At 41.3% G+C, this 72089-nt stretch overlaps 1 protein-coding gene across 1 annotated transcript; it reads right to left on the reverse strand.

Moving 5' to 3' along the window:
• Nucleotides 1–4585: 4585 nt before the first annotated feature.
• LOC138745214 (chromo domain-containing protein cec-1-like) lies at nucleotides 4586–52274 on the reverse strand. The gene is made up of 2 exons (XM_069902276.1): nucleotides 51860–52274; nucleotides 4586–4995 (listed from the first exon to the last, which is right to left on the reverse strand). The coding sequence occupies exons 1-2, from the start codon at nucleotides 52272–52274 to the stop codon at nucleotides 4835–4837; spliced, it is 576 nt and encodes a 191-aa protein (XP_069758377.1). The 3' UTR covers nucleotides 4586–4834.
• Between the last annotated feature and the right edge of the window lie 19815 nt (nucleotides 52275–72089).

Consider the following 72089-nt stretch of genomic DNA (forward strand, 5'->3'; position numbering starts at 1 on the left):
ATGCTAAGGCACGTCGCTTGCCTCCGTAGAAACTGCAGCTTAGCTAAATGAGAATTCCACAAAATTGAAGAGCTGGGGATAATTCACATGTCCAACAGCCCATGGGCATTATATTTATCCAAAAATGCAGTGGAGGGTGGACACCTAGTGGAGATTATAGATGGCACAACGCCACCACTATACCAGATTGCTATCCTATTCCACATATTCAAGATTTTTCAGTGAATCTGCATGGGATAAAAAACTTATATCACCAGGTGCCAGTGGAACCAGACAACATCCTGAAAATGGCTATAGTTGGATTATTTGAATATTTATGTATGCCTTTGTGTTAAAATTCAGCTCAGACCTTTCAGTGAGTTATGGACACAGAAGGGTGTGGCATGGCCAATGTCTTCATTTATCTAGATGACATTTAGTCACCAGCAAAACTAAAGAAGAGCACAGGGAAGATCTGCATACACGCTTCAGCGTCTGTGAGAATTTGGACTGACCATCAATCCAGATAAATGCATTTTTGGACAACAATCCATAGAATTCCTGGGTTGTACAATTATCAACAAGGACATGGTTCTGCTGCCTTCCAAGATCGACGCCATTACTGAATATTCCAGACCAACCATTGGTTAATTTTTATGGGTGATTCCTTCCAGCAGCAGCTCAGGTTATGAAGCTTCTGTTCAATTTGCTGTCTGGTAATGCCAAATCTATTCAGTGGGCAGACAAAAGTCAGAATGCTTTCATAAAAAGAAAGGGACTATTCATCAATCAACCATGCTCTGTTATCCAGTCCCTAAAGCAGTCACTGCTCTTTCAACAGAAGCATCTGATGTGATCTGATGGGGGGCGCTCTGCAGCAGTATGTTCATGGACAATGGAAGCCATTGGCATTCTTTAGCCACCATCTTTGTGAGGCTGAGAAAAAATACAGCACCTTTGATAACAAGCTCCTAGCCATATATTTGTCCATCTGTCACTTCTGTCACTTTTTGGAAGCCAGACACTTCACCATGTTCAGAGACCATAAACCCCTGACCTTGGTGTTTACGAAGGTGTCGGAGCCCTGGTCAGCTCGACAACAGCAGTAGTCATCCTTCATTTCAGAATTCTCTACCAGAACAATGCACATTACGGGAAAAGATAATGTAGTGGTTGATGCACTTTCCCACTCAGTTGAACTCGAGGTATCAGCTATGGACCACAGTATTGACTACGCAGTTATCGCCACTGCCCAAGCACAAGACGGTGAGATGGAGTTGTTTCACACCTCGATAACCAACCTACAATGGAAATATGTGCAAATTGATGCCAACAGCAAGCTTCTCTCTTGCAACATGTCAACAGGACATCCATGGGCAATGGTTTCAGCTTTGTGGAGATGTCACATTTTTGATTCTGTCCATGGTATTTTTCATCCATCCATCGGATCATCTGATTTCTGACAGATTTGTTTGGCACGGACTGAAGAAAGACATCATGCAAATGACCAGATCTGGTGTAGCTTGTCAAAAAGTCAAAATCCATCAAAGCACTGCCACAACCATTCCCACCAGTAACTCGCCACTTCGACCATGTCCACATTGACATTGTGGGACCAATCTACTTTCACTAAGATACCACTATCTCTTCATGGTGATCAATAAGTTTACAAGATGGCCTGAGGCAGGCCCCATGGCGGATGCTCTACTGACTCATGTGCACGAGCATTCATTAATTCTTGAATGGCTCACTTCGGCCTACCAGCACACATCACTTCTGAGAGGACCTCAATTTACATATTCGTTATGGATGGCCTTATCTTGGCTGCTTAGATCTAGGCTTCATCCACAGTCCAACAGGATGGTTGAACAATTCTATCGTCACTTTAAATCAGCCTTAATGGTCCATTTGGACAGTCCCAACTGGGCATACTAATTACCGTGGGATTTGCTCGGCATTAGGACAACTCCAAAAGAGAATCTCCACACTTCATCTGGAGAACTTGTATACGGCGTGCCTTTGGTGATCCCAGGGGAATTTGTTCCACGTGGAACCAGTAAAGATGAAGATCCCAAAGAGCTGCTGAGCAGACTAAGGGACACCGTAGGTAAATTATCTCCTGTATCACCATCATCACATGGCAAATATGTACATTTTGTACCACATGAACTGAAGGATTGTGAATACGTAGTCGTACATAGAGGAACACAAGGACAGCCCTGGCAGGTTCCATGCAAGGGACCATACAGGGTGATAAGACAAACGAGGTCAACTTGCCTCTTGAACATTGCCAGGCAGCCTTTGTCATTCACAATTGACAGGCTCAAACCTGTCCATGTTGAAAAAAACTGCCCCTATTCAACAGCCAGCAGTCCAATATAGGGGTCGACCTCCCAAAAAACTACCAGTTGCTAGTGGCAGTTCTAGGAGGTGGGGGTGGGGGCGTGGGCGTGTAGTGGTGCTATAGATAGACTAGAACTCTCAGAAGTTTAGCGAACTGGCACGGGACATCATTATGTGGCGTATGTGGTTAAGTGCTTTAAAAGAATATGTGCATGACTCAAGTCAAGGAGTTCTGATTGACCTGCAACTGTGCGTGTCATTATTTCACCTTCATCAGCCACTACTGCATAGCGGCTACAGTATCAATAACTAATTTGGAATTAAACCTGACTCAGATGAGTCAGTAGAGCATCCGCCATGGGGCCTGCCTCAGGCCATCTTGTAAACTTATTGATCACCATGAAGAGATAGTGGTATCTTAGTGAAAGTAGAATTGGTCCCACAATATCAATGTGGACATGGCCGAAGTGGCGAGTTACTGGTGGGAATGGTTGTGGCAGTGCTTTCATATGTCGATGGATTTTGACTTTTTGACAAGCTACACAAGATCTGGTCATTTGCATGATGTCTTTCTTCAGTCCGTGCCAAACAAATCTGTCAGAAATCAGATGATCCGATGGATGGATGAAAAATACCATGGACAGAATCAAAAATGTGACATCTCCACAAAGCTTGCAATGATTATCAAAATTTGCATAATGGGTGGGAATGGGAGTGATAGTAACTTGATATATCCTGGATACTGCTGAGCTTTTGAAAATTGGTGTGGCAATCATCAAGGCAAATGAAGAGTCTGCTTTATGCTACTGATATGTGCCCTTTAAATGGTGGAAAGGCATTGGAATGTCTGGGGGGGCATCAGGAGATACCCCGTCCCTTATCATTTGTTGAGTTATTTTGTCTATGGCCATGTTCTGGGCAAAGGTGAAGAAAGGTTATTGATGACAGGAGACTTGGTTTGCATATTGAATGCTAATATAGATAGTTTCTCTCTCATGGACTATTGTATTGTTAATGGAACTTGTTCCTAGTCAACTTTATGTGTGTGTGTTTTCATTTCTGATGAGCACATTTCTGTTTCTATTTTCCATCTACAATGCCATTACACATTATATGTGGACGTGTGGATGTAATTATATTGCTTATTGAAAACAAATCAAAAATAAACCTCGATGACAATGAAAACCACTTTCTCTTGATGAAGGTAAGAAATCTTGATCTGCAACACCTCAACCAAATCTCATTTCAACCTTCATGCACCAGGATAAACAGTCCCATTTTCTCCAATCTAACTTTATAGCTATACTCTTAATCTATGGAGCTGTTGGATCTTCTTTTGAACCTTTCCTGTTATCTTCACCCTTCCTGGAGTTTAGTGATGTGAAGCCAGTTGGCTTAACCACTGTACAAAAGTTTAATATTCTGCCTGTTTTTAAACTCTGCACCTCTATTTTGATACATAGCCCCTATTTGCTAACCCTACTTGACATCCTGCTCCTTTGAAAAAAACATAACAAAGGAAAAACAACAAATGAACCGTTTGTTTTCTGCAAACACATTCTTTAGGTACATTTCAGTCTCAGTTTTAAATAGAAGAAAAATATGCAAGGACAGTACAAAATACAATGTGGGGATGCATCTGGTCCCTGGCCAGTTCCCCATGTCTGTAGTGGGCTCCGCCGCCATGCACCTCTTTAATTTTGGCCCTAAGGGCAGCCACGGTGGAGTTGCCGCAGAGCCCTCAGTCAGGTCTCTGGAGCCTGGGATCCTCAGCAACCCACCCTGTTATGGTGGAGAAAGGATGATGGAGACAATGCCTGACTTGTCAAGAAACTCCAAACCGAAAAGGTAAATTCTTCTTTACTTTCCACATTCTTGGTTGTTGTTGGATTTTCGTTTGCAAATGAAAACAAAATTGTGCCTACGTGTGTGGACATGAACGATGGTTGGTGATGAATAATGCAACTGTAATGATCAGTGATGTTACTGACGTAGCTGGGGGGGGGGGGGGGGAGGGGAGCAGGGAAAGCAACCGCACCCCAGCCTTTTCAGTCCAGCAGTGCCCCCACCCTCACAGCCCTCCCACGCTGTATATTTTTGAACTGTGAGACCATGGCATCTACTGTGGTCTCACAGTTCAAAAATTGATCTGCCGTGTTGTCACCTTGTGTGTATTCCCTGCTGATTGGGTGTAGTGCGTCAAATAACGTAAAGACCTGTTGACTCAAATCAAGGCTTTTATTAGCTAAAGACTGGAGCGTATAACATTGAGGTCGACCAGTCCAGACTGACCTGGGTCTGGTTAGGAGCAGCCCTTTATGACCTGCCAGTGGGTGTGGCTATGGCTCTCAGCCAATCACTAGTACTATATGTAAATATATACAAATATATACATTGGTGATAGTATCCCATACTATCACATTACCCCTTCTTTAAGTAAAAAAGGAGAGGGGGGAATAGTATGCAGTGTTCACAGGCTGTAGCGGTCGGGAAGCCTGATTGTTTGACATGATCACCATGGCGCCGGGATCGGAGTAGCTGGTGGAGTAGCATTGCTGGGGTCCACGCACATAGTTTCACTTAGTTCATGGTCATCATTGTCCGTGGGCTGGTCCGAGCTGCTGTCGTTGTCATCCGTGAGGTGCTGCTGGTCCCGCTGTCCTGGCACGTAACCTAGAGGAGGATTGGATGGAGGTTGGGGTTGGAATGTGACAATGTTACACCCGGCTTGGGCCAGGTCCCTTACTGAGCCCATGTCCCCCCACACGTTTGGATACTCGATATATGCGTAGACTGGGTTTGTGTGTAACAGCATTACCTGATCGACTAGGGGGTTGTTTATCGAGTACTGGACATGACATCTCAGCAGGACAGGTCTGGGGTCTGTCAGCCAAGCCGGTTTGGTAATTTCTGTCTCTGACTTCCTTGGGAACGAGAACATACATTTTTGCAGGGCAGCATTGGTGGCAGTGCATACAGGGACCTGATGGAATGTAGGATGTTTGGGAGCACGTCCTGCCAGTGAGTGGTGGGGAGGCCTTTAGACTGGAGGGAAAGCATGGTCGCTTTCCACCATGGCATTCTCCCTTTTGACGTGCTTGTTACTGCACAGGTTGTAGCTAGTGATCCTGCTTGAAGCAATACCGTGCTCCAGAATGTACTGCCTCAGTTCCACATTCATAAACGAAGACCCCCGGTCTCTGTGGATGTAGTTGGGGTACCTGAAAATGATGAAGATACTGTGCAGAGCATTTATGACTTTGGAGGCGGTCATGTCCGGGCAGGGAAAAGCAAATGGGAAGCGAGAGCACTCGTTGATTACCGAAAGAATGTATGTATTATGGTTAGTCAACGGTAGGGGCTCCTTGAAGTCTACACTGAGACGTTCAAAGGGCCGGGTGGCTTTAATGATGTGGGTTTTCTTGGGCCGGATAGGGCAGGTTGTGGGCCTTAACAAAGTGGGCAAACCTGGTGACCACTGGGTGACAGAGGTCCTCTTGGAGTCTCTGCAGCCTGTCCAGTTGTACACTGGCACATGTCCCATGGGAAAGGGTGTCAGGCGGGTCATTGAGTTTACCAGGTTGGTACAGAATGTCATAATTGAAGGTGGAGAGTTTGATTCTCCACCTGGCAATCTTGTTGTTTTTGATCATATCCCATTGGTTGCTGCTAAACATAAATGAGACTGCATGTTGGTCAGTCAGCAGTGTAAAGCGTCTGCCAGCGAGGTAGCCTGGGCCTTCTTCTTAACAGAGGAGTGTCAGCTTTCTGGGCCCTGGAGGGTCCTAGAAAAGAAGGCGACAGGCCTAGTGGCCTAGTTTAAGGTGGCTGCCAGCGAAAAGTCGGAGGCATTGCTCTCAACCTGGAAGGGTATGAATTTGTCTATGGCATGCAGAGTGGCCGCGGTGATGTCCAATGATGCGGTTGAAGGTTTCTCTGGCTTCCGCTGACAAGGGGAAGGAGGTGGATTTAATCAGTGGCCGAGCCTTGCCAGAGTACTGTGGGATCCATTGGGTGTAGTAGGAAAAAAAACCCAGGCAGCGTTTGACTGCCTTCTGGGTTTGGGGTGGTGGAAGGTCCATGAGAGGGCGCATGCGGTTGGGGTCTGGCATTACCACCCTGTTTTCCACCACGCAACCTAGAATTGTGAGACGAGTTGTCCGGAAGACACACTTCTTGAAATTGTAGGTCAGATTCAGCCGTTTCGCCATTTGGAAAAAACTCTCAAGGTTGGCGTCATGGTCCTGCAGGTCATGGCCACAGATAGTGACATTGTCCAGAAATGGGAATGTAACTGTTAGGCTGTTCTGGTCTACCAACTGGTCCATCTCTCGCTGAAAGATCGGGACACCATTTGTGACATTGAAGGGGACCCTAAGAAATTGATACAAATGCCCATTCGCTTTGAAGGCCGTGAATGGGTGGTCCTCCATGCGGATCAGGAGCTGGTGGTAGGCTGAGTGGAGGTTGATGGTGGAGAACACATGTTATTGAGTGATCTGATTCACCACATGCGTGATTCATGGAAGAAGGTAAGCATCCAAGAGCGTGAAGTGGTTGACTATTTGGCTGTAGTCAACCACCATCGGCAGCTTCTCCCCCTTCTTCACCACTACCACCTGTACCCTCCAGGGACTTGCGCTGGGCTGGATGATGCTCTCATCCAGCAGTCCACGCATCTCGCTTTTAATAAATTTCCTGTCCTCGAAGCTGTACTGCCTACTTTTAGCTGCTGCCTGTGTTGGTAACTGTGGAGGCTGGCATGATGATGTCACTCGTTGTGTTGCTGGAGCAGGGGCAGAGTATTATTGGGCCTTGGCTGGGTGCACGTTACGCTTGCGAAATGACATCACCGGAGTGGGCGGGTCTTCAGTGGCCAGTTGCAGAGGTGGCAGCCTCCAGTCGGAGTCAGCGGCGAGCTGCAGAGGTGGCAATACTCATTGTGCAGGTGGGCCAAGGGGGTATTCTGGTGCAGGGACCTGGTCGGAGTCAGCAGCGGTGGCGAGCTGCGGAGGCAGTGACACTCATGTTGCAGGCAGTCCATCAGAGCCTGCTGAAGTGGAAGTCCCGTTGGGCGGGGGTGCTGAGTCGGGGGTCAGCGTCACAGCAGCAAGGGTGGAACGTTGTGAGGGTGGTGTCTTCTGCGCATGGTGCTTGCGTCATGATGTCAAGCGTTACCGTGTGATCGATTCCTCGCTCTCATTGGATGAGAGTTCCGAGGATGAGTAATTAGAATTTGGGCAAGGCAGCTGGGCCTCGCACGAGGCACTGTGCTTGGTGGTGGCCATTTTGAACCAGCAGACTGTGGCGAAGTGACCATTCTTTCTGCACTTCTGGCATCGGGCCTTCCTCGTGGAGCACAGGGATCATCTGTGCTCCCTCCCACAAAAGTAGCACTTCGGGGCTGCGTTGGGTAGTGTGACGGCAGCGGTGAGGCCATCGATGGGGCGTGGGTAGGCTGGGTTGAATGCCGGTGTTCTACTCACATCATAACGGGAGGCCCAGCCCTGTGTATGCTTAGGGCTGCAGCCTCCATCATTTCAGTGATTTGAATGGTCTCCACCAGGCTGTCTCCCCCATGTTCCAGCAATCATTGCCTCACCTCGTTAGATCAATTCCCAGCCACATAAGCGTCCCTGATGAGGTCATCAGTGATCCCGGCCTCCGTTTTGGTGGTGCACGCACAAGCTCTACCCAGTAACCTCAGTACTTGGAGGTAGGTTCTGCAAGACTCACTGGGCTGCTGCCTCCTGGTCACCAGCAACTGCCTAGCATAGACCTTATTCACAGGCCGCTTATAGAGTCACCTCAGCACATTCATGGCAGCCGTGTTAGAAGTCGCATCCTGGATATTTTCGTAGACCCTCGTGGACATCAGCACAAGCAGTTTGTCGGTGTCTTCCTCCACAATGGGGTCAGAGCATGCAGATACACCTCGAAGCACCTCGCCCAGTGTCTGAAATCACTCTGGGCAGTAGCTGACTGCAGGTCAATGCTGTGGCGTTCTGGTCGCAGAATTTGCTCCATCCGTTAAAATTTAGCTAATAGAATTGTAGCGTGTGGAATGGCCCAAAGACTTGTTGACTTAAACCAAGGCTTTTATAAGCTAAAGACTGGAGCATATGACATCGAGGTCGACAAGTCAAGACTGACATGACCAAGGAGCAGCCCTTTATGACCTGTCAATGGGCGTGGCTACAGCTATCAGCCAATCACTATCACTATATTTAAATATATACATTGGTGAGAGTATCCATACTATCACATTGGGCTATTAGTTGGCGTAGATTGCATCTTTGATGTTCAAACAATAAATTGGAGAGGGAGGGATGTCCCAAGAGGTAAGTAAAATGTTTGTTTTATTTAAAAACTGAATTGATTTGCAAATTGTGCCACACAGTTCAGGTAGGCCAAGGGGAGGGTTCAGAGTCAGCGGCAAGAGCTCTGGACTCCTGATCTCCCGACACCCAAATCACGACTCCGAACCCTCCCCTGTCCCTTCAGCCAACTGATACGTTCCAGATGAGACCAATGTGCAATAGGCAGCATTGAGGATGCTTTGGCCTTTCTGGCAATAAATCATGCTTTGCTGGAATTAAATATATTTTGCAGCTGAATTGCAATTTTTGGGTTTTTTTTTTCCAAATGGAACGTTTTATTTTGTATTAAATGCAATAATGCTTGTGTGTTACATATCTGCTACAATTTGAAAGCACCTCCATAATAGCTGCAAATAATGATGGTATGGAAGTGTTTGTCATTATATTGAGGCTCCGATACCGACACAGCTCGATGTGGGGCTGCTGCCCACTCCACCCACCCTCCCCCCAACTCAGCCCAGTCAGCACCCTCCTCCCACCTGCTCAGCCCCCATCCCCTGTGCTTAACCCGGCCCAAGGTGCAAAATAGATTGGCACTAGCCCTGGGTGGAGGAGCCCTGAAACAGCCTGATGAGATGCTGCTGTGGCCCTGTGAGGTGCCAAAATGGTGCTCTGGGAGCACTGCATCCCAATGGAGACATTAAATTTGAGACAGGAATTGAAAACATAATGTAGTTACTTCAGTGACACTAGTGCTGTGGGTGGGTGGGTGGGTGGGTGGGCATGGCCCTCATGAAGCCAATTCTGGGGGGCCTCACTAAAGCTCAAAGGGGCCTGGTTGGTAGTTAACCTGCCACTACCCAGGCTAAGTTCGGAGAGTAGTGTAATGGATAAATATTTGGAGAATTTGATAACATTTAGAGTAGGTTACATACATTTTAAAACAGATCTTATTTGAAATACTGAAGAATTCATATTCAGTAACATTGCAGGATCTTTGGAGACTTTTATGCACATTTCATAAGTAGGTGCTAATTGAAATAACATCATGAAATGTATAGACCATTGTTTGGAATTGGAGACAAGCTGGATGGTTGAATAACTACAAGGCTTCTAACCTTTCTGCAAAGTGCTCACAGAAAGGTCACTCCTGGGTTTTGTTTATCTAAGACAACATCTTGACCAAGGAGAAGAAATCCTGTTGTTTGCTGAAGAAGGTGGGGGTTTTGCAAGTGAGAGAGTCACATGGATTTTCTGGCAGTTGGAGAGAGAGACAAGTTAACAAGCTCTCCCAGCTAGTGTGGGTGACACTGAAAGTGGCTGAACAGTCAAGGCTGAAACAAGCCAGGAAAAGCTGGTTGGCAACAGAAAGTTCCAGAGCAGTAGATGGCTGGACGTGCTATCTGTCTGATGTTTCTCTTGGAATAAGCGGAACAGAAAGGAACTCTGTGTTGCCTGAAAGAAAGAGGTTATCATCTGGAGAACCCTGATGGGGCAAGTTTCATCAGTGAGACATTGAGATGACTAATGGTGGCACCTCTGTTGTGGAAATCCTGGAACAACAAATCTCTCTCTGCTAACCCTTAAAAGAACCTTCCTGAGTGGTAAACATTTACCTTTTGAGCACCAAAGTCTGGTGAACTTTATACATGTTAAATTCTGTGCACAGTATAAGAATTGTCTTCATCCAGAGAACTTGGAAGAAGGAGAAGTGAGATTAAACTGTGAACCAAAGAACTTTTCTTAAATATACACACACATTACATACACATGTGCTTAGAATTAGAAGGGGTTTAATTTGGGTTAGTATAGAGTATAGTTAAGTATAAGTATAGAGATAAGTTAAAGTTTGATTCTGTTTTCATGTTTAAAGTTGATTAAAAACAACTTTTGTTTTAAAAAAAACTACTTGTCTTAGTGAATGTCTATTGCTGCTGGGTTTTGGGGTCCTTTGGGCTCGTAACAGTAGCTGAAGGAGATGAAAAGAAATCCTTTCACTTACATTGTAAAATATTTGCTATGAGGATGAAGAATTGCCACCCTACTCTATCTGATCTTTTTTCAAAGTCCAGCTGCATTGCATACACTGACTTACTGATGCTTTCCAAGGTTTTTGTGCATTGCCATTTCTATCTGCCCATCAGACCAGCTGCTATCAACTGGGCTGATTATTACTGATCTGCAAATTATAGGTATGTATTCCAACACCTCTTGCATTCACATCTCAGCTAAATCTGCACCTTCTGCTGACAATCAGTGCAAGAAAGCATCTTGGATCAATAAATGAATTTAAAATGTCAAGGTCCCAGCAATCTCTTCCATTCCCTCTTTTAATTAGTCGGGAGATATCCCACCTGGCCCATGGTACACTCATCTCTAGATCCAACACCATCTCTTTAATGATTTGAAAAAAATCCCAATATATGCACATTCTCCACACTGTGTTCCTTGTCAATAGCCATGTCCTTCCCCTTGGTGTCACCTTCCACCTGATTTCCTTAGCCATGGCCGATCTACTGGTCGCTTTACTTGATGTGATATTGAGACAGTTTTCATTTGCTTATGGGAAACAGTCTTCCTTGTGCCTGTGTAATCTCCTCTCGGCTATGATTTATGCAGCCACCAACTCCTCCATCTGGTTCACCGTCACCTTCACCTTTGATTCATTTGTCGCCGAAATCTTAAAGCTCAATATTCTAGCAAGAGAATGGCGTTGGTGGTTCTGGCAACAGTCACTGTGCTCAGCTGTGTGAAAAACATCTTTTGGCTCTTTGTTCTTCTTTGGCTTGGCTTCGCGGATGAAGATTTATGGAGGGGGTAAATGTCCACGTCAGCTGCAGGCTCGTTTGTGGCTGACAAGTCCGATGCGGGACAGGCAGACACGGTTACAGCGGTTGCAGGGGAAAATTGGTTGGTTGGGGTTGGGTGTTGGGTTTTTCCTCCTTTGTCTTTTGTCAGTGAGGTGGGCTCTGCGGTCTTCTTCAAAGGAGGTTGCTGCCTGCCGAACTGTGAGGCGCCAAGATGTACGGTTTGAGGCGATATCAGCCCACTGGCGGAGGTCAATGTGGCAGGCACCAAGTGATTTCTTTAGGCAGTCCTTGTACATCTTCTTTGGTGCACCTCTGTCACAGTGGCCAGTGGCTCGCCATATAACACGATCTTGGGAAGGCAATGGTCCTCCATTCTGGAGATGTGACCCACCCAGCGCAGCTGGATCTTCAGCAGTGTGGACTCGATGCTGTCGACCTCTGCCATCTCGAGTACTTCGATGTTAGGGATGAAGTCGCTCCAATGAATGTTGAGAATGGAGCGGAGACAACGCTGGTGGAAGATCAAACCAGCAACCACAAAGAAGGCATTTCACACAGGGGTAAAGATGAACAATTACTTTATTAACACAAATTCACCTTCAAACTTTAATTCAAAATCCCCCCTTTTATAACAATGCCCATTGCAAATTTCTATAACAATGTAAAACTAATAAATTCCTCAGCCTAAATGTAACATATGTAATTAAAGTCTAAGTTATATTTCCTACCAGCCCACAGAAAAACTTAGACACAAAAAAAACACAAAACACACAAGACTCACAAAACTTTGATATCAACCAAAACAAAGATCATAAACAAAATTCAGTTTGTTTGGTAAACTGAAACCAAAAGATCTTAGAGAGAGAGAGAGAGAGAGAGAGAGAGAGAGAGAGAGAGAGAGAGAGAGAGAGTGAGAGAGCATAAAATTTGAAGTTGTTGTCTTCTTGTGTTGCTTGCAGAGAGAGGAACAACTGGTATCGTCCGGATCCTTCTGGCTGCCTTCGGAATGTTCATCCTTTTTGAAATCCCAACATTCTAAACTCTCTTCCAGGCAATGACTCATGCTCTGGGCCTTCTTCCACTCCACAGCACCCCCAGTGGTAGTTTATCGTCCAAGTCCAGAAATTTTTAGATCATTTTCTCCACATGCCAAGTCCGTCTCCCACTCTCTCAGCAGTCCACCTTCACCTTGGCTCTTAAAGGCAAACTGTCATGTTTTAACATAAAACCACACAACACATAGGTCAATATACAACACAGAACTCTGTAACACCTCCCCTGCTAAAAAAAAAAATTTGGTCCACATGAACATATTTTTAACAATTAATGGACGTCCTGCTTTGCGGAAACTGCCAAAATGTTTGGCCTGGATGTCAGCCTGAAGAAAACTGAGGTCCTCCATCAGCCAGCTCCCCACCATGACTACCAGCCCCCCCACATCTCCATCGGGCACTCAAAACTCAAAACGGTCAACCAGTTTACCTATCTCGGCTGCACCATTTCATCAGATGCAAGGATCGACAATGAGATAGACAACAGACTCGCCAAGGCAAATAGCGCCTTTGGAAGACTACACAAAAGAGTCTGGAAAAACAACCAACTGAAAAACCTCACAAAGATAAGTGTATACAGAGCCGTTGTCATACCCACACTCCTGTTCGGCTCCGAATCATGGGTCCTCTACCGGCACCACCTACGGCTCCTAGAACGCTTCCACCAGCGTTGTCTCCGCTCCATCCTCAACATCCATTGGAGCGCTTTCATCCCTAACGTCGAAGTACTCGAGATGGCAGAGGTCGACAGCATCGAGTCCACGCTGCTGAAGATCCAGCTGCGCTGGGTGGGTCACATCTCCAGAATGGAGGACCATCGCCTTCCCAAGATCGTGTTATATGGCGAGCTCTCCACTGGCCACCGTGACAGAGGTGCACCAAAGAAAAGGTACAAGGACTGCCTAAAGAAATCTCTTGGTGCCTGCCACATTGACCACCGCCAGTGGGCTGATAATGCCTCAAACCGTGCATCTTGGCGCCTCACAGTTTGGCGGGCAGCAACCTCCTTTGAAGAAGACCGCAGAGCCCACCTCACTGACAAAAGGCAAAGGAGGAAAAACCCAACACCCAACCCCAACCAACCAATTTTCCCTTGCAACCGCTGCAATCGTGTCTGCCTGTCCCGCATCGGACTTGTCAGCCACAAACGAGCCTGCAGCTGACGTGGACTTTTTACCCCCTCCATAAATCTTCGTCCGCGAAGCCAAGCCAAAGAAGAAAGAAAGAAAAATGGAAGTATTACATAAATAAAATAAAATAAACACTCCATTTTTTTACAGTAAGTATGTGATTGGATTCATATATACACAGATTAACAACTTGACAAACAATCTGCTATTACATTATCCATCCCCTTTATGTGTGTAATAATTAAATCATACTCTTGTAATAGTAAACTCCAATTCAATAACCGTTCGTTCTTATTTTTCATTTTAGACAGAAATACTAATGGATTATGATCAGTATATATCATTAACAGTTTTTGAGCAGTACAAATATACACATCTAAATGATGCAACGCTAAAACAAGCACTAATAACTCCTTCTCAATGGTTGAATAATTTTGTTGATGGTTGTTAAACTTTTTTGAGAAGTATGAAATAGGATGTTCTACTCCATCACCATCCTTCTTCTGTAACAGAACAGCACCAGCCGCTTAGTCACTGGCATCCACGGTTAAAGAGAATGGCTTTTCAAAGTTAGGGGAAACAAGTACAGGCTGATGGCATAAAATGGCCTTTAACTTCAGAAACGCTTCCTGGCATGCATCTGACCAGACAAATTTTTCTTTCTTTCCAAGTAGTTTTGTTAATGGAGGGCAATTTCTGAAAAGTTTTTTACAAAATCTATGATAGTAGCCAATCATACCTAGAAATCTCTAAAGAAGTTTCTTATTACCAGGGATAACAGAGTGATAGCCAATACTTTCGCTCCAACCAGTGCCACCTGTCCCTGCCCTACCACATAACCCAGATAAATTACAGTGGCATGTCCAAACTCACTCTTGTGCAAATTCACTGCGAGGTGTGCTTCCACCGGTCTCTGAAATAACTGCTCTAATTCAAGAATGTGTTCTTTCCATGTATCCATACTAATTACTAAATCATCGATATAGGCACTTGTGTGCTCTAAACCCTGAATTACTGCATTAATCATTCTCTGAAATGTGTCAGGTGTATTTTTCATCCCAAAAGGCATAACATTATATTCATACAATCCCAAAGGTGTAACAAATGCAGAAATCTCCTTGCCTCTCTCTGTCATAGGAACACGCCAGTATCATTTTCAGAGATCAATCTTTGTAAGAAATTTAGCCATCTTATCTATACAAACATTTATTCTGGGAATAGGGAACACATCAGTCTTTGTCACCATATTTCCCATTTGATAATCTGTACAAAACCTAATTGAGCCATCTGGCTTAGGCACCAGGACACAGGGTGAACTCCAATTTGATCTTGATTTTTGGATGATGTCATTTTTGAGCATATCTCCTCCTGATCCAACAATCTGCTCTCTTCCTATTTAACTTGGTAAGGATGCTGCTTAATAGGCTTAGCATCACTGACCTCCATATCATGACAAGTCACAGTAGTTTTTATAGAAACATCTGGGAATATATCCTTAAATTTCATAAGTAATATCTTCATTTCTTCCCTTTCTGATTTAGTCAAATGCATTAACTTGGTGTCTAAATTTTGCAAAACTATAGAATTTTCCAGCCTGGGGCTTATCACTTTCTGTGCTCCATGACCTTCCATGAAACATCTCCTCCTTACTTTCCCCTATAACTAGCACCTTGGTTGGAATCCTAGTCTCCTCCTCTGTCATTTTCTCAAAGTAAGATTTAAGCATGTTCACGTGACAGACCTGTGTCTCTCTTTGACAATTAGGCATCTCAATGACATAGATGACCTGGTTAATTTTTGATTTCACCTTATATGGTCCTTAAAACTGAGCTCTCAAAGGGTTTGACTGCATTGAAAACAAAACCAACACTTTGTCGCCAGGTTTAATGTTCCTAATTTTTGCTTTATGATCATACCGAATTTTAATTTTTCCCTGAGCAGTTTTTAAATTTTTCCTTGCCATCTTGCAAGCCTGATGTAATTTCTTTTTAAATTTGAAAATATAATCCAATAGATTTGAATGTATATCATTATGTATCCACTGTTCCTTCAACAATAGCAATAAACCCTGACTTCATGACCAATCACCAACTCAAATAGACTAAAGCTATTTAGTCTCTCTAACAGTAAACAATAACAAATGGATTCCTTCATCCCAATCCTTTTTACTTTCCATGCAATAAACCCTCATCATATTTTTCACAGTTAAATGGAACCTTTCCAAGGCCACTTGACTTTCAAGATGATAGGCAGACAACACAATTTGATGGGCTCCAAACTCCAAACCTGTTGAAATATTCTAGAGATAAAATTACTCCCATGGTGCGATTGAATTTCCCTTGGTAGGCCAAATAGTGTGAAATATTTTAGCATAGCCTTCAACAATCTTTGCTTTAATGTTTCTCAAGGGAATAGCCTCTGGAAATCTTGAAGCCATGCACATGAGTGTTAACAAATATTCATTTTCTGCTTTGGTTTTTGGCAATGGGCCAACACAATCCACATTCACTTTCGAGAAGGCTCCCCGAAAGCAGGGATGAGTTGTAAAGGTGCCACTGGTGGTCCTTGATTAGGTTTGCCCACCAGTTGACAAGTGTGACAGGTTCTACAAAAGTTCACAACATCCTTTCTTAATTTTGACCAATAAAACGGTTTCCTTATCTTTTCTACCATCTTCTTCACACCAAGATGATCTCTTAAAGGTGTACTATGAGTCAACTTTAATATTTCTTTCCTGTAAATTTTGGGAATTACAACTTGCCTTATTACCGCCCAGTCATCACTGGCAGTTATCACTTGTGGTCTCCACTTTCTCATCAATATTCCATCTTGAACAAAATAACCTACTGGCACAGTTTCAATTTCCTGGTTAGACAGAATCTTATCTCTTATCCCAGCAAGATCAGGATCATGCTTTTGTTGAGCTATTAATTCTTCCCTTGACAACAGCAAAGCTGGATCCTTAGGTTTGTCCTCAATGCTTGCCTCCACTACAGGATCATCACAGACTTTCTCTACCTCTTTTCTAGACATGGCTCTAGTATTGGCACATGCAAGGTAGATTTCCAAATCGTTTTCAGACTCATAAACCAATGACTTACTTGTGAGTTTCACTGCAGATATGACTTCACCCTCTGCTAAATCATTCACTAACAAAAGAGAAACTCCATTCACTGGCAGATTTTATCTTATCCCTATCGTAACCAGGCCATTAACTAAGTCTGATTTCATCACAATTCTATGCAAAGGTATAGGCTCTGCTTCACCACCAATGCCTTTAATTAAATTCACATCTCCAGTATCGGTCTCCTCACCAAATTTCAAAATGTTGCTTAATACAAGCAATTGGGCTGCTCCAGTATCCCACAGTATTTTAACTGGCACTTGATTGGATCCTTATTTAACCAAAATGAAACCTTCAGTCAAGAATGGTTTAAAATATCCCTAACTTTCTCACTCTGAACACAGGTGGTTGGTACCACCCCTTTCTCTTTCTTCCTTTTCAGTACAGGATAATTTGCTATTATGTACCCTGGCCTCTTACAATAGTGACAAATAATACTTGAAATTTTTTCCTTCACCCATTTATCTTTCTCTCTTCCTTTAACCTCACTTCTAGATTTTCTTTCTACTCTACTTGGATTATCAGCAGTATTCCTTTGAAAGGTTTTCCCTAGTGTCCACTTAGGCTTGTGGGTTAAAGCATATTCCTCTGCGAATTTAGCCAATGCTTGCCGTTTTTATATTTTTCTCTGCCAAGTACACTTGAATATCATCAGGAACACAATTTTTAATATCCTCAATCAGAATGATTTCCCTCAATATATCAAAGTTATTTTCTACTTTCATCTGTGGAATTAATTGCCACAGAGAGCAGTAGAGGCGGGTTCATAGAATATATTTAAGAGGGAATTAGATATATTTCTTCAGTATCAGGGAATTAGGGATTACGGAGAGAAGGCAGGGATGGGATACTGAACTTTAAGATCAGCCACTGAATGGCGGAGCAGGCTCCAAGGACCGAATGACCTACTCCTGTTCCTATCTTCTATGTTTCTATTGCGGCACACCATCGATCAAAACACACAACCTTCCTATAAGCAAAATTCAGCAAAGATTGGGTTGCTGCTTTTTTTTAACCCCCTGACCTTTTGTCTATAAGCCTCTGGGACTAGTTTATAAGATCAGAGTCAAGCCTGGTTTATAAATTTGTAATCAGCTGCTTGTTGTACCGAGAGATACGAATACTCCTGTTGGGCTTTCCTTTTAAGCACACTTTGTAGCAGGAGTGACCACTGGTCTGGTGGCAATTTTAAATTTACAGCTACTTTCTCAAAATGCTGGAAATACTGGTCTATTTCAGCTTCCTCAAATGGAGGAACTAACCTCACTTCTCTACTGACCAGAAACCTCTCCTCCTGACCAGCACATGGGTTTTGGGCTTCTCCCTCTCCTTGCATTAGGGTTAGCTTTAATTTAGCTAGTTCTAGCTCATGCTTCCATTCTTTCTCTCTCTCTCCTCCATTTCTGCCTGCCTTACTGCTTCCCATTTGGATTTCCTTTCTGCTCCTCTTTTTTCCTCTAACTCTAGTTTTCTCAAAGCCAACTTTACTTCCTCTGAAGTTTTCTCCTTTGGAAACTTTTCCAATGCAGCTTTTTCAAATACCCCCCCTCCTACATAGTGGTTAACAATCTTTCTGGTAATTTCCTTTTCTTTTCATCCCAGTTCTTACTGTAAGAAGTTTTAACTTGCCAACTATAACCATCAGTTCTGACTTTTTAGCCATTTTTAATTTAACCACTGAAGGGTTAACTATGAACTGGTCAAGTTGCTGGTTTTTCTGCTGGTGATTTATACACTACACCATTTATTTTTAATTTCAAGTTGGAGGTTGAGTCAGATGACTGATAACTAAGCACAAGTCAATTACCCCTAAAGCTTTCAAATTGGTTTGATCCCAGATGATTCCCCCAAATTGTGTTACAAGATCAAACCAGCAACCACAAAGAAGGCATGTCACACAGGGGTAAAGATGAACAATTACTTTATTAACAAAAATTCACCTTCAATCTTTTATTCAAAATCCCCCCTTTTATAACTCAGCAAATTCTTATAACAGTGTAAAACTAATAAATTCCCCGGCCTAAATATAACATATGTAATTAAAGTCTGTTATATTTCTAACCAGCCCACAGAAAAACTTAGACATAAAATACACAAGACTCACAAAACTTCAATCTCAACCAAAGCAAAGATCATTAACAAAATTGTTTATGAATGATTAGGTAAACTGAAGCCAAAAGATCTTTGAGAGAGAGAGAGAGAGAGAGAGAGCACAAAATTTGAAGTTGTCTTCTTGTGTTGCTTGCAGAGAGAGAAACAGCAGCTTGGTCCGGATCCTTCTGGCTGCCTTCGGAATGTTCATCCTTCTTGACATCCCAACATTCTAAACTGTCCTCATTATCTGGGCCTTCTTCCACTCCATAACACCACCCAGTGGTGGTTTATTGTCCAAGTCCAGAAATGTTTAGATCATTCTTTGATCATTCTGAGCTCAGTCCATCTCCCACTCTCTCAGCAGTTCACCTTCACCTTGGCTCTCTCAGGCAAACTGTCACTTTTTAACATAAAACCACACAACACATAGGCCAATACACAACACAAAACTCTGTAACAGTACTCACAGGTACATTTGCTTCTTCCAACAACCGCCGATTTTGTGGGACAACAGAAGGTTTTATTACTTTGCCAAGTTAGGCAGTCAGTGAGATCCTTCATTACCTCTTCACTCCCATTGCTCCGTTTGTCCTGGCTCTGGTGCTCAATGCATTGACCATCAGACACATGCTAGTATCCAGCAGAGCACACAGGAGACTCCGGGGATCCGGAAAAGGGGAAAATTGCAAGGTCCCAGAGATAGAGAGCCGCAAGATCCTTCATTACTTTGATCCCGTTTGTTCGATACTTTGACTATGTGTTAGTGTCCAGCAGAGCTCGGAAGAGACTCAGGGTTTGTGGCACTGGTGAGAGACTCAGAGACCCAGAGATGGAGAGCCGCAAGAAATCCATCATTTTACTGCTGGTCATCATCTCAGGGAACTTTATCCTGCTGTGGGCGCTGTTTACATTGAATTCTGTCTGGCCCCGACTGTATTATTTGGGGCCTGGAGCAAATTTTCCACATTAATGCAAGAACTGCGTTACATGCTGCAGCTTCTGAGCTGTGGCACGAACACGGCTCTTGACTTCGTGACCCAGATGAAGTTTCGGGAGCAGCGGAAGGAGTTGGTGAAAAATAATTTCACTCGCATGATCAGGTGCTGCCCCTTATTAGAGGGGACAAGGAATCCGCCACACTGTTCCCGCCGAACTCTCTCACATTCTCCACTGCGGCACACGTAGTGACCGCCTAACCTTTCGCCGCCGATTCACCTGCCAGTCGGACCAGACCCCATAACCTGGGCTGATGATCACTCCTTCTGCACGTTATCTGTGTGCATCGAATCTCTCCCATCACAACCCAGATAAATGTTCAACGGAATGTGTTCAATATAACATTTTCGATCCAAAAGCACTTGAAAATGACAAATCTGGGAACATTCTACAATCAATGATGCTTGGTGTGAAGGAGGACGAGTGGCGGTCCAACATAGTCATTCAACACGGCGAAGGAAATAGCCATGAGAGTGATGTTTTTAAAACTGATGGCAGCACTAGAAATACATCGTTGACACAGGTTTAAACTGAGAAGAGGACCTTTAAAGCGGAGCACAGGGGTATAATTGTCAACAGGGTGTTCTTCACATCTGGAAACCCCTGCCAGAATACGAGTTCCAATGAGATACAATCATCAGGTTCCAATATTAAATCAGCAAGGAACAGAAGATGGCCCAATGTGTGGATGGGGAAAAAAGATCGGAATTCAGGTGGTGGTGTGGTCGCCGAACAACATTTTTTACAACTGACTCTCATGAACCATCGCATTTTAATTGTAAGGAAGGAGAGCCGATGACCTCTGTCACCGAACGGTTCTACCGAAACCCACGCAGATAGTTCCCTTTATTCAGAGTTATCTCCAAAAGGAACTTTATGTGTTATTAAATACATTTGGGATTGAAAGTCAGCAAACATGACATAACTTGAAGGCATGATGAACTAATTATGATTGCAAGCTAATTAATCTGCTATGTTCCTGTTATCCCAACAATGACACCTTGGTTTGAGTAAACATTATCCAATGGTAATTGTGTGTTTTTCTATCCTTCATTGGCATGCTACCGGACCCAAGTAATTGCAAATTATTACAATGTTATTTTTCCTATTCAACACTCTCTTTGAGTTCTGTAACCAGCATCTGCTACTGTACGTAGCACCCTCAAAAGTCACGTTTCAAACTTCTCTTTTCTCACCGCTATTTCCCGGTCTGTCTGGGATTTCTGCTTGGAATTGATTTCTCAGAGTTCCTTTCACTGTTTTAACATTTAGAGTGCTGACTGTATCTTCCACATCCCCTTCATTACACTAAGATTCAATGATACAACATTTGTGAAATTCCACAGTAATATGATTCGGGTCAGGGGATGCCGATTGTTCAATCAATAAACACTCCGCTGCCCTTTTCGTCTCGACATTGGAGTGATTTTATGGAGGAGACGAGGATGAATATTATATAATCGGTAGGAATATTACCCCGATGTCATGGAGCTGGGAGCTGAAAGGGGTTCCATGGAGATGGAAAGGTTCTCTGCTATTCTTGTCCAATCTTTCTGACCTTGTTAACCTTTTTCTGCATAGAAGCAGCTAGATCAGAGATCAATGATATTTTCGGAAGAAATTGGAAGAAAAGAACAACCTCCGAACCAACTGGTTCTGAACTTCCATGAATTTTTCCAATCGCGAGTTCCTTTAAGACTGGGATAAAATAAGACATAGGAGTATAAATAGGCCATTCAGTCCATTAAGTTTGCCCTGCCATTTCATCATGAGCTGACACATTTTCAGACACAGCCCCACTGACCTGCCTTTCTACTCATAATATTTGATAGCCTGGCTAAAACACAATCTGTGTTTTAAATACTTCCAATGACCTGGCCTCCATTACGGGTTGTGGAAACAAATTCCACAGATTTACCATCCTTTGGCTGAAGAAATTCCTCTGAATCTCTGTTCTAAGCGGATACCCTTCTATCCTGAAGTACTGCCATCTTGCCCCTCTTCCTTCTAGATCTACTTTGTTCATGCCTTTCAACATTCAAAATGTCTCAATGAGATCCCCTCTCATTCTCCTAAATTTCAACTACTACAGGCTGTGCTGTCAAATGGTCTTCACTTGATGACTCTTTCATTCCCCAAATCATCCTTGTGCACATCCTCTGAATTTTATCCCAACTTCAGCACATGCTTTATAAGAAAGGTTGAAAACTGCTCATAATACACCAAGTGAGGTCTCAGCAATGCCTTATAGTTAGAGTATGAAGAAGTTTCAGGATGTAAAATAAAATGGGATAAAAGTGAAGTAATGAAATTGATGCAATGAGATTATTCACATGTCAAAAAGAAGTTCAATTTAAATGGACAGATAAGATTGAATATGTAGGTATACATATTGATAATAATTTGAAAAATTCATATAAATTCAATTATATTCCATTATTTAATAAGATAGATGAAGATTTTAAAGTGGGTGTATTTGCCTATTACCTTAATTGGAAGATTTAATTGTATTCAAATTAATATTTTTCAGAGAATTCAATATTTATTTCAGTCTTTACCTATCTCTATATCTCAAAAAACTTTTAGGAAATTTCTTTGGAAAGGAAAATTGGCAAGAAATTCATGAGAAAAATTAACATGTAAATATGAATTAGGAGGATTAAAGCATCCTAATTTTAAGAATTATTATAAGGCAGCACAACTAAGATTTTTTGTTTCTTTATTTGTGAAAACTAAACGATCTTGGGTAGAAATTCAATTAAATAAAATTGGGCAAACTATATCTAAAGATTTTATTTATAAAAGGGAACCAAAATTAATAATAAAGGATAGAGATGCTCAAATATTGAGGCATTTGCTTAATGTTTGGAATAAAGTTAAATTAGAAATTGATGGAAATCTTTTATCATTAAAAACACCATTAATTAATCCTCTCTTAATTTTTTTCAAAAGATAACCTTTTTTGAATATTTGGAATAATAAAGGAATTTCTAAATTGGGACATTGTTATAATGATAGATTTGATCAATTAAGAGCCTATTTAAAAGAGACATTAGGATCTGATATGATATTAAAAAATCTTAGAGATTTAGAACAAAAAAATCCTTTCAATGGCATATATATTGTTACAAGAAAAAGCACCTAAATTAGGTTTGTTTAATTCAAAGGGAATTTGGGAACAAGATTTAAACATAACAATAAATCAGCAGGTCTGGCAAGATTTATGTAAATAAGTTGTGTCCAATACTATTAATGTGAGATATAGATTACTTCATTATAATTTTTACACAAATTGTATATGGACACCTCACAAATTGAATAGATGGAAAGCGGGTTATATCAGATCAATGTTTTAGATGTGTAAAAGAAGTTGGATCATTTTACATGGTCTTGTTCAAACGTTAAATCTTTTTGGATTTCCGTTAGTAAGTTTTTATAATGAATTACTGGTTTTGTTTTTCTGTTAAATCCTGAATTATTATTGTTAAGACATTTTGAGAATGTAACTCCTAAATTATCTTTATCAGATTGACAAATGAAATTTGTTGTTAGTCTTGGTAATAGCAAGGAAATTTATTGCTGTTACTTGGAAATCAGATGTTTCATTAACATTAGAAAAATGGCATACAAATGAAATTCAAAGCTGTATTCCATTAGAAAAAAAGTACATATCATTTAAGGGGTAAATATTCTGTATTTTTACAAGTTTGGAACCCTGACACTAGAATAATGAAGACTTCAGTTAAAAATGTCCAATTACAATACAAATACTCCCATCACCCCTCCTCCCACCCTCCATCCCCCAAAATCCCAGCCATCCCAATGGAGATTTAAACCATTAACCAAAATTATACATTATGTTGCCATGGATCAAAGCTTCACAGCAGGCACCTGGAAATTCACCATTTTAACCCACATAAGGACTCCACACTTAAGAAAAGAAAGATGATTTTCTTCTAAATTATGTGTTTTTTTTCCAATGGAATGTATGGCCTCAACTCCATATGCCATCTGTAGAATCCTGTCAATCTCACCTTTCCAAGAAATAGCTACACATTTCCATGCTACAGCCACTGCTAGTCTTAAAAATGCAATCTTATACTTAGTCAACCTCCAAACTAAACTCAACTTTTTAACATTACCAGATAAAAACAACATAGGATCTATAGGCAATTGAATCTTTAATACCTTCTCTTGAAGTTCCTTAAGTCATGTCCAAAAAAACCTTAATTTTATCACAGAACCAAATCGAGTATATAAACATACCTACATCTTTAGAACATCGAAAACATAAATCTGAAGAAATCAAATTGAATCTCTTTAATTTGAGGAGTTGAATATATTTGATGTAAAAATTATGATGAACCAACCTATATTTAACATTAATAATCTTCATCACACTATCCTTACATATAGGTCTCCAATCATCTTGCTCAATTACATTACCCAAATCACTTTCCTATTTTCATCTCGATTTCTGGATATCTAACTTCAGCATCTTATTTTGCAATAATTTATACATTTCAGAAATATCATTTTTAATACCTTCCGTAAGTAAGATTTCAAAATTAGATTGTCTTGATAATGTTAAAATATATCCAAAATTATCCAATAATAAGTAGTTAACTTAATAATAAGCAAAAAGAGTATTATTTGGAATTTCATATTTCTCCTTCATTCTATGAAATGAAATAAAATAATTAGCTTCATAACAATCTTGAACAGTTTTAATTCCTCTGTGATACCATATTTTCTAAAACTGATTATTAAAAGTGAAAGGAAAAAGTTTATTTTGCTATAAAGGTGTCTTACCCAAAATTTTCCCACGTATTCCTATCTCATCATTCAACCGACTCCATAATTCAAATAAAATCTCAAAATAGGTGGAATGTTATTAACAATTAATAACAGTATTTATAAATAAATTGAGTCATATTCTTAACATAACATAACATAACAATTACAGCACGGAAACAGGCCATTAGGCCCTTCTAGTCCGCACCGAACCAAACACCCCTTTCTAGTCCCACCTCCCTGCACAATGCCCATAACCCTCCATCTTCTTCTCATCCATATACCTGTCCAACCTTTTCTTAAATAATACAATTGACTCCGCCGCCACTATTTCTCCCGGAAGATCATTCCACACGGCTACCACTCTCTGAGTAAAGAAGTTCCCCCTCATGTTACCTCTAAACCTCTGCCCCTTAATTCTTAACTCATGTCCTCTTGTTTTAATCTTTCCTCCTCTTAACGGAAATAGTCTATCCACATCCACTCTGTCTATCCCTTTCATAATCTTAAATACTTTTATCAAATCCCCTCTCAACCTTCTACACTCCAAAGAATAAAGACCTAATCTGTCCAATCTCTCCCTATACTCTAGATGCTTAAACCCAGGTAACATTCTGGTAAACCTTCTCTGCACTCTCTCCACTCTGTTTATATCCTTCCTATAATTAGGCGACCAGAACTGCACACAGAACTCCAAATTAGGCCGCACCAACGTCTTATACAATCTCAACATCACCTCCCAACTCCTATATTCCATGCAATGATTGATAAAGGCCAGCATACTAAAAGCCTTCTTCACCCTATTCACGTGAGTTTCTACCTTCAGGGAACGATATACCGTTACTCCTAAATCTTTCTGCTCTTCTGTATTCATCAATGCTCTCCCATTTACCATGTATGTCCTATTCTGATTCTTCTTACCAAAATGAAGCACCTCACACTTATCAGCATTAAATTCCATCTGCCATTTTTCAGCCCACTTTTCTAAGCAGCCCAAATCCCTCTGCAATCCTTGAAAACCTTCTTCATTATCCACTATTCCACCTATCTTAGTATCGTCTGCTTATTTACTAATCCAATTCACCACCCCATCATCTAGATCATTAATGTATATAACGAACAACAATGGGCCCAATACAGATCCTTGAGGCACACCACTGGTCACCGGCCTCCAACCTGACAGACAATTATCCACTACCTCTCTCTGGCCTCTCCCTTTCAGCCAATGTTCAATCCATTTGACTATCTCAAAATTTATACCTAAAGACTGCACCTTCCTAACTAACCTTCCATGTGGTACCTTATCGAAGGCCTTACTGAAGTCCATATAGACAACATCCACTGCGCTACCCTCATCCACATTCCTAGTCACCTCTTCAAAAAATTCAATCAGATTGGTCAAACATGACCAATATTAGCTAACTCAATATTAGCCCATTTGGGCAGATGTTCCAAATCAAACATTCTATTAAAATATCTCAATTGTGCTGCTTTATAATAATTTTGAAAATTCGGGAGTTGTAAAATTCCTAACTCATATTTCCAAGTGAACTTTTGTAGATATACTCTAACTATTTTACCCCTCCATAAAAACTTCTAATTATAGAATTCAAATCTTTAAAAAACTTTTGAGTAAGCTTACAAAGAACAAATTGAAATAAATATTGAATCCTGGGAAAAACATTAAGCTTGATACAATTAACTCTACCTATTAAAGTTATAGGTAAATCCTACCATCTATTTAAGTCCTCTTTGATTTTATGAAATAAAGGTAAGTAATTTGACTTATATAACCGATCTAAAACTTTATTAATTTTAATACCTCAATATTTAATCTGATTTCACCATTTCAGTTGACCTATTTTTCTTCTTTGTTTTGAATTCTCCAAACCAGTGAAGTTTTCTCTGAAAATGAGTACCAGACTTTGGAAAAATTTTCTTTTTGGGATCCTCCAGCATCATCTGAAGCATCCAAATTAATATATAGTTATGTAATTATGTATTTTAGGTTTTTCAATTTTTTTAAAAATAGTGTTAATAGATTTTTCTGTCTTTTCTTTACTATATATCAATCAACATATATTTGTAAACACTAACATTGTGATTTGATACTAATTGTTATAATTATCATATATGTGTTGATTTAAATAAAATTAAAAAAGCAGTGCCTTATAAAGCTTTAAAATCACATCCCTGTTCTTGAAGTGCATGCATTTGCTTTCTCCACCACTTACTCAACCTACTGGTTTACCTTCATGCTATCCTGCAATACCTTGACTATTTCATGACCCAACATTTCAGTTGCAAAAGCCATTGTGATGACTTCTTGGGCGAGTGCTGCAGGCACAAAAAAATGGAGCAATAATTGCCCAGAAACGTTCGGTCTCACCAATGGCCTTTCAAAGGAGGCCTTGGAATTGCAAGGATACTGGTCATACTACCAAGGCCAGAACATTTACCGGCAGCCTTGATGCCACAAAAACATCCCATTGAGGTCAAATGTGCCGAAGAATACTGAGCATTATTAAATCGACATGCACAGATCCCAGCAAATACTCTTACTTTGCCCATCGAGCCAAGGTTCTGTTGTAGGAAGATGAATGCCACCCATGTAGGTTTATATTTATACATAAATTGATGTTCCTATTCTGCCTTCTGATAATGTTTGCACTGTTTTATTCATTTTATGTTGCTTTGTGTAGGTTATTGTCTTATGTCGTTTATTTTTTGTTTTGCGTAGTAATAGAGTAGTGTGACAGAGTATTTAGAGGTGGTTTGGAAGGAATTGTTAGAACAGCTTGGACACACACATTTTAAAACACAGAATATTTGCAGGACTTTTGCAGAGTGCTTTTTGCAAGAGGCGACAAAGTATCGATGGCAACCTGCCTGGGAGAGCATTTGATCTTTGCAGGCAGAGGAGAACAGTTTTGCTCTCAGAGCTGGAGGGTGTGAAAGAGAGAGAGAGGAGACAGAAATCATTTCCAGATGGACAAAGCTGGCAAACTTTGGAAAGCTGCCTGGTCAAAGGAGAAAACTGGTGGTTTGAAAGGTGACCAGAAAGAAAGAGGATCATCTGGAGAACCCTGAAGGGGGAAAGTTTCGTCAGCATGACTGATTGAGAAGGAATCAGTTGCGGATGTCTTGGAAAAGGAACTTCTCTCTGAAAACCAGCAAGAACCCTTCTGAGTGGTAACCATTTGCCTGTTAAGCACCAAAACCTGGTGCACTTTGTTAATGCTAACTTCTATGCACAGTACAAGAATTGCCTGCAACCAGTTGTGATCCAAAAAACTTTTCTAATCTTAAATATACATTACACACACCTGCGCTTAGTATTAGAAGGGGGATTAAGTAGTTAGGTAGGTTAAGTAATAAGTTAAATTTTAATTCTCTTTTCTTGTTCAAATATAATTAAAAACTACTTTTGTTTAAGTACCCCTTTGTGTTGTGGTGCATATCTATTTCTGCTGGTTTTTGGCATCCTCTGGACTCCATAACAATTATTTGAGTGTAGTCTCATGTCATTTTATGTAGCGCCAGGAATTTGTAGTTTAGTATAAAATGGCAAAGACTACTTGAACTTGAATTTGGATAATGTATTTTGGGACTTCCTATAGTCGCTGCTTTGTTTTGCTTGGTTCATATTTAAAGCGATGCCAGGCTTCCATTCGACAAAGGGTGAAGGAAATGAGAATTGGCATCTAAACACACAGCCCCACCTGAATGCTTGATCCATCAAGAACATAACCAACACTAGGCACTTTCAGATGGCCAATTGCCCTACATGTAAAGCCACATATTTTTGGCAATATGCAGCTATGGGGAGATCACGTGATTGTGCAGGAGGCACCTTTGAGGCGAGCTACGTAACCCTCCTCCAAGAGGGATTATCAGAGCAGCTCAGTGGTCCCCCAGCCACCTGAAAGCAGCTGGCTGAAAGCGGCTGTTAAAGGGACGGGCTGCTGACGTCGCAGTGATGTTGTCAGCCTGAGATGCCTGGCGTGAATCTTGAAGCACATTGTGCAGGCAGGCTAGTGCAGATTCAACCATTTTGTTTAGCAGGAAAACAGTGCATTTGAACAATGGCTCCAAGAAGAGGTAAGTCTGCTTCTAGACCATCTGACTCAGGAATCCCATGAAAAGGAGCTCACTGGGACAGTGAAGGATGGTCCCACATTTGAACGGCTGTGTGGAATGCTTGCAGCACAAGGGCACAAGTGCAATAAAAACAAGGTGGTCACAAAGCTGAAGAGCATGAGGAAGAAATTCCATGCAGTCCTGGACCACAACAGGAGGAGCGGCAATGGGCACAAGGAGTGGCAGTAATTCGACCAGTGCCACACTCTCTGGGGGGCTAGTTATTCAGCTACTCCCTTGAATGTAACCAGCACTCTGAATGCCCCTGATTCCCCAGAGCTCATCCCTGAGGGATCTCAGGGTTCACCCAGCAGCAATGGAGGAGACATGCCGGTTCAGGAGGAGGAGGCCACCACCGAGGACCCAGCAGCCATGGATTTGGATGTCCTTGAGAGAGGAAGCACAGAGGTTACTGTCCCTGGAAGTGGTGAGGCGGCACTCTCAACAGAGAACACAGGTACAGTAGCAATGAGGTTGTGTTTATGGAGAAGCACCTAAGTCCAATGCTGATGCACTTTTCCTGTTTCCACCCACAGTCTCTGGTCCCAGTCGCAAGCACCAGTGACTGACCAAGGGTCAGGTTCTAGCAAAGGAGCTGCAGAGAGAGAGACTGCCAGCGTGCAGAGGAGGTGCTGGATCATGAGAGAGTCATATTAGCCGACCTGAGGGAGGACAAGGAAGCAACGCACCGCTCCAAAGTGGAGAAACATGCACAGTCGATGTCTGAGTTTGCAGCTTCCCTGCGGGGACTGAGTGCCGCAGTCAGTCATCTTCAACAGATTGGTCACGCGAATGGAGGCCTCCGCATTCCCATTCCAACAGTCATATGGTCAGCCTCATCCCATGTACCTGGCTCCTCCATCCAGCATGCCATTTCATTCCACACCAGTGCATCACAGTAGTGGACACTTTGGCATGACTGAGATGCTGGGATCCGGGACAGGTTCCTCATCCCCCCCCTCCAACTCATTCCTCTCAATGCTGGAATGAGGTTTGTGTCAGACTAAACATCCTTAATGCTGTTAACTCACTGTTCACTTTTGTTGTTCATGAGGCCCTCATAAGTGCAATGTTCTGTGCGACACTTTAAGGATGGAAACATTCAACAGTGAGATGTTATGTAATGTTGCTCAGGTGAGGTACTAAGAGTTCCAGCACAGTGAAAGGTGCCACGCGACATACGAGAGTGTCCCCTCCACTCAGCATCATCAAATATGGTGAGGACATTACTCCAGAACTCAGCATCCTGGGGTCAGTTCAATCTCCATTGCTAATTGACTGGCCAGCAGCATTTGCCTTCATCTGTGGTGCTTACGCACCGCGCGTCTTTTCACCACTTTCTTCCACTTACCCTTTACCTTTGCAGGAACCTTCTCCTGATTGCACCTAAGTGATTTTAAGATCTCAAGGATGACTGTAGAGCTTCAACAGCATAAATAGCCTTACCAGGGATCTGCCATATCTCATTCTGAACACTCAGAAACGCTGAAATCATCATCATTATGTTTCCTGCCTGCACAGGGTCTGCCATTGACCTGTGTTCCTTCTTGTCGAGCTCAAAATGACATCACATCAGTGGGTGGGAGCACAGCTGACACTGGGCAGGAGCCAGAGTGTGCTCAGAGATGCATCCAGTGCAGCTGTGACCTGAATGGCAATTCAAAGGGCCGCTTCTGCTTCTTCAGGACCATTCTTAGCATAGAATGCATCTGAAAACGCCTACTGCGACTCGTTACAACTCCGGACATATCCACTGCTGAAGCGCAAAAATGTTGTTAAACCGCTGTTCCGCATTCACACGAAGACTATCGTCTTTCTCATAATATACATAATGACGAATTAGAGATCAGCGTTCACTGGACAATCCAATCCGTTTTTATCCTCAGGGTCATCCTTATCACCCGTGCCACAGTTCAGTGGTCAGTTCTGCGGTCAGTTTCATGGATGATGCGTGGACCCGAGCCGGACTTCTTTGAACCATTCTCATGATCAGTAGCATTTGGTACGGACCTTCCATTTGGGCTTTGAGGAGGATATTTCCTTCAGCACAATTTCAAGAATGCTCATTTTCCCAACTGGTGGTTGTGAGATCCCGTCATTTTAATGAACTTTCAGCTTCAATTGGCTGTAGGTAGAAACCTCGAAGAATTTGAGTGACTGTCATACAAAACTGCAACAGATTCTCACTCATGATATGAATGTCCTTCTGTTCAACAGAAGGGAAAAGAGTGACTAGTAAATACATAGGACTTGCCAGTACTATCACATGAGGAAATGGTCCTGTAACTATTCAGTGCGCAGTGCATTGCAATGAGAGCCAGTAAAAACGCTAATGTCTACTTAGACCCCATTTAGAACCATAGGTCCATTGACTGCCATAGCACAGTAATTCATCCCCTCAAGCTGCACTTAGGAGGAGTCACGTGATGGAGTAGTGGCCGGACGGTGAACTCCAGCCCTCTCCAGAAAAGTCGGGAAAAACAAGAGAAAATACAAAGGCACAGAAATAAAAGTTAAAGAAAAGTGAGTATAAAGGTGGAAAGAAGATGGCGACAAAAAAAGAAAAATCAAAATCAACGGTAAGAAGAGAGGAAGAGAAGACAACGGAGGAAGAAGGAAAAGGCCTTACCTGTCTGAAGAGACCCGCTGTGGAGAGAGAAGCCCGCTTCCTCAGGTCGGTAGAAATAGGACTACAAAAATGGCTCGCTGAGCCGAGTAAAAGTGCGCAACCGCGCATGCGCAACTCCTCGCGCATGCGCGATGCGCATGAAAAAAAACACACCGACGGGAGGGGGGACCAGCTGGGGAGTCAATCTCCACAGCCGGCAACGACAGCTGCAGAACACCTGCAGCAAGAAGAGACCACAGAAGACAATGGAAACAAGAAAGAAGAAAAGAAAAGGGCAACAAAGAAACTACAGGTGGCCAACCCAGAGGAAGAAGAAGAGGAAGAGTACAATGAAATAGAAGAAGGGAAAGGCAAGGTAAAGGATATACTTTCTCTTGTTAGAGGATACATGGAGTCATTTAAAGAATGGCAAACACAGGAATTTAATGATTTAAGAAGAAGAATAAACAACACAGAAGAGAAAATGAATAAAATAGATATGACCTTAACAGAAATGGGAAAGAAAATGGACAAGATGGAAGAGCGGGCAGTAGCAGCAGAAATGGAGGTAGAAGACTTAAAAAAGAAATTGGAGGAATCTAATAAAAAAACTAAAGAGACACAAGAACTACTAGCTCAAAAAATAGATATAATGGAAAATTATAACAGAAGAAATAACATAAAGATAGTGGGCCTTAAGGAAGATGAAGAAGGCAAGAATATGAGGGAGTTTATAAAAGATTGGATCCCTAAGACCCTAGGATGTCCAGAACTACAGCAAGAAATGGAAATAGAAAGGGCACATAGAGCATTGGCCTCTAAACCACAACCACAACAAAAACCAAGATCTATTTTAGTATAATTCCTAAGATATACTATAAGAGAAAAGGTACTGGAGAAGACAATGGAAAAAGTAAGAGAGGGCAACAAACCACTGGAGTATAAAGGGCAAAAAATCTTCATTTATCCAGATATAAGTTTTGAACTCCTAAAGAAGAGAAAAGAGTTCAATACAGCAAAGGCGATTTTATGGAAGAAAGGGTATAAATTTATACTAAAGCATCCAGCGGTATTGAAAATATTTATTCCAGGACAACAAAACAGACTATTCTCGGATCCAGAAGAAGCACGAAAATTTGCAGAACAATTACAAAAATAGACTGAGGGATGAAGACGGGTAATGAGAGTAAAAATGATCACGATTGATATGTATGCGGGTAAAGAGGTATAAGAGTGAATAGAGACAATGTGCATACGTGAATGTATCTGTACTTAGAGGAAAATATAGATAGTATAGACAAGAATTAATAAGGGAAGGTAATGGAATAGAGAGAATAAGGAGGGAATTAAAAGAGTGACCTTTGTGACATATGAAAAGTGAAATCTTTTCTGGGGGGGGGCTGGGTGGGGGGAAATAGCGGTCACTGCAAAATCAGTTGACGCTTGCGAGTGGATTCGCAAACCCAAATGGAGAGGGGAGATGTGGTTGTCCGACAAGGGATAAAGGACAACTCAGGAGGGGAAGGGGAGATTGGGGATAAAGAAGATATAAATAGGAGAATAAGGAAAATGTTGGATGTTGTAGGAATGTTGTCTTATAAAGAGTTGAAAATAAGAAAACAGAAATGGAAAAGGAGGAAAGGTAATGATGGAAAAACGGAAAGAGAAGATAAACAAAATATAAAATGGCTACGCTGAACTATATGACTTTAAATATTAATGGAATACATAACCAAATTAAAAGGAAGAAACTACTAAATTTACTGAAAAAGGAAAAAATTGATATAGCATTTGTCCAAGAAACACACTTAACTGAATTGGAGCACAAGAAATTAAAGAGAGATTGGGTAGGACATGTAACAGCAGCATCGTATAATTCAAAAGCAAGAGGAGTGGCTATATTAATTAGTAAAAATGTGCCATTTAAAATAGAAGAGGAAATAATAGACCCAGCAGGGAGATATGTTATGATAAAATGTCAGATATATTCGGAGTTTTGGAATCTACTTAATGTATATTCACCTAACGAAGAAGATCAAAAGTTTATGCAAGATATCTTTTTGAAGGTAGCTAATACGCAAGGGAACATACTAATAGGAGGGGATTTCAACCTGAATTTGGATCCAAATATGGATAAAACGGGGAAAAAAATTAACAGGAAGAACAAAGTAACCAAATTTATAATTAAATCAATGCAAGAAATGAAACTTTTGGATATATGGAGGAAACAAAACCCAAAAGAAAAGGAATACTCATACTACTCGGCTAGACATAAAACATACTCAAGAATAGACCTATTTTTGTTATCAGCTAGTATGCAGGATAGTGTAAGAAAAGCAGAATATAAAGCTAGAATATTATCGGACCATTCACCCTTAATATTGACAATAAAGTTAGAGGACATCCCTCCAAGAATGTATAGATGGAGATTAAACCCCATGCTACTTAAAAGACAGGATTTTAGAGAATTTATTGAAAAACAATTAAAAATGTATTTTGAAGTAAATACGGAATCAGTGGAAGATAAGTTTATACTATGGGACGCAATGAAAGCATTCATTAGAAGGCAAATAATAAGTTATGTAACCAAGATGAAGAAGGACTATAATCAGGAAACAGAGCAGTTGGAAAGGGAAATAGTAAACATAGAAAAAAAATTAGCAATGAAGGAAGATACAACTAAAAGAAGAGAATTGGCGGATAAAAAAATAAAATATGAAACATTACAAACATATAAGGTAGAGAAGAATATAATGAAGACAAAACAGAAATATTATGAACTAGGTGAAAAAACGCACAAAATCCTAGCATGGCAGCTTAAGACAGAGCAAGCTAAGAAAATGGTATTGGCATCAAGGAAAAAAGACAAACAAATTACATATAATCCAAAAGAAATTAAGGAAAACTTTAGAGAATTCTATGAACATTTATACCGAACTGAAAACGAAGGGAAAGAAGGGAAAATAGATGAATTTATGACTAAAATTGAACTACCAAAACTACAAATAGAGGAACAAAATAAATTAACAGAACCATTTGGAACAGTAGAAATACAAGAGATAATAAAAAAATTACCAAATAATAAGACACCAGGAGAGGATGGATTTCCAATAGAATTCTACAAAACATTTAAAGACTTATTAATACCGCCCCTCCTGGATGTAATCAACCAGATTGATGAGACACAAAACTTACCAGATTCGTGTAAAACAGCAATAATTACAGTAATACTAAAACAAGGGAAAGATCCACTCTCACCAGCGTCATATAGACCAATACCTTTGCTAAACACAGATTATAAGATAATAGCAATCTATTAGCAAACAGATTAGCAGAACAGGTACCGAAAATGGTAAATTTAGACCAAACTGGATTTATCAAAAAAAGACGCACAACAGACAATATTTGTAAATTTATTAACTTAATTCATGCAGTAGAAGGAAATAAAGCACCTACAGTAGCAGTTGCTTTAGACGCAGAGAAGGCCTTCGACAGAGTAGAATGGAATTATTTGTTCAAAGTATTGCAAAAATTCAGTTTACCGGAGAAGTATATTAATTGGATTAAAGCATTATATAAGGGACCGTTAGCGAAAGTGACAGTAAATGGACATGTATCAAAGCAATTTAACTTAAGCAGGTCAACGCGGCAGGGATGCCCACTATCACCTTTATTGTTTGCGCTAGCTATAGAACCACTAGCAGAATTGATAAGAATAGATAATAATATAAAAGGAATAAAAATAAAAGACAGGGAATATAAAATCAGTCTATTTGCGGATGATGTTATAGTGTACTTAACAGAACCAGAACTATCAATAAAAGAATTATATAAGAAATTGAAGGAATATGGAGAAGTGTCGGGTTACAAGATAAACGTAAATAAAAGTGAAGCAATGCCTATGAATAATGCGGATTTCTCAAAATTTAAGAAGGAATCTCCATTCAGATGGCAAATGCAGGCAATAAGATACCTAGGTGTACAAATAAACAAAAATCTAGGCCAATTATATAAACTCAATTACAATCCACTAATGAAAAAATTACAGGACGATTTAGAGCATTGGAAAGATCTACCACTAACACTGATAGGAAGGATAAACTGTATTAAAATGAACATTTTTCCAAGGATATTATACTTATTTCAGGCATTGCCAATACAACTGACAGAAAAATTCTTCAAAGAGTTAAAGAAAATAATAAGGAAATTTTTATGGAGAGGGGGGAAACCGAGGATAGCACTAGATAAATTAACAGAATGGTATAAACAAGGAGGCTTACAATTGCCAAACTTCAAAAATTATTATAGAGCCGCACAATTAAGATACCTATCAGATTTTTATCAAACAAGGGAAAAACCAGACTGGACGAGATTAGAATTAGATAAAATAGGGGAAAAGATACCTGAACACATATTATATAAATGGGACGAAAAATTGGTACAACATAGAATCATCTCCTCAATATTTGGAAGAAGATTCATGTAGAAAGAAATAAAACAAATTATCAATTACCAAAACTAATATTGACGCAAAATAAGCCACTCCCTTTTACAATAGATAACCTTTCCTTTAGAGAATGGGAAAAAAAAGGGATTAAAAGAATATAAAATTGTTTTTCAGGAAGTAGATTCTTATCCTTTGAACAAATGAGAGATAAGTATAATATAACTGGAGATACAGCGCTGGCATATTACCAACTGAGATCCTACTTGAAAGATAAATTAGGAAGCAATTTGAGTTTACCAGAGGGAAGTAACCTTGAATATGTGATTACAGATACAATGTTAATCAAAAGATTTATAACAAATATGTATATTAAACTGCAAGAAAAGGAGAATGAGGAAACAAATGGTCTCTTCTTTGGCTTGGCTTCGCGGACGAAGATTTATGGAGGGGGTAAAAAGTCCACGTCAGCTGCAGGCTCGTTTGTGGCTGACAAGTCCGATGCGGGACAGGCAGACACGATTGCAGCGGTTGCAGGGGAAAATTGGTGGGTTGGGGTTGGGTGTTGGGTTTTTCCTCCTTTGCCTTTTGTCAGTGAGGTAGGCTCTGCGGTCTTCTTCAAAGGAGGTTGCTGCCCGCCAAACTGTGAGGCGCCAAGATGCACGGTTTGAGGCGATATCAGCCCACTGGCGGTGGTCAATGTGGCAGGCACCAAGAGATTTCTTTAGGCAGTCCTTGTACCTTTTCTTTGGTGCACCTCTGTCACGGTGGCCAGTGGAGAGCTCGCCATATAACACGATCTTGGGAAGGCGATGGTCCTCCATTCTGGAGACGTGACCCATCCAGCGCAGCTGGATCTTCAGCAGCGTGGACTCGATGCTGTCGACCTCTGCCATCTCGAGTACTTCGACGTTAGGGATGTAAGCGCTCCAATGGATGTTGAGGATGGAGCGGAGACAACGCTGGTGGAAGCGTTCTAGGAGCCGTAGGTGGTGCCGGTAGAGGACCCATGATTCGGAGCCGAACAGGAGTGTGGGTATGACAACGGCTCTGTATACGCTTATCTTTGTGAGGTTTTTCAGTTGGTTGTTTTTCCAGACTCTTTTGTGTAGTCTTCCAAAGGCGCTATTTGCCTTGGCGAGTCTGTTGTCTATCTCATTGTCGATCCTTGCATCTGATGAAATGGTGCAGCCGAGATAGGTAAACTGGTTGACCGTTTTGAGTTTTGTGTGCCCGATGGAGATGTGGGGGGGCTGGTAATCATGGTGGGGAGCTGGCTGATGGAGGACCTCAGTTTTCTTCAGGCTGACTTCCAGGCCAAACATTTTGGCAGTTTTCGCAAAGCAGGACGTCAAGCGCTGAAGAGCTGGCTCTGAATGGGCAACTAAAGCGGCATCGTCTGCAAAGAGTAGTTCACGGACAAGTTTCTCTTGTGTCTTGGTGTGAGCTTGCAGGCGCCTCAGATTGAAGAGACTGCCATCCGTGCGGTACCGGATGTAAACAGCGTCTTCATTGTTGGGGTCTTTCATGGCTTGGTTCAGCATCATGCTGAAGAAGATTGAAAAGAGGGTTGGTGCCAGAACACAGCCTTGCTTCACGCCATTGTTAATGGAGAAGGGTTCAGAGAGCTCATTGCTGTATCTGACCCGACCTTGTTGGTTTTCGTGCAGTTGGATAATCATGTTGAGGAACTTTGGGGGACATCCGATGCGCTCTAGTATTTGCCAAAGCCCTTTCCTGCTCACGGTGTCGAAGGCTTTGGTGAGGTCAACAAAGGTGATGTAGAGTCCTTTGTTTTGTTCTCTGCATTTTTCTTGGAGCTGTCTGAGTGCAAAGACCATGTCAGTAGTTCCTCTGTTTGCGCGAAAGCCGCACTGTGATTCTGGGAGAATATTCTCGGCGACACTAGGTATTATTCTATTTAGTAGAATCCTAGCGAAGATTTTGCCTGCAATGGAGAGCAACGTGATTCCCCTGTAGTTTGAGCAGTCTGATTTCTCGCCTTTGTTTTTGTACAGGGTGATGATGGTGGCATCACGAAGATCCTGAGGCAGTTTACCTTGGTCCCAACAAAGCTTGAAAAACTCATGCAGTTTGGCATGCAGAGGTTTGCCGCCAGCCTTCCAGACTTCTGGGGGGATTCCATCCATACCTGCTGCTTTGCCACTTTTCAGTTGTTCGATTGCCTTATATGTCTCATCCAGGGTGGGAACCTCATCCAGCTCTAGCCTTAGGGGCTGTTGTGGGAGCTGGAGCAGGGCGGAATCTTGGACTGAGCGGTTGGCACTGAAAAGAGATTGGAAGTGTTCTGACTATTGGTTGAGGATGGAGATCTTGTCGCTGAGGAGGACTTTGCCGTCTGAGCTGCGCAGCGGGCTTTGGACTTTGGGTGAGGGGCCGTACACAGCCTTTAGAGCCTCGTAGAAACCCCTGAAGTCGCCAATGTCCGCGCTGAGCTGGGTTCGTTTGGCGAGGCTAGTCCACCACTCATTTTGGATCTCCCGGAGTTTGCGCTGAAGATGGCTGCATGCGCGACGGAAGGCTTGTTTCTTCTCTGAACAGGACGGCTTTGTAAGGTGAGCCTGGTGGGCAGCTCGCTTCTTTGCCAGCAGCTCCTGGATTTCCTGGCTGTTTTCGTCAAACCAGTCCTTGTTTTTCCTGGAGGAGAAGCCCAGTACCTCTTCAGTGGATTGCAGTATGGCAGTCTTCAACTGATCCCAGAGGGTTTCAGGGGACGGGTAAAATGGTAAAACTAAACAAAAATGGGAACAAGATTTAAATATAAAGATAAAAAAGGAAACATGGGAGAAATTATGTTCTGGAACGATGAGAAATACAATAAATACGAGGCTATATATGATACAATATAATTGGTTACACAGACTATACATTACACCGCAAAAGTTAAATAAATAGGACCCAACAGTATCTGATAGATGTTTTCAATGTAAAAAAGAAATGGGAACAACAATTCATGCAATCTGGACATGTGAGAGAGTAGAAAAATTTTGGGATGATCTCAATCAGATATTAAATAAAATAACAGAAAATAATATACCAAAGAATCCAGAGATCTTTCTCCTAATGGAGGATGCACAAAAAAGATTTGTTAAGATAGCCCTAGCCGTAGCAAAAAAATGTATTATGTCAACCTGGAAATTGGAAGATAATTTGAAAATACAACAATGGTATATAGAAATGAATAAATGTATTCCATTAGAAAAAATAACATATAGTTTAAGAAATAATATTGAAATATTCGACCAAGTATGGGAGCCTTACATTAAATACAATAGCGAAAACCTACCGGGGACAAACATTACCTAAGTTGATGGAAGGAGAAGGAAAGAAAAGAATGGACTCAGTAGAATTTCTGGTGTATTTTTGCTGAATGACAACATTGTCTGACTGGTTTAATGCAACCTAGATTGTATACCTAAAATGGATGAGGGGGGGTGGGGGGTGGCTTGGGAGGAGGGAGGGGGGTGGGGAGAAAAAGTCACTGTATATGTGTGAAAAAGAAAAAGTGTATATCATGGCTAATGTGATTTATGGTGTGAAAAATAAAAAATTTAAAAAATAAAAAAAAAGCTGCACCTGTCCATAGCCTTTCATACCTCTCCCATCCACATCCATTTCGAATCTTCTCTGAAATGTCGAAGGTGTAACTGCATCCACCACCTCTTCAGACAGCTCGTTTCACCACCCTCTGAGTGAAGAGGTTTGCCCTAATGTTCCCATTAAACATTTCATCTTTCACCATTAACTCATGCCCTCCACTTCTTGTCTCATATAATTGTCACACTATCTATACCTCCCAGAATTTTGTGCCCCTCTGTTAAATCTAACCTCATTCTTCAACGTGATAGGGAATAAATCCTAACCTATTCAACCTTTTCTTACATCTCAGATCTTCAAGTCCCATCAATATCCTTGGAAATGTTCTTTGCGCTGTTTACTTCAGATCTTATCTCTTTGAACAAATGATTTAATTATCTTCAAAGGTCTCCTGACAGTCTGCGACCTTGGGTCATAATCCAAACAACATCCTGGTGAATCTCCTTTGCACCCACTCCATAGATTCCACATCTTTCCTATAAGTAAAATGAAGTTCCAGCATTCATTTTGAGAGGGATTTAATAACAAATGCAGATATCAACATAAATATGTACAAACGTTTCTCATTAAATATACACAGTGACATTTCCCCCTTTTTCCCTTCTTCCCTACCTCCACCCTTCCCATCCCCCTCTAAAACTAATAAATATTAAAGATATTTCTTCTTCTTCTTTGGCTTGACTGCACGGATGAAGATTTATGGAAGGGTATGTCCACGTCTGCTGCAGGCTCGTTGGTGACTGACAAGTCCGATGCGGGACAGGTAGGCATGGTTGCAGCGGTTGCAAGGGAAAATTGGTTGGTTGGGGTTGGGTGTTGGGTTTTTCCTCCTTTGTCTTTTGTCAGTGAGGTGGGCTCTGCGGTCTTCTTCAAAGGAGGTTGCTGCCTGCTGAACTGTGAGGCGCCAAGATGCACCGTTGGAGGCGATATCAGCCCACTTGCAGTGGTCAATGTGGCAGGCACCAAGAGATTTCTTTAGGCAGTCCTTGTACCTCTTCTTTGGTGCACCTCTGTCTCGGTGGCCAGTGGAGAGCTCGCCATAGAACACAATCTTGGGAAGGCGATGGTCCTCCATTCTGGAGACGTGACCCACCTAGCGCAGTTTGGTCTTCAGCGGCATGGATTTGATGCTTGCGGACTCTGCCAGCTCAAGTATTTCGATGTTGGTGATGAAATCATTCCAATGAATGTTGAGGAAGGAGCGGAGACAGCGCTGATGGAAGCGTTCTAGGAGCCGTAGGTGATGCCGGTAGAGGACTCATGATTAGGAGCCGAACAGGAGTGTGGGTATGACAACGGCTCTGTACACGCTGATCTTTGTGTGTTTCTTCAGATGGTTGTTTTTCCAGACTCTTTTGTGTAGTCTTCCAAAGGCGCTATTTGCCTTGCGAGTCTGTTGTCTATCTTGTTGTCGATCCTTGCATCAGATGAAATGGTGCAGCCTAGGTAGGTAAACTGGTTGACCATTTTGAGTTTTGTGTGCCCGAGGGAGATGTGGGGGGGCTGGTAGTCATGGTATGGAGCTGGCTGATGGAGGACCTCAGTTTTCTTCAGGCTGACTTCCAGGCCAAACATTTTGGCAGCTTCCGCAAAACAGAACGTCATGCGCTGGAGAGCTGGCTCTGAATGGGCAACTAAAGTGGCATCATCTGCAAAGAGTAGTTCACGGACAAGTTGCTCTTGTGTCTTGGTGTGAGCTTGCAGGCGCCTCTGATTGAAGAGACTGCCATCTGTGCGGTACCAGATGGAAACAGTGTTGAGGTCTTTCATGGCTTGTTTCAGCATCCTCACACCAACCCTCTTTACTATCATTAAAGATATACAATACAATAAAACCATAAAACAAAGTCTTCACACAAGGGAAAAACAAAGAAGAAAAATGTGTCATCCACTTTTACACATTCGTTTTTTTCTTATCATTTTAGGAGATGGAGGTCTGAGGCAAGCTCTCTTTGTTGTGTTCCATGTACGGTTCCTAAATTTGTTCAAACAATGTAACTTTATTTTTTAAATTATATGTATTTTTTTTCAAATGGAAAAGATTTATTCATTTCCATGTACCATTGCTGTATTCTCAGGCTCCCTTCCATTTTCCAAGTTGACATTATACATTTTTTTGCTAATGCTAAGGCTATCATAATTAATCTTTTTTGAGCTTCATCCAGTTTGGGGCCTAATTCTTTTTACTTCTTATGTTACTTAAAAGAAAGGTTTCTGGATTCTTTGGTATATTGCTTTTTGTGATTTTATTTAATATCTGATTTAGTTCTTCCCAAAATGTATTCACTTTTGTACATGCCCAAATTGCAAGTATTGTTGTTCCCATTTAATTTTTACAGCAAAAACACTTATCTGATATTGTTGGATCCCATTCTTTTAATTTTTGATGAGTGATATATAACCTGTGCAACCGATTATACTGTATCATATGTAGCCTTGTGTTTATTGTATTCTTCATAGTTCCAGAACATAACTTTTCCCATGTTTCATTCTTTATCTTTATATTTAAGTCCTTTTCCCATTTTTGTTTGGGTTTATAGCTTATTTAATCATTTTCCTTACCTTGCAGCTAAATGTACATATTTGTTATAAATCTTTTAATTATCATTCTATCTGTAATCACATATTCAAAGCTGCTTCCTTCTGATAATGTCAATCTGTTTCCCAATTTATCCTTTAAATAAGCTTTCAGTTGATGATATGCAAATATTGTATCTGGAGTTATTCCATATTTGTCCTTCAACTGTTCAAATGTTAATAAATGATTTCCCAAAAAACAATTTTCTATTCTCATGATCCTCTTTCTCTCCCATTCTCTAAAGGAAAAGTTATCTATTGTAAAAGGGATTAGTGGATTTTGGGTCAATAATAATTTTGGTATTTGGTAATTCATTTTTTTCCTTTCTATGTGTATCTTCTTCCATATAGTAAGTAAATGATGCAATACTGGTGAGCTGTTATATTGCACCAGCATTTCATCCCATTTATAAAGTATATGTCCCAGTACCTTCTATCCTATTTTATCTAGTTCTATCTTAGTCCAGTCTGGTTTTTCTCTCATCTGGTAAAAATCTGATAAATACCTCAATTGTGTGGCTCTGTAATAATTTCTGAAGTTTGGTAACTGCAAACCACCTTGGTTATACCTCTCTGTTAATTTAACTAGCGCTACCCTCTGTTTCCCCCCTTTCCACAAGAATTTCCTTATTATTCTCCGTAGTTCAACAAAGAATTTCTCTGTTAAGGGAATTGGTAATGTTTGAAATAAGTATTGTATCCTTGGGAACACATTCATTTTAATGGAGTTCACCCTCCCTATCAACATTAGTGGGGGGGGGGTGTGGCAAGATGGCGTAGAGTCTAGATGTGTAATCTCGACCTCTCTGGCCAGACTTTTAAGTACCCATTTTTTAACCCTTTGTTTTCAAGTTTAAATTTTAGTTTATTATGGCCATTAATGGTAAAAAGATTAAACCTCAAGTGCAGAAGAAGTTACATTTTCGAAGTGCTGAAGACTTGGGGCCTAAACAACTTGTTACAGCTTCAGGTTTAATTTCTTCAGTGTCTAAACCACAAAGACTGCCTACTACTCACCAAGTGAAGGATGGCGCTGGAATTACCCATTCTCTGGAGGAAGGTGCTTGCTCCCAAGAAGTGGATCCCGATTCTGGAAGCCTTTCGATTTTAACAGAGGGAGCACGCAGGAAGATGACTCCATTGTTTGAAATGCATCAGGAAGCATTCCAATCTGAAGATCTCGATCTCCTACGTGATTTTTTTAAAAAACAGCGAGCTGCAGGTGGAGACCAGCGTCGACCCCCTGAGGAAGTCAGGGTACTGTCGCTGGGAGTCCAGACCCGCAGTAAAACCTCTAAAATGCCTTTTGTTGAGTTGCAGCAGGAGCTGAAGCTACCTGGTTCTGCCACTACGTCAGAGAAAGAGGGGCTGAGTTTTTCTGAGCTACAATGTATGCAGTTAAATGCTGTCATTCAACTTTTAATGAATGAGATGGCTCAAATGAATGCTAGTATAAGTTCAGAATTGAATACAGTTAAAACACGTGTGGAAGCACCTTGTGAAGATTTAAAAAAAATTTCAGTCTGCTTTTTGGAATGTAAACAGCAAGTGGTTTCTAACACAGAAAAAGTGTTGAAGGTTGAAAAATCAGTTATAGAATTGCGAGAACGTGAGAAGGAGTTAGAGAGGAAAATAGACTACTTGGAGAATCAAAGCAGAAGGAATAATGTGAAAATCGTTGGTTTGTCAGAAGGTATGGAAGGACAAGATCCTCTTCATTATTTTAAAGACTGGATCCCACAAGTACTAGGGCAAGAATTTTTTTCTGGAGGCTTGGTACTGGAAAGAGCTCATAGAGCTTTAAGAAGAACACCTTTACTTGGTCAACCACCGAGACCTGTAATAATTCGATGTTTGAATTATTTGGACAGAGAAACAATACTTCAACTAGCAGTGCAAAATACAAGACAACGACAAACTCCGTTATTGATTCAGAATACCAGAGTTTTTTTTAATCCTGATTTGAGTCAAGAGATCGACGTCGAATTAATCCAGTTAAAGAAGTTTTGTGGCGTAAAAGTTATAAGTCTACTATTCACTACCCGGCAGTGTTGAAGGTGTTTTATGGAGACTATCAATTTAGTTTTTTTGAGAATGATTGTGAAGCAATGATTTTTGCTGATTCATTGCCAGATATAAGAGGACAAAGACGTAGTCCACAATTGTCTCCTAAAGAAAAATCTGGTTCTTCTGGAAATGGAAGAAATGGCAGAAATGGAAAAAAACGGGAATGAAAAGAGTCCAACTTCTTCTGAAATGAGATCTCCGAGTTTGGAATCTTTTGGTTGAATAGAAGAATTTTCTTATTTTTATTTTACTTTTTATGTTATTATGATATTTTGATGTTATTCATAGTTCGGCTGAGGAGGGAGAGATTTGCTCTAATTTCTTTACTAGTCATCAGCCACTGGTGGGTGACCCACACCCAATTTTTGTTTAGGGATTACTACCTAACAGTAGTTTTTTTTTGGGGGGGGGATTTTTCTAATTTTTTTTTATTTTCATTTTAGTTAGCTTTTAATTGGTGATTTTTTTTCTCCTATTGGAGGGCCTATATAGGTTGATTTGAGTTTTCATATAAAGATATTATTGGTATTTATTTGAATGTCAAAGAAAGTATGAAATTAAAGAGGGACTGGGTTGGGCATGTATATTCTTCTTCATTTAATTCCAGGGCTAAAGGTGTAGCAATTTTGATACATAAAAATTTATCCTTTTAATTACAATCAATGGAGGAAAAGGCAGGATGTTTCTTAAATTGAATTGTAAGATTTTTAGTGAATTTTGGACTTTACTTAATATTTATGCCCCAAATGTAGATGATGAAATATTTATTTCAGATGCATTTTTATATCTGGGTCAGGATAATGATAATATTTTAGTTGGAGGTAATTTTAATTGTGTTTTGGAACCTTTATTAGTTAAATCTCCGAAGAAAGTTGAGAAATCTAAGATGGCAGTTCAGGTTCAAGCATTGATGAAAGATCTTAATTTAGTAGATATTTGGAGACGTCTTTGTGAGAGTACAGACCTATCACCAATGTATATAGTTACAGTATCTAGAGTGTATTGACTGTGCTTACAGCGATTGGCTGAGAGCTTAGCCACGCCTACAGTCTGGACCTTAAAGGGTTGTGTCCCTAGCCAGGTCAGATCATTCCGGACTGGTCGGCCACTTGTGAAGAGCTCCTGTCTTTTGCTAATAAAAGCCTTGGTTTGGATCAACAAATCTTTGGTTCTTTCGACGAGCTCTACAGTATTAATCCGACAGAGAAAGATTTCTCCTTTTATTCATCTAGACATGAATCGTTTTCAAGGATTGACTTTTTTTTAGAATCGGCACATTTACAAGGAAAAATACAACAAGCAGAATATAAAAGTAGGGTGATTTCAGATCATTCTTTGTTATACTTTACATATGCAACTTCTGAGAAAATTCAAGTGGCCTATCGGAGGTTTAATACAATGTTATTAAAAATATGGAATTTATTGATTTTTTGAAAAAAATAAATTAACTTTTTTTTTAAAGAAAATTCTAATTCTGTTCAAAGTAAGTTTGTAGTATGGGATGCTATGAAAGCCTATTTGAGAGGACAAATAATTAGTTATACTTATAAAATCAAAAAAGAATCGATTAAATCAGAGTCTTGAATTAGAGAAACAGATTGATGAATTAGAAAAGGAATTTCAGAAAGATGCCACAGAAGATCAGAAAATAGAATTATCGAGGTTGAAATTGGAATATAATACTTTGCAATCTTATCAATTTGAATGTGTGATTAATAGGACTAAACAATGATATTATGAATGGGGAGAGAAAGCACATAAGGTATTGGCGTAGCAATTAAAGAAAGAACAGGTTTTGAGGACTATTAATGCTGTTAGACGGAATTCTCTTATCACATAAACCTCGTGAGATTAATGATGAATTTTATAAAAAGTTATATACATCTGAAGAAAAACAAGAAATTGGATCAATTGATCTTTTTTTTAATCACAGTTGAATTTACCGATATTAGAGGATACAGATATACAGGAGTTGGAAGCATCATTTACTGATTCGGAAATAAAAATGGCTATGATGGAAATGCCGAATGCTAAATCACCTGGTGATGATGGATTTTTGGTTGAATTTTATAAAATCTTTTCTGATGATTTTTCTACAGTGTTTGGGGATGTATTATGTCAAGTTGAAGAACATTATGAATTACCTGAGTCTTGTTCTAGTGCTTTAATTACAGTAATCCCAAAAAATGATAGATATCCTTTGAAAGTATCTTCATATAGACCAATTTCATTGTTAAATGTAGATTATGAAATGATAGCTAAAATTTTATCAAATAGATTGGCTAAATTTTTACCTAAGTTGATTCGTATGGATCATACAGGTTTTATAAAGAATAGATATGCTTCAGATAATATTCTGTGTGTGATTAGTTTGATTAATAGATTTTGGCAATCTTTAGATCATCCGATGGTGATATCTTTCGATGCAGAAAAAGCATTTGATAGAGTTAAGTGGAATTTTTTGTTTAAAGTTCTGGAGAAATTTAAGTTTGGTCCTTTCTTTATTGGTTGGATTAAGGCTTTATATGGTAAACCGGTAGCTAGAAATGGCTTGATTTCGAAACCTTTTAAACTGACTCGATCAACTTGTCAAGGTTGTCCTTTATCACCAGCTTTGTTTGCGTTAGTGATCGAACCTTTAGCACAGCTGATAAGACAAAATACACAGATACAAAGTATGAAAGTTTTAGATGAGGAGTATAAAATTAATTTATTTGCTGATGATGTATTGGTGTATTTAAAAAATCCAGATCAGTCACTTGAAGGAGTGTTTAATACAATATGGATGTCTTTCTGGATATAAAGTTAATTTGGAAAAAAGTGAAATATTACTGGTAAGTGAAGGAGATTATTCAGTTTATAAGAATATTATTAATATGAAATGGACTGATCAAATTAAATGTTTGGGTATAATTTTGAATGTTAATTATCAATCTTTATATAAATTAAATTATGTTCCTTTAATAAAAAAAATTAAAATTGATTTGATTAAATGGAAAGATTTACCTATTAATTTATTGGGTAGGATAAATACAATTAAGATTAATATTTTTCTGTGTATGCAATATTTGTTTCAATCTATTGTGTATTTACTTGATAATATTTTTTTTCGAGATTTGAATAAAATGGTTAGGGAGTTTTTATGGAGAGGTAAATTTTCGAGAGTAGGTTTGAATAAATTAACTTGGAAATATGAGTTGGGGGGATTACATTTACCATATTTTCAAAATTATTATGAAGCAGCCCAACTTAAATTTATTAGTTCATTGATGGATTTGGAACAGCCTCCTAGTTGGGCCAAATTGAGATGGCATATATTTCTGAATTTTAAATACATCAATTTTTGTTTAGATGGAATATAAATTTGTTACAGCAACATAATGTGCCTATACTAAAACATTTAATGAAGTTATGGATAAAGAAAAATAAAATGATAGGCTCTAGGGATGAATTATCGGCTTTGACTCCATTGTATAATAATCAACCTATTTCTTTTTCAATATACAATCAAAATTTTTTACATTGGAGATTTAAAGGTGTGGAAAACTTGGGTGATTGTTTTAAAGAGGGTAAATTTTTATCTTTTAATCAGATGAGGGACAGTTTTGGTATTGATAAGAACTGTTTGTTTCTTTATTATCAAATTCGATCTTTGGTAAAACGTTGATATGATTTTACCTGAAATGACGAAATTTGAGACTTTTCTTATGAAGGTACCAGAGAAGGGTTATATTTCATTTATGTATCAAATATTACAGGATGGTATGGATAAAAGGGGTTGGGATAAATCTAAAAGTAAATAGGAAGCGGATATTGGTTTTATTTTTTCCGAGGATGATTGGTTAGATATTTGTTATGTCAGTGTAACTAGATTGATAAATGCATGTTATGCAATGATTAACTATAATTTTCTACATCAATTATACTTAACACCTGAAAAATTTAAAAAAAATATGATTTTCATGAATCAGATTTGTGTTTTAGATGTGGTAAATCTGTTGGAACTTTTTTCATGGTGTTTGGTCATGTATATATATATATATATATATATATATATATACAATCTTTTTGGAAGAAAATTCAATTGTTTTTAGAATACCTGTATAAGATTAAAATACCTTTAGATCTGACAGTATTTTTATTGGGTAGTTTGCAACCTCTGAAAGATAAATTTCAACTCGCTTTATCTTAATTTAGCTTTATCTGTAGCGAAAAAATGTATTGCTAGTACGTGGAAAGATTTTTATGTGATTGATATTAATAGATGGCATAACAAGATGAAATATTGTTAAATAATGGAAATAATTCCATATGTTTCACATGATAATTATAATTTTTTTATTAATAAGTGGTTGTTATACTCAGAATATTCACATTTCAATTTATGTTGATTAGATTTTAATATGTATGTTTAATTTTTCCTTAATTTTTTTTATTTTTTCTTTCTTTATGGCTCTCCTTAGGAGAGTTGGCTGGTGGGGGGGGGGGGTTATTTTCTTTTCTGTTTTTTTCTTTTTTTTTCTATATATAAAAAATAATGTTCATGTTTATGGTTAATTGTTGTATATGTTATGTACTATTTGTTTTTTGAATGAATAAATAAAGTTTTAAAAAAGCTTTAGTGGTAGTTCTTTCCAATGTTCTAAGTCTTCCTGTAATTTCTTTATTAATGGCTGATAATTTTTTTTGTACAAGTGGCTTAAGTTATTGTCTAACCTGATACCTTGGTATCAGATTGCTTGTGTTTTCCATTTAAATGGTGATTCTTTTTTAATTTCTGTATAATCTGCATTACTCATTGGCATCACTTCACTTTTATTTGTGTTGACCTTATACCCCAATATTTCTCCATATTCCTTCCATTTCTTATGTAGTTCTTTTATTGATATCTCTGGTTCTGTTAGGTATACTATGATGTCATCTGAAAATAAATTGATTTTATACTCCTTTATTTTTATCATTTTTATTTTATTTTATTTTCTTATGGTTATATTGCTAAGGCAAACAATGAGGGGGATAATTGACATCCCTGCCTAGTTGTTCTACGTGATTTATTACTTCCAGTAAAGGAGGAATTTATAAAATTCTATTGGAAATCCATCCTCTCCTGGTGTTTTATTATTCGGCAGCTTTTTTAATATATCCTGTACTTATATTTCAAATGGTTTTATCAGTTTGTTTTGATTCTCTTCTTGCAATTTTGGCAGTTCAATTTTAGCTAAAAACTCTTCTATTTTATCATCTTTCCCCTCGTTCTCAGCTTGGTATAATTTTTCATAAAATTCCTTAAAGTTTTCATTAATCTCTATTGGGTTATATATGATTTGTTTGTCCTTTTTCCTTGATGCAAATACAGTTCTTTTAGCTTGTTCTGTTTTAAGTTGCCAGGCCAATATTTTATGTGTTTTTTTCTCCCAATTCATAATACTTTTGCTTTGTTTTCATTATGTTTTTCTCCACCTTGTACGTTTGTAATATTTCATATTTTACTTTTTTGTCTGCCAATTCTCTCTTTTTCTTTATATCATCCATTTTCACTAGTTCCTTTTCTGTACTTGCTATCTCCCTTTCCAGTTGTTCTATTTCCTGATTGTGTTCCTTTTTCATCTTAGTTACATAACTTTTTATCTGTCCTCTAATGAAGGCTTTCATTGCGTCCCATAGTATAAATTTATCTTTAACCGATTCTGTATTTATTTCAAAATATGTTTTAATTTGGCATTCAATAAACTCTCTAAATTCCTGTGTTTTAAGTAGCATGGCATTTAACCTGCATCTATATGTTCTTGGTGGAATGTCCTCCAGTTCTATTGCTAATAACAGGGGTGAATGATTTGAAAGTACTCTAGCTTTATATTCAGTTTTCATGACTCTCCCTTGAATATGGGCCGACAACGAAAACATATCAATCCTTGAGTATGTTTTATGTCTACTCGAATAATATGAATATTCCTTCTCTTTTGGGTGCTGTCTCCTCCATATATCCATAAGTTTCATTTCATTGCATTGATTTAACCATAAATTTGGCTAGTTTATTCTTTTTGCTTGTCTTTTGTCCAGTTTTATCCAATATTGGATCCAAATTAAGGTTAAAATCCCCTCCTATCAATATATTTCTTTGTGTATCTGCAATCGTCAAAAAATATCTTGCATAAACTTTTGATCCTCATCGTTAGGTGCATATATATTGAGCAAATTCCTAAATTCTGAGTATATCTGACACTTTATCATTATATACCTCCCTGCTGGATCTGTTATTTCCTCCTCTATCTTGATTGGTACATTTTTGTTAACTAATATGGCTACACCTCTAGCTTTTGAATTATATCATGCTGCCGCTACGTATCCTACCCTGTCTCTCTTCAATTTGCTATGTTGCACCTCAGTTAAATGTGTTTCCTGCACAAATGCTATATCTAGTTTTTTCTTTTTTCAGTAAATTTAGTAGCCTCTCCCTTTTAATTTGGTTATGTATTCCATTAATGTTTATAGTCATATAGTTCAATGTGGCCATCTTGTTTACACCTCTTTTCTGCCTTCTCGCCACCTCCATCCCCTTTTTTCCCCATTTTTGTCTTTTAAGTTTCTCTTTTTAAATTCAATGTATGACAACACATTTAAAACATAAAATATTCCAACAATCCGCACACCCAATAACACCTTAACCCCAACTCTCTGAGTTGCCCCTTATCCCTTGCTGGGCAACCACAACCCCCTTTTCCATTTGGTTTGTGATCTTGCTCACAAGTGTCAACTGATTTTGCAGTGACGGTTATTCTCTCCCCACCCCCAGAAAACACTTTTTTTAATACATATAACAAAGCTGTCTTTTTTCCCCCTTCTTCCTTCCTTCCCTTCCCTTCCCTTCCCTTCCCTTCTCTTTTCCATCTTTAGTTCTTTACATATACATTATTTTTAAATCTTTACATATAATATATCGCCGGTCTTCTTTCTTGTTACATCTCTTCCTCTCTTCTTTTCTCCTGCAAATGTTCTGTGAATTTTTGTGCTTTATCTGGATCCGAGAACAGCCTATTTTGTTCCCCAGGGATAAATACTTTAACTACAGCTGGATGTCTTAACATGAATTTATAGCCTTTCTTCTATAAAATTTTTGCCATATTAAACTCCTTCCCCTTCTTTAAAAGTTCAAAACATATGTCTGGGTAAAAAAATATTTTTTTCCCCTTATATTCCAACAGCTTATTGTCTTCTCTAACTTTTTTCCTTGCTTGCTCCAGTATATTCTCTCTTGTCGTATATCTTAAAAGTTTTACTAAGAAGGATCTCAGCTTTTGACATGACTATAGTTTCGGTACCAGTGCTCTGTGTGCCCTTTCTATTTCTATTTCTTCATGAAAATCTCTCATTCCCAAAACTTTCAGGATCCATCCTTTTATAAATTCCTTCATGTCTGAGCCTTCTTCATCCTCCTTCAGGCCCTCTATTTTTATGTTGTTTCGCCTTCTGTAGTTTTACAACATATTAATTTTCTGAGATAACAACTCTTGAGTCTCTTTAATTTTTTGTCACTTTCTTCCAATTTTTCTGTTAAATCATTTACTTCCATTTCTAAGGCAGTTTCCCGTTCCTCCACATTTTCTACTCTTTTTCCTATTTCATGACCAATTATAAACTGCATTTCATCTTCTGCTCTTTTCATTTTTCTTTTAATTGCACTAAATTCTAATGATAGCCATTCTTTTAATGACCTAATTTGTTCTTCAAAAAAGACTTTAGCTATATTTGTCCATCTGTTTTACCTTCTTTTTCCCTGTGAAGGTCTTGGTCTTCTTCCTCCTTTTCTTCTGTGTCTGTACCTGTGTTTGTGTCTTCTTCTCTTCTTTGTATCCGTGTCTCTTCTGCTCTTTCTGATGAGTTACTTCTATGTCTTTGTCGGGCCTCCTCTCGCTGGGTGTCTTGCAGTTGGGCCTCTAGTCGCAGTCCGTCTGTCTGTCGGGCCTCCTGCTGTTGATCATCTTGTCGTCGGTCACCCTGCTGGCATTGTCCCTCTTCTGGCTCCTCGATCCTTTCCTCGCCGTTATTTTGTTCCTCCAGCTGAGCGCCCCGATGCTGGGCGTCCCTCAGCTGGTCACATTGTAGCTGCCCACTCCTCAGCTCAGCCCCCCTCCCGCTGGTGTTCACTTTATCCTTAGATTGTGCAATTTCATTTGGCATGGAGAGCCATTTTTGAAGTACACCGGTCAGGAGGTCGCGACTTCGCAGGGCACTCACCAACCTCAGAGATCAGCTGCCCTTCCCTGCTCCTGCGTGCAGGTAAGGCCTTCTTCTTTCTTCTCAGGTGATTTTCCTTCTTTTTATTCAGTTGTTCTTACTTTCTCTTTTTTGGATGCCATCTTCTGGTTCTTCCCTATAACTTTATCTTCTATTTCTTGAGTTTTATATTTGTTGAGCTCTTTTTTCCAAACTGTTTTTCCTTTTTTCTAGGGAGGGCTGGTTCAACCCAACCGACCACTACTCCATAATATGACTCCCCCAGAGATGTAATGTTGAGGAGCTCTAAGGCATTGATCAGATCACATGGAGTACTGTTTGGGGCTTCTTATCGAGGGATGTGTTATCTTTGAGGAGGGTCCAGAGGTGGTTCATAAAAATAACCTTTGGAATGTAAGGGATATCATATGAAGAGTGATTGATAGCTCTGGGATTATTCTAACTAGAGTTTAAAAGGATGAGGGGTATCTCATTGAAACCTATTGAATACTGAAAGGTCAAGGCATGGAGAGGATGTTTCCTTTGGTGGGGGATTCTGGGACCAGAGGGCACAGCATCAGCATTCAAAAATGTACCTTTAACACAGAAAAAAGGGGTAAACCTGTGGGATTCTTCATTGTCAATGGTGATAGAGGCTAAGTAATTGGATATATTTAAAATTGAAGGAGAGAGATTCTTCATTAGGAAGTGAATCAAGGATTATGGGGAGAAGGCAGGAGCATGGGGTTGATAGTCAATAACTGTAGATGGAATTGTGGGGTCGACACAATGGGATGCAAATGGACCAGTTCCACCACTATGTCTTAAAGTCTTATTGTCCTAAATTATGGACCAGCCCTGGTCAATCCTTAGGCTATAGGGTTGAAGCATGGACTACAACACCCCACTGGACAATTGGGGTCACCAAGCCGCTCCACAGTACTACATTCATTTTGTGAGCAAATAATTAGAAACACTTGGTGCAATCGAGAACCCCATATGCTGAGAAAAACACGAGGACTATCTAAAGGGCAGAAAATGAGCTATCAGCTTCATTTGACTACTTAAGCTGAACCACGGCCAATGGAAAAGCCAGGTCATGAAGGAGATGCCTCACGCCTAAGCACAGCAGAGTTAGGAATCCACTCTTGACAATGACCTATCATGCCCAAAGAGTGAATGAGACCTTTCTCCTGAAAGCAAGCAGAAAGGCCCACTTACCACATGCTCCTCATCAGCAGTGAAGGCTGATACAATTGCACTATTTCCATGAAGCCTTGTGATACGTGCCAGCTAGAGTTAATAAAATTGCTATCGAGTTCAGTGCGAACCTTTAAAAGGGAATGGAGCGAGCAGCTGAAGGAATTCAAGAAGTAAAATATGAAAGTTTGCAGACGCTATGGTTGAAGTGAAAACATAATGCTGGAGAATCTTAACAGGTAAAACAGTGTCCTTTATACATCAAAGATAAATATACAGATAATAATCTGGGTGGTATGGTTGGCGTAAATTTGTAGATGGTGTTGTTGTAGTACCAAACCACCCCATTGTAGGTGCAGAGTGAGTAGAACAGGGGGCTAAGAATTCAGGGCCCTGGTGCTCTGGAACTGATGGAGATTGTGGAAGAGATTTTCTTACCAATCCTCACTGATTGAGATCTGGAGGTGAGGAAATATACAATTACACTGTGAGGTGTCCATCTGTTTTACCTTCTTTTTCCCTGTGAAGGTCTTGGTCTTCTTCCTCCTCTTCTTCTGTGTCTGTACCTGTGTTTGTGTCTTCTTCTCTTCTTTGTATCTGTGTCTCTTCTGCTCTTTTGCCCAGGACTTGGAGTTTGCTGATCACTCTTGAGAGGATGATGGTGTTCAATGCTGAAATGTAATTGATAAAGACCATCCTGATGTTTGGAGCTTTGCTTTCCAAGTGTTTCTGGGCTTAAGGTAGAGTGGGTGAGATGGCATCTGTCATTGACCTGTTGCAATTGGCAAATTGGAATGGATCCATGTTGCTCTTGACATACCTTGAAATTTAAAGGGACATTAGCAACAATTCTGGTGTCTGATGTTGGTAGAACTTTAGATACTGCTGGTGGCAGTGTAAAGGTTAAAACCTTGTGTTTTTGATTCTTAGTTAATTTTGTGCATACCTCTTTAAGAAAAAGCATTGTTTGTAGTGTTACCATAGTGATTATGGTGTAATATGTCATAATATCCATGCAGACTAATAGCTTGCATCTCATTCTTCAATGAACTATGAAGGAGACGTAAGCTCGCGATAATTTTCTTTGAATTCATCATATTTCTTTTTCTATATCTCTTTAAAGTTGAATATCATTATATCTTTAAATATAGCTGAATACTTTGTTTATTCATTGTTATGAAAATATTAATGAGAAGTTATGCAAAATGTATATCCATTTTATCAATGAATTAAAGCTACATAAAGCTGCAGCCACAAAGTTTGGTTTATTGCATGAATAAAATAGTAAATCAAAATATCATCCCCACATTTCCTTGATTTTGAAATTATGAAATACTAGAACCTTGAAAGTGTCGTCAATATTTTGATTCAAATAAAATTATAATTGTGAAATTGGTTTGGAAGAAAGGCACATAAAACTTGTTTGAAAGAACTCAACTTGTTAAAAGCAAAGAAACATTCTTGCTGTAAAAATAGAATATTCCAGAAGACTCTATAATAAAATGAAGGTGAATTGCAGTTTTAAAATTGAGCTAAACTCTTGGTAAGATACAGCTTTAGTTTGCAGAATATGGCAGGAAGCCCAAAATAATGTGTTCTTGAAAGTTATCAACAACCAGGGATTGTGTGAAGTACCAGAGATTGAACCAAGTAGCAATCCTCTGAAAGGGACCAAGGAAGATTCAAATTTGTTTACAGTTACCATGAACCAGGATAAGCTGTAGTGTAAAGAACCCAAGATGGATAAGAAGAAGTCTTGTCGGGCCAAAGTCCTCGAGCAAACAGCTCCTCTCAAAGAACTGTTTGATTGTGAGTTGAGTGAGCAAGGCGGACTGACAAAGCTTGGCAGGAGATTGGAGCCAACCACCAAAGAGGAAGCGCCTTCAACTACTATACAAGAACAGAACACAATCAAGGCGCTGCAGGTCTCATTGGCTGACTTCAATGTTAGTGGAACTGGAATAGATGAATGTACATTGCAAAGTCCCACTGGTGCGATACCAAGCAAAATGCAGAAGATAGAGACTTAATCAGTGGTATCTGAAAGTTCAGATGTGAATCCTAATATAGATTGGGAAACACATTCTGAAGGGGATGGATGGATTAGGATTTGTAAAATGTGTGCAGGTTAGTTTTTTGCAGCAATACATTGAGGTACCCATGAGAGAAGGGGCCGTGTTGGATCTACTGTTGGGGAATGAGATAGGGCAGATGACTGAGGTGTGTGTTGGGGAGTACTTCGGGTCCAGTGATCATGGTACCATTTGTTTCAATATAATTATAGAAATGGATAGGTCTGGTCAAAAGATTAAGATTTTTGAGTGGGGGAAAGCCATATTTGAAGAAATGAGAAGGGATTTGCAAGGAATGGTTTGGGCTGATTTGTTTAATGGGAAGGAGGTAGAGGAGAAGTGGAGGTGTATTAAAGGTGAGATTTTGAGGGTGCAGAATCTTTATGTTCCTGTTAGGATAAAAGGCAGGGCCAAAAGTTCGAGCGAGCCGTTGTTTTAATGGAGATTATTAAGTTCGAATTAAAAGGGAGACCTACGTTAAATATAAGAAACAAGGTATAAACGAGATGCTTGGAAAATACATTGATTGTAAAAAGAAGCTTAAGAAAAAAATTAGGAAAGTGAAAAGAAGATACGAGGTGGCTATAGTGAACAGGGTGAAAGTAAATCCGAAGGGTTTTTACAAATATGTAAATAGCAAAAGGAGAGTGAAGGATAATTGTTATATGACCCACCAATGCCCCCCTCAATTACCTAACACTGACACCTTCAATAACCCATACTTACCCCCCATTGACTCACTGGTAACCCTCTCAATGACCTACCTCAGACCCGCTCAAGGGCCCACCTCTGACCCTCTCAAGTGCCCACCTCTGACCCACTCAAGGGCCCACCTCTGAGCTGCTCAAGGGCCCACTTCTGACCTGCTCAAGGGCCCACCTCTGACCTGCTCAAGGGCCCACCTCTGACCTGCTCAAGGGCCCACCTCTGACCCGCTCAAGGGCTCACCTCTGACCCGCTCAAGGGCCCACCACAGACCCCAACAATGACCCACCAGTGATGTCTTCTATGACCCAACACTGCCTCCTCAATGACCAACCACTGACCCCCCTCAATGTCCCATCATAATCCCCCTCAATGACCCATCACTAACCCCCTCAATGACCCATAACTAAACCCCTCAATGACCCATCTCAGTCCCCCTCAAAGACCCATCACTGAACCCCTCACTGACCCATCACTGAACCCCTCAATGACCCATCACTGTCTCCCTCTATGACCCATCACTGTCTCCATAAATAACCTATCTCCGTACACCTAAATGACCAAACAATGACCTCCTCAATGACCCATCACTGATCCACTCAATGATGCAACACTGTCACCCTCAATGTTCCATCACAGTCCCCCTAAATGACACAGCACTGGTTGCCCAAAGACCCATCACTGACCCCTCAATGACCCATCACTGACCCCTCAATGACCCATCACTGACCCAGTCAATGAAGTATCTCTGTTCACCTCAATGACCCACCACTGACCGCCACAATGATCTATCACAGTCTCCCTCGATGATCCACCACTGAACCCCTCACTCACCCATCATTGACCTGCTCAATGACCCAACACGGTCCGACTCAATGATCCATCACTGTCCCACTCAATGACCCATCACTGACCCACTCAATGACCCATCACTGACCCCCTAAAAAACAAATTACACTCCCCCTCAATGACTCATCATTGACCCCTCAGTGATCCACACCACTGAACCCCTCAATGACCCAACACTGACCCCCTCAATTACCCACCACTGTGCCCATTAATGACATAGAACTGATTCGCGCAATAACCCACCATTAACCTCCTAGATGACTTAACACGTTCCCCCAAAACTGACCCCCCCCTCAAGAACCCATCAGTTACGCCCACAATATCCCACCTCTCACACCCTCAATGACCCACCAATGACCCACTCAATAACCAACCACTGTCTTCCTACATGACCTAACAATCTCACCCACAATGACCCATCACTGTCCCCATAAATGACTGCTCACTGTCACCCTCAATTACACCTTGCTGTCCCCTTCAATGACCCACCACTGTCAATGACCCAACACTGAGGCGCTCAATAACACCAGACTAACCTCCTAAATGACGTTACACTCTCCCCATCAATTACCCATCAGTGACACCCGCAATGAACGACCGCTGTCACCCTCAATAACCCATCAATGACAGATCACTGTCCACCACAATGACCTAAAACTCTCTCCCTCAATGAGCAATCTCAGATGTCCGCAATGAAACAACAATGGACCCCTCAAAGACCCATCACTGTTCCCCTCAATGAACCATCACTGTCCACATCAAGGACGCATCACTGGCCCCTCAATGAAATTGCACTGTCCACCTCAATGACCCATTACTGTCCACCTCAAGGACGCATCACTGTACCCCTCAATGTCCCAACAATGACCTCCTCAATGACCCATCACTGATCCCATCAATGAACTATCTCTGTTCACCTCAATGACCCACCACTGACCGCCACAATGATCTATCACAGTCTTCCTCGATGATCCACCACTGAACCCCTCAATCACCCATCATTGACCCGCTCATTGACCCAACACTGTCCGACTCAGTGATCCATCACTGACCCACTCAATGACCCATCACTGTCCCACTCAATGACCCATCACTGACCCCCTTAAAAACAAATTACACTCCCCCTCAATGACTCATCATTGTTCCCTCAATGACCCAACACTGACCCCCACAATTACCCACCACTGTCCCCGTTAATGACAAAGTATTGATGTGTTCAATAACCCACCATTAACCTCCTAGATGACTTAACACATTCCCCCATAATGACTCATAACTGACCCCCCCAATAACCCATCAGTGATGCCCACAATATCCCACCTCTGACACCCTCAATGACCCACCAATGACCCACTCTATAACCAACCACTGACTTCCTACATAACCTAACAATCTCACGCACAATGACCCATCAATGATCCCTTCAATGACACATCACTGTCCCCTTCAATGACCCACCACTGTCAATGACCCAACACTGAGGCGCTCAATAACACCAGACTAACTCCCTAAATGACGTTACACTTTCCCGCTCAATTACCCATCAGTGACACCCGCAATGAACGACCGTTGTCACCCTCAATAACCCATCAATGTCACCCTCAATGACAGAGCATTGACCCCTTAAATTACCCATCACATTACCCCTCAATGACCCAACACTGACAGCCTCAATAGCCCACCAGTGAACCACTCAATGACCCACCAATGCCCCCCTCAATTACCTAACACTGACACCTTCAATAACCCACCACTTACCCCCATTGACTCACCAGTAACCCCCCTCAATGACACACCTCTGACCTGCTCAAGGGCCCACCTCTGACCCGTTCAATAACCCCCAACTAACCTCCAAAATGACGTAACACTTTCCCCCTGAATGAACCATCACTCTCAACCTCAAGGATGCATCTCTGGCCCCTCAATGACAGATCACTGTCCACCTCAATGACCTAAAACTCTATCCCTCAATGAGCAATCTCAGATGCCCGCAATGACACAACAATGGCCCCCTCAAAGATCCATCACTGTCCACCTCAATGACCCATCACTGTCCACCTCAAGGGCACATCACTGTACCCCTTAATGACCCAACAATGACCTCCTCAATGACCCATCACTGGTCCACTCAATGATACAACACTGTCACCCTCAATAATCCATCACTGACCCTGTCAATGAACTATCTCTATTCACCTCAATGACTCACCACTGACCGCCACAATGATCTATCACAGTCTCCCTCGATGACCCACCACTGAACCCCTCAATTACACATTACTGTCACTATAAATGACCCTTCACAGAAACCCTTAATAACAAATTACACTCCCCCTCATTGTTCCCTCAGTGATCCACACCACTGAACCCCTCAATGACCCAACACTGACCCCCTCAATTACCCACCACTATCCCCGTTAATGACATAGAACTGATTCGCGCAATAACCCACCATTAATCTCCTAGATGACTTAACAGGTTCCCCCAAAATGACTCATAACTGACCCCCCCCTCAATAACCCATGTGATGCCCACAATATCCCACCTCCGACACCATTAATGACCCACCAATGACCCACTCAATAACCAACCACTGTCTTCCAACATGACCTTACACTCTCTCCCACACTAACCCATCACTATCCGCATAAATGACCGCTCGCTGTCCCCCTCAAATAAACCTTGCTGTCCCCCTCAATGACCCAATTGACTCACCGGTAACCCCCTCAATGACCCACCTCTGACCTGCTCAAGGACCCACCTCTGACCCGCTCAAGGACCCACCTCTGACCTGCTCAAGGGCCCACCACAGACCCCAACAATGACCCACCAGTGACCTCTTCTACGACCCAACACAGCCTCCTCAATGACCAACCACTGAGCCCTCTCAATGACCCATCTCAGTCCCCCTCAAAGGCCCATCACTGAACCCCTCAATGACCCATCACTTAACCCCTCAATGACCCATCACTGTCCCCCTCAATGATCCATCACTGGCACACTCAATGACCCATCACTGGCACACTCAATGACACATTGCTGTACCCCTCAATGACATACTGCAGATGCACTCAATGACCCATCACAGAACCCTTAATGACCCATCACTGTCCCCCTCCATTACCCACAACTGAACCCTTCAGTCCCATCACTGACACCCTCAATGACACATTACAGTCCCCTCAATGATTCACCAATGAGTCCCTCAATGACCCACCGAAGACTCAACACGGATCCCCTCAATGACCTATCACTGACCCCCACAATGACCCAACATTGACTCCATCAATGACCCACGACTGACCCTCAAAATGGCACATCACTGACCCCCTCAATTACTCATCATTGTCTCCCTAATGATCTATCACTGTCCCACTCAATGACCCATCAGTGACCCCCTCAATAACAAATTACTGTCCCCCTCAATGACCCATCACTGACCCACTCAATGAGAAATCAGTGATCCACCATGGACACCATCAATGACCCACCACTGTCCCGGTTAATGACCCAACACTGATGCACTCAATAACCAACCACTGACCCCTTCAATGACCTAACACTCATCCCCTCAATGACCCAAAACTGACCCCCTCAATTACCCACCACTCTCCCCATTAATGATATCGAACCGATGCACTCAATGACCCACCAGTAACCTCCCAAATGACTTAATATATTCCCCCAAAAGGACTCATCACTGACCACCCTCAATAATACATCAGTGATGCCCACAATATCCCACCTCTGACACCCTCAATGACCCACTCAATAACCCACCACTGTCTTCCTACATGACCTAACACTCTCTCCCGCAATGACCCATCACTGTCACCTAAATGACCTACCACTGACCCCTTAAATGAGCAATCAGTGAACCCTCACTCACCCAACATTGACTCCCTCAATAGCTCATCACTGTCCCCATCAATAACCCATCACAGTCCCCCTCAATGACCCAGCACTGGCCCACTTAAAGAACCATCACTGTCCACCTCAAAGACCCATCATTGAACCCCTCAATGACCCATCACTGTCCCCCTCAATGACCCATCACTGACCCCCTCAATGACCCCTCACTGTCCCCCTCTATTACACGTTGCTGTCCCCCTCAATGACCCATCAATGACGCCTTAAATGACACATCACCGTCCCCTTCAATGACCCATCAATGTCACGGTTAATGATCCAACATTGATGTGCTCAATAACCCAAGACTAACCTCCTAAATGACTTAAAACTCTCCCCATCAATTATCCATCAGTGACACCCACATGGCCCACCACTGACATCCTCAATGACCCATCACTGACCCCCACTATGACCCACCACTGACAAACTCAATTAACGATCAATGGCCCCCTCAATCACCCATCACTGACCCCTTCAATGTCCCAATGCAGACCCCCCACAATGACCCACTACCACCCCCTCAGTGACACATCACTGACTCCATCAATGACCACCACTGACCCCCCTCATTGAGATATTACTAACCCCCTAAATGACGCACCACTGACCTCTTCTATGACCCCACACAACCCCCGGATTGACCTACAAATAACCCATCTCAATGACCCTTCTCTGAATCCCCCAGTAGTCCAACACTGACCTCCTCAATGACCTAACACCCTCCACTTCAATGATCTATCACTGTATCCTCAAAGACCATCACTGACCCCTACAATGACAATCACTGTCCCACTAAATGGCATACCACTGAACCCTTGAAAGATGCATCACTGACCACTCAGATACACCACTGACCCCCTCAATGACCCATCATTGTTCCCCTCAATGACCTGTTCAATGACCTATTAGTGTCCCCTACAATGACCCATCACTGACCCCCTCAATGACACATTTCTGACCCCATCAATGAAACATCACTGTGCCCCACAATGACCCAACACTGACAACCATAATTAACCATCAATGGCCCCTTCAATTACCCATACTGACCCCCTCAATGTCCCAATGCGGACCCCCACAATGACCCACCACCACCCCCTCAGTGACACATCACTGACTCCATCAATGACCACCACTGACCCCCCTCATTGAGATATTACTAACCCCCTAAATGACCCACCACTGACCTCTTCTATGACCCAACACAACCCCCGGATTGACCTACAAATGACCCCCCTCAATGACCCTTCTCTGAATCCCCCAGTAGTCCAACACTGACCTCCTCAATGACCTAACACCCTCTCCTTCAATGACCTATCACTGTACCCTCAATGACCATCAATGACCCCCATAATGACCATCTCTATCCCACTAAATGGCCCACCACTGAACCCCTGAAAGACTCATCACTGACCACTCAGACACACCACTGATCCCCTCAATGACCCATCACTGTTCCCCTCAATGACCTGTTCAATGATCTATCAGTGTCCCCTACAAAGACTCATCACTGAACCCCTACAATGACACATCACTGAACCCCTACAATGACCCATTAGTGAACTTCTCAATGACACATCACTGACCCTCTGACTTACTCATCACTATCCCCCTCAATGCCCCAACACTGACGCACTTAATGACCCATCACTGAACCACTCAATAACCCATCACTGTTACCATCAATGACCCATCACTGATCAACTCTATGACCAAATGCTGCCCTCTCAAAGACCTACCACTGACACCATTAATGACCCATTACTGTCCTCCTCAAAAACCCTTCACTAAACCCCTCAATGACCCATCACTGGCCCCACTAAAAGAACCATTACTTAATCCTCAATGACAAATTACTATCCCCCTCAATGACCTACCACTGATGCCTTCAATGGCCCATCAATGTATCCATCAATGATCCATCATTGACCCCCTCAATGACAAATTACTGTCCCACTTAATGACCCACCACTCACCCCCTCAATGACCCATCACTGGCCCCACTAAAAGAACCATTACTTAATCCTCAATGACAAATTACTATCCCCCTCAATGACCTACCACTGATGCCTTCAATGGCCCATCAATGTATCCATCAATGATCCATCATTGACCCCCTCAATGACAAATTACTGTCCCACTTAATGACCCACCACTCACCCCCTCAATGACCCATCACTGGCCCCACTAAAAGAACCATTACTTAATCCTCAATGACAAATTACTATCCCCCTCAATGACCTACCACTGATGCCTTCAATGGCCCATCAATGTATCCATCAATGATCCATCATTGACCCCCTCAATGACAAATTACTGTCCCACTTAATGACCCACCACTCACCCCCTCAATGACCCATCATTGGACCCTCAAAGAATCATCACTTCACCCCCAATGACCATCACTGACCACATATTAATGACCATTACTGACACTCTAAATGGCCCACCACTGTACCCCTCAACAACCCATCACTGAGCAGCTCAGACACACCACTGATCCCCCTCAATGACCCATCACTGACCCCTTCAAATCTATTAGTGTCCCTTACAATGACCCATCATTGAACCTCCCATTGACCCATACCTGAACCCTTCAATGACACATCACTGACCCCCTTGATGACCATAAATGTCCCCCTCAGTGACTCACCATTGAAACCCTCAATTGTCCATCATTAACCCCTCAATGATCCATTATTATTCTGTTCAATGACCATCACTGAACCCCTCAATGCCACAACATTGTCACCCTCAATGACCCAACCCTGACACCCTCAATGACCTATCACTGTCCACCTCAATGACCCATGACTGTCCCCATAAATGACCACTCACTTCCCCCTCAGACCTATCACTCTTGCCTCAATGACCCATCAATGACCCCCTCAATGACCCATACCTGAACCCTTCAATGACACATCACTGACCCCCTCGATGACCATCAATGTCCCCCTCAGTGACTCACCATTGAAACCCTCAATTGTCCATCATTAACCCCTCAATAATCCATTATTATTCTGCTCAATGTCCATGACTGAACCCCTCAATGCCCCAACACTGTCACCCTCAATGACCCATTACTGTCCCCATAAATGACCACCCTTGAAACTCCTCAATGAACTAGCATTGACCCCCTCAATGACCTATCACTGTACCCCTCAATGATATACGACTGACTCCTTCAATGGCCCATCACTAATGCCCTCAATGACCCGTCATTGACCCCATCAGTGTTCCATCAATGTCACCTTCAATTACAAATTACTGACCCCTAACTGACTCATCACTGTCTACAATTATGACTCATCACTGACCCCCTTAATGTCCGAATGCAGACCCCCACAATGACCCACCGCTGCCCCCTCAGTGACACATCACTCTCCCCCTCAATGATGCACCAGTGACCCCCCCTAAATGAGACATTACTAACCCCCTAAATGACCCACCACTGACCTAAACCCCAGATTAACCTAACACCCTCCCTTTCAATTGCCTATCACTATACTCTCAATGACCATCAGTGACCCCCCACAATAACCATCACTGTCCCACTAAATGGCCCACCACTGAACCCCTGAAAGATGCATCACTGACCATTCAGACACACCACTGATCCCCTCAATGACTCATCACTGTTCCCATCAATGACCTGTTCAATGACCTATTAGTGTCCCCTACAATGACCCATGACTGACCTCCTCAATGACCCATTAGTGAACTCCTTAATAACCCATCACTGACCCACTCAATGTCCCATCACTGACCTCATAATCCCCCTCAATGACCCATCAGTGACTCCCACAATGACCCACCTGACACACACAATAAGCCACCACTGACCTCCTCTATGACCTATAACTGCCCCCTCAATTTCCTACCACTGACCCCACTCAATGACCCATCATTGAACCCAACAATGACCCATCACTGAAACCCCTTAATGACCGATCACTGAAACCCCTCAATGACCCATTACTGACCCTCTCAATGACCCATCAATGGCCACCTCAATAACCCTTTACTGGCCCCCACAATGCATCACTTTCCCCATCAATGACAGACCACTGACCACCTCAATGAGACATTACTAACCCCCCAATGACACATCATGGACCCCCACAATGACCCACCACTGTCCCTGTTAATTACCCAATATTGATGTGCTCAATAACCCACCACTGACCTCCTCAATGATCTAACACTTTCCCCTTCAATGATTCATCTCTGACCACCCCCCCCCCCACTCAATATCCTATCAGTGGCACTCACAATGACCCACCTCTGGCACTCTGGTGAATACTGAAATAAAGTATTAGTTTGGGACGTCCCCAACCTCTTCCACCTCCAGATACGTTGCTTCTTTTATTTCTTTCACTCTCATCATCCTTCTCTTCCTCACGTACTCAGAGAACACCTTAGGGTTCTCCTTAATTCCACTTGCCAAGGCCTTCTCATGCCTCTTTCAACCTCTCCTAAGTCCACTCTTAAATTCCTTCCTGGCTACCAAATAATTCTCATAAGCCTTTCCTGAATCTAACGTAGAATTCCTTCTAAATCCTAGGTATCTCCTGGTTTGTCAACCACTGTTCCCTTTTCTTACAAAATTATCCCCATCTCAGTGGAACAAACCAATGCAGAACATAAAGCAAGTGGTCCCTAAATGTCCTCTGTGTTTTCTCCTGAGATTATCTGTTCCCAATTTACTTTCCATAGTTCCTGCCTCATCCCATTTTGATTAGCCCTCTCTCCTTTTAGGACTCCATGGTTGGCATAGTGGTAAACACAATGCCTTTACAGCGCAGTGATCAGGGCAGGGGTTTGAATCACGTGCTGTTTGTAAGGAGTTTGTACTTTCTCCCATTGTTTACATTGGTTTTCCCCAGTGGGTCCGTTTTTCTCCCAACATTCGAAATGTATCAGGGGTATAGGTAAATTGGGTGGCATGGGCTCGTAGGCCTAAATGGCCTGTTACCATGCTGAATGTCCAAATTTAAATTTAATAAATCAGTTGACCATTTTATCCTTGTCCATATACCAAAGCTCAGGGATTTGTGGTCACAAGCACTGAAATTATCCCCCAACGTGCGATCTGTCACAAGGTACACACTTAGAACTATATCCAGTATGGGCTCACCTCAAGTCGGCTGGTCCAAATACTGTGTCAACATTCCTTATTGGGCACGGTTATCAAATTACTACAGCCTCAATATTGTGCCGACCAATGTATCCCTAGTGCTAAACACTCCCTACCCCATAACCCTTTATTTTACCCCATCCATGTGCCTGTTTAAGATTCTCTTAAATGCCCCAAATGTTTCAGCTTCCATCACTGTGCCAGGCAAGGCATTCCAGGCACCCACAACTCTCTGTGTAAAAGACTTACCCCTAATGTCACCCCTAAACTTCCTTCCCTTAACTTTGTACAGATGTCCTCTGGTGTTTGCTGATCCCGGGAAACAGGTGCTGGCTGTCCACCATATCTATGTCTCTATGTCTCTCATAATCTTGTAGACCTCTATTAAATCTCCTCTCATCCCTACATTCCAAAGAGAAAAGTCCCAGCTCTGCTAATTTTACCTCATAAGACTTATTTTCCAATCCAGGCAACATCCTGGTAAATCTCCTTTGCACCGTCTCCATGGCTTCCTCATCCTTCCTATAATGAGGTGACCAGAACTGAATACTGTGGTTTTACCAGAGATTTGTAGACTTACAATGTGACCTCTCTGCTCCTGGTCAATCTGCTATTAATTAATCCCAGCATCCCCTAGACCTTCTTAATTATCCTATCAACCTGTGCAGTGACCTGTGCAGTATGGATTTGAACCCCAAGGTCCCTCTGTTCATCTACACTCTTAAGCAACTGACCATTAACCTGTACTCAGCCTTCTGGTTTGTCCTTCCAAAATGGATCATCTCACACTTCTCTGGATTGAACTAACTCCATCTGCCACTTTTCTGCTCAGCTCTCCATCCTGTCTATACCCTCTTGTAACCTTCAACAACCTCCAGCTCCGTCTACAGCTCCTCCAAGCTTTGTGTCATCCCCAAACTTACTGACGCATCCTTCTGCCTCTTCATGCAGGTCATTTATAAAGATCACAAAGTGCCGGGGTCCCAGAACAGATCCCTGTGGCCCCTTCACAAGTCACCCACCTCCAGGCAGAATAATTTCCTTCCATTACTACTCTCCGCTTTCTTCCTGCAAGCCCATTTTTTTATCCACACAGGCAAGGTTCCACTGATCCTGTACCTCATGACTTTCTGGATGAGTCTATCATGGGGGATCTTGTCAAATCCCTTGCTAAAATCCATGTAGACCACTTCTACCGCCCAACCCTCATCAATCTCTTTTGTTGCCTCCTCAAAAAACTCAATTAGGCTCATGAGGCACAAACTTCCCTTCACAAAGCCAGGCTGACAATCCTTGAGTAGACTGGACTTCTCCAAATATTCATAGATCCTATCCTTAAGAATCCTCTCCATTAAATTACACACCACAGACATTAGACTCACTGGTCTATAATTCCCAGGATTTTCCATATTACTTTTTTTTAAACAAAGGGACTACATTTGCCATTGTCCGATTGTCCGGCACCTGTCTATAACCAAAGAGCATCCAAAAATCATCGCTACTGCCCCAGTTATCTCTTCCCTCACTTCCCACACCATCCTGGGGTATATCACATCCAGCTCCAGGGACTTGTCAAACTCGATGTTTTTAGGAAGATCCAACACTTCTTCCTTACTCTCCATTGTCCAGCGCACAGGCCTGTTCTACTCCGACCTCACCGTGATCAAGGTCCTTTTCTTTTTGAACTATCTTGTTTTCTTGCTCTCTGTCCTTTTTCTATTTTTCTTACTTTTTTTCAGGGGGAGGAGGGAGTAAGGGGATGTACCGTTAATTATAGTTAGACTTATAATAGCTATTAATGGATGTATATTATTATTTTATCAGAAGTTTATTTTGTCTTTTGCACTGTTTGACTTGAAAATTTGTAAAAAAAAATAGAATAAAGGTCCTTTTCTTTTGTGACTACTGAAGCAAAGAATTTATTTAGAACCTCCCCAACCTCCTCTGCCTTCAGGCATATTTTGCATCCTTTATCCTGTAACAGCCCTTCTTCATCTCGTCATCCTTCTATTCTTCACCAACACATAAAAAACCTTGAGGATTCCCTTTAATTCTATGCCAAGGGCTTCTCATGCCCCCTTCGAGCTCTTTTGTCTTTTCTTGGAAACCACATATTTCTCATGAGTCTTTCCTGTTCCCTGATTCCTATATCTAATGCATGTTTCTTCCTTCCTCCTTCCCTGACCTGTTTCATCAGCCACGGTTCCCTTTTCTTTTCTTCTTTTCCTCCACCCCGTCCAAGTGGTCCCTAAACTTCCTCCACATGACTTCTGTGCTTTTACCTGTGAACATTGGATTCCAATTTATTCTTGCTAGTTCCTGCCTCATCCCTTCACAATTTGCCCTTCCCCCAGTTAAGCACTTTCCCATTTTGACTGTTTTTATCCTTTCCCATAGCTATGTTGAAGCTCAGGAAGTTGTGGTCACTTTCTCCAAAATGCTCCCCCTCCGAGAGGTCCACCATCTGACCAGTTTCATTCCCCAGAACCAGATCCAATCTGGCCTCTCCTCCAGTCGGCTGGTCCATGTACTGTGTCAGGAATCCTTCTTGATCATACCTGACAATTCTGCCCCATCTATCGCTCTTGCAGTCAGGAGGTGCCAATCAATATTAGGGAAGTTGCAATTACCCATAACTACTACCCTGTATTTCCTGCACCATTCCAAGATCTGCTTGTTTATCTGCTCCTCGGTGTCCCCAAGGCTATTTGGCGGCCTATAGACTACTCCCACCACAGTGATAGTTCCCTTCCTATTTCTGACTTCCACCTACACTGACTCAGTAGGCACTCCCTCTACCGCGTCCTGTCTTTCTGCAGCACTGATACAAAATCTGACCAGTAATTCTATACCCCTCCACCCTTTTACCCCCCACTCTATCCCTTTTTTAACCTCTAAACCTTGTTACCGGTATCAGTCAATCCTGTCCTTGAATCAGCCATGTCTCTGCAACTGCCACAATGTAAAAATTCCACACTGATATATACTCTAAGTTCATCTCCCTTATTTCCTTATATTTCAAACTTTCCTCACAAACCCACAACATATTGCATCATCCTTTTCATTTTGTGCTCTGTTCTCTGCCTTTACATTCTGGATCCCATCCCTTTACCAAACAAGGTTAAACCCTCCCTAATACCAGTAGCAAACTTGCCCGCCAAGATATTAGTCCCTCTCCAGTACAGGTACAGCCTGTCCTTTTTGTATAGGTCAGATCTGCCCCAGAAAAGATCTGCAATGATCCAGAAATCTGAACCCCTGCCCCTGGCCCCAACTCTTCAGCCACACATTCATCTGCCACATGGCGCAGGCAGAAATCCCAAAGTTACCACCCTTGAGATCCTGATCTCCAGCTTCCTATATTCTCTCTTCTGCATGTGGCAAGGTATCAAAACCATAACAGATCACAAGACAACCTTGCGAGTCAATGACATGATGCCTCCCTTCTGGTCACACTGAAAATCGAAGCATGGTTTGATGAGAAGAACAAAATGATGCCAAAGAAAGCTCAGTCCCTCCCTGAAGAATTTGCATAGCTACAGCCGAATTGAGGAGAATCCTTTCGAGGGTGAACCCACACAAGGCAGCCATATCACTCAACATACCTGGTCAAGTTCTTAAGGTCTGTGCTGACCAACTGACAGAAGTTCTTATGGACATTTTCCATGTCATTACAACAGTACATCATCCTCAAAGTTTTTAAATCAGCTATCATCACCAAAAAGATCAACAGAAACAGGCCTCAGTGACTTCTGCCCAGTGGCACTGACCTCAACTAATATGAAAAGCTTGAGCATCTGGTAATGGAACAGATGAAAGTGGACCTCCCAGAGACACTGGACCCATTTCAATTTTGATTCAAAGAAAAATTTAATTGTGAACTTTGTTCTGAAGAAAGGATCACAAAATTAGTCGAAAATAATTAACAACTTTATTTAAAGCCAAGAGACATCCACGCTGTAATAATAGAATATTCCAGAAGTGTGAGAACCTTTCAGCAAATTGCACAGTTTGAAATTGAACCAAAGGATTGCCAGACACCTGAGTCTTTTAAAAAGATAAGCCACATCTTTGGTAGCAGAATTGGCAGGAAGCCAAGAAAATGTTCTTGTAAACATAAACATCGAGATAAGAAAGGTTGTGAGTATAACAACCCAGGTTGCATTCTGAAGAACCCAAGATGGATAAGAAGAAGTCTTGTTGGACTGTTTGATCGTGAGTTGAGCCAGCAAGGTGGACCAACGATGCTTGGCAGGAGGTTGGAGCCAGTAGCCAGAGAAGAAGCAGCTTCAACTAACAAGCAAGAAGAAGACTCTGTCAAGGCACTGCAGGCCTCATTAACTGGCTTAAAAATTAGGGGAACTGGAACAGATGAATGTGTGATGCCAAGTCCCACTAGTGCTGTACCAAAAGAAATGCAGAAGCTAGAGACTCAATCAGCGGTATCTTGGAATGTAAAAATGCTACAAAATGGTATTTACCTCATCATGGAGTTATGCATCCACAAAAGAATAGTACTTGATTGTGGCGTATCATTTCATTCTACAAAATGTGAGGGAAGCATGAGCATGAGAAATTTTTATTTGAGATTTTGTATCTCTAAGTATTTTTATTTCTAAATATCATTGTAACTTTATACTAATGGAACTGTCCCACTGACGATGCTATTGCCTTGTCCATCCACTTCAACCTAATCCACCTAGAGAACGATGTCCCTTATGCCAGGTTGCTGTTCATTGACCAGCTCAGTTTTTAATAAAATTATACTCCAGAGGCTGGTGGAGAAGCTGTCCTCGCTGGGACTTAACCCCTTTCTCTATAATTGGGTTCTTGACTTACTAACAGAAAGATCACAGTCTGCCCGAATTGACAACAGAACATCGAGCACTGTAACACAGAGCACTGGCGCACCACAGGGCTGTGTGCTCAGCTCACTCCTATTCATGCTACTGACCCATAACTGCATCAGCAGATACAGTTCCAATACTGTCATTAAGTTTTCAAATGACAGAACAATAGTTGCCCTCATCGGCTTCAATGATGAGTTGCATTACAGAGAAGAGATGAAAGAGTAACAAACTGAGTGTCAATGTGGACAAGACAAAGGAGATAATTATGGACTTAAGGAGGACCAGAGATGACCACCCTCTACTACAAATTAATAGCTCTGTAGTGGAGAGGTGCGAAAGCACTATGTTCCTCAGAATCCACTTAACTATGATCTATCGTGGACACTTAACATCTCCTTACTTGTCAGGAAGGTGCAACAGTTACTGCATTTCCTGAGAAGGCTGAGGCAGGCAAGACTACCAGCCACCATCATGTCAACCTATCGAGAGCATTCTGGCCAGCTGCATCACAGTGTGGTATGGTTGTTGTGGAGTATTGTATCAGTGATCAATCTGCAGGACTTTAGAAGCAGCAGAGAGGTTCATTGAGGTCTCCCATCCCACCACCCACCTTCCCTCCCCTGCTCTCCTGCCCCATTGCTGTGATTTACTGGGTCATTGTTTAATGGGAGCTCACAAAATGTGTAAGGATCCATACCACCCCACACATAGCACCTTCCAGCTACTTCCATCTGGAAACAGATACAGATCTGAGAGCCAGACCCACAAGGCTGTGTACAGCTTCTTTACACAGGCAGTGACAATTAAAGAAATGACTACCGATATGGTAAAACACATCACCATGACTCAAATATTAATTTATAATATTTATTTTGAATATATGTTTACAAAGCATGCATATAGGTTCTGTGTATTTGTATCATTTGTCATGTTATTATGTGTGTGTTTGCATGTTTTTGCTCTGTGGACCAGAGAATGCTGTTTTGTCTGGTTGTACTGTTGCAATTGGATGATAACTAAACTTCAACCAAAGAACATTACAGCACAGAAACAG

The sequence above is a fragment of the Narcine bancroftii genome, chromosome 11 (genome assembly GCF_036971445.1).
Source record: "Narcine bancroftii isolate sNarBan1 chromosome 11, sNarBan1.hap1, whole genome shotgun sequence".
Taxonomy (NCBI): Eukaryota; Metazoa; Chordata; class Chondrichthyes; order Torpediniformes; family Narcinidae; genus Narcine; species Narcine bancroftii.

Coding starts and splice junctions, on each gene's coding strand:
- LOC138745214 (XM_069902276.1), bottom strand. CDS start 52,274: ATGCCAAATGAAATTGCACAATCTAAGGATAAAGTGAACACCAGCGGG. Junction 4,996..51,859: donor CCTTCACAGGGAAAAAGAAG/GTAAAACAGATG, acceptor ATCCTCCTCTAG/GTTACGTGCCAGGACAGCGG.